The sequence below is a fragment of the Triplophysa rosa genome, linkage group LG2, assembly GCF_024868665.1.
Source record: "Triplophysa rosa linkage group LG2, Trosa_1v2, whole genome shotgun sequence".
NCBI lineage: Eukaryota > Metazoa > Chordata > Actinopteri > Cypriniformes > Nemacheilidae > Triplophysa > Triplophysa rosa.
This window is the reverse complement of record NC_079891.1, coordinates 18,317,281-18,380,174: the sequence shown is the minus strand read 5'-3', so window position 1 is coordinate 18,380,174 and position 62,894 is coordinate 18,317,281. Positions and strand designations below refer to the sequence as shown.

The following is a 62,894-nucleotide window of genomic DNA, read 5'->3' as shown; positions in this document are numbered from 1 at the left end:
TGCAGAAACAAAACTTACAGTGCTTGTATTTTTAGGCTGGAGAGTTCTACAGAGACACTGGATATGAAAGTTCAGACAAAATCTGAGTCCCAGGAACCTCCAGCAGCTGCTGCTGTTCCAGAAACAGGTAAAGGAAAAATTAATTTGTATGCAATGACATCGGACCAAACATATCAATGCTATTTTATTTTTGAAACTGTTTTAAGAATCTTACTTTTGGTAGCATGTTTCTAAGTGTGTTACTGAATCTTAGAGCCACTTGTTTTTAGCTCCAGGAGATGTAGTGGACACATCCAAGATTTCGAATAAGGCCAAAAGGAGGATGAGGAAAATGAGAAATAGTAAGTTAATATATTTCTTATTTAATCAGCTCAACACTATCAATGCTCTTTCATTTTTAAAACTGTTTTAGTAGCATGTTTCTTAGTGTTTTTGTGAAATTTAGAACAACTTGTTTTTATGGATCTGTATTTAAAGATATCAATCATTGGATGAACAGGTGTGTCATTTACGTGCAGGGAAATAAGTATTTGATCCCCTGCTGATTTTGTAAGTTTGCCTACTTACAAACAAATGAAGGGTCTATAATTTTTATGGTGGGTTTATTTTAACTGATAGACACAGAATATTAAAAAAAATCAGGGGAAAAAAATGTTATATAAAGGTTATAAATTGATTTGCATTTCAGTCAGTGAAATAAGTATTTGATCCCCTACCAACTAGCAAGAATTCTGGCTCCACAGATTGGTTATGTGCCTATATGGACCACAGATTAGTCCTGTCACTTTAAGAAAGTACTCCTAAATCAGCTTGTTATGTATATAAAAGATGCCTGCCAACAGAATCTGTATCTTCCAGTTCAACCTCTCCAACACCATGGTCCAGACCAAATAGGTTTTAAAGGATGTCAGCGACAAGATTGGAGACCTGCACAAACCTTGAATAGGCTACAGACAGAAGCTTGGTGAGAAGGAGACAACTGTTGGTGTGATTATTTGGAAATAGAAGATATACAAAATAACTATCAAATGCCCTTGTTCTGGAGCTCCCTGCAATATTTCCCCAATGGGGTAAAGATGATCATGAGAAATGTTAAAGATCAGCCCAGAACTACACGGAAGAAGCCTGTTAATGATTTCAAGACAGTTGGGAACACAGTTAGCAAGCAAAACATTGGTAACACATTGGTAACACGCTATGCCACAGTAGACTGAAATCCTGAAGCACCCGCAAGGTCCTCCTGCCCAAGAAGGCCCGCCTGGCTCGTCTTAAGTTTGACAATGAACATAAAAATGATTCAGAAAAGGCTTTGGCGAAAGTGCTGGCACTGCTGTGAGACCAAAATGGACTCCTGTGTTTGGAGGGAGAGAAATGCTGACTATGAGCCCAAGAACATCATGTCTACAGAGAAGCACAGTGTTGGAAACATTCTGCTTTAGGGCTTTTTCTCTGCTACAGGTATACAGGATGACTTCACCGCATTGAGGGGCTGAGGGACGGGCCCATGTACCGTAAAATCTTGGACGAGAACCTCCTCCCCTTAACTAGGTCACTGAAGATGGGTCATGGATGAGCCTTTAACATGACAAAGACGCAAAACATATTGCCAAGACAACCAAATAGTGGCTTAAGGAGAAGCACATTAAATGTCCTAGCCAGTCTCTAGACCCTAGTCCTATAGAACCTCTGTGAAGGAGGCTAAAACTCCAATTTGCTGAGCGACAGCCAAGAAACCTTAAAGATTGACAGAGGAGTGGACTAAATGTATCCGGACACATGTGCAAACCTGGTGACCAACTATCAGAAATGTCTGACCTCTGTGCTTGCCAACAAGGGTTTCTCCACAAAGTACAAAGTTATGTTTTGCTTGGGGATCAAATACTTATTTCACTGACTGAAATGCAAATCAATTTATAACCTTTATATAACATTTTTTTCCCCTGATTTTTTTAAATATTCTGTGTCTATCAGTTAAAATAAACCCACCATAAAAATTATAGACCCTTCATTTGTTTGTAAGTAGGCAAACTTACAAAATCAGCAGGGGATCAAATACTTATTTCCCTCACTGTACCGGCATTAGCAGTAGCCGTTACGCGGTTTTGGTTAAAGGTTGTTGCAGGCTTTCCTTCTAAAGAGGCTTTGCTTTATATATAGCAAGAGGAGCCATTTCACTTGTTTCCTTCCCTCACTTTCCATACTTCCATGCTTTGCCAGCCACACAGTCTCTGTTCTTGAGTGAGTTGACAACTTTTTTCAATTTAAGTAATTGAATGTGTGCAGGAATGATCTTACATTTACTTCATCTCATATTTTTTAGCTTTCATCATTTAGTGGCGAACTCTCTGGTATTTTTATCAGTATTTTGTTTTGCTGCCATCCGCCATCGATATGATTAGATTAGATTAGATTCAATTTATTGTCATTGCACATGTACAAGGCAACGAAATGTGACCTCTGCATTTAACCCATCCAGAGAGTAGTGAACACACGAAGCATGACACACCCCGGAGCAGTGGGCATGCTATCACTCAGCCCCGGGGAGCAAGTAGGGGTAAGGTGCCTTGCTCAAGGGCACCTCAGTTGTTACCCACCGGCCCTGGGAATCGAACCGGCAACCTTCTGGTTATGAGTCCGACTCTCTAACCATTAGGCCACAACTGCCCCCACAACTATTTGATAAGTTGTTGTATTTAGTTCTATCTGAGCAACAGTATCAATGCTCTTTTATTGTTTAAAACAGTTTTGCTATCAATCGTTGGATGAACAGGTGTGTCATTTATCTTCTCTGATTTGTTCTCAACAGATTTTGGACCAACACAGAAGACTGACTCCCAGATGAGTGGGCAAGAAGTGTCCATGGAGACCCCTGAGATAGAAGAGCCCAGAGAATCACCTTCTCCATCTGAGTGAGTTAACAAATCCTCTCAATTTATACACCGCAACCTAAGTGCTTGAACCTTAAAATAACTTAAAGTACTGATATTTTTAGGGGTCAGGGCGCTGCCTTAGAGCCATTGGATCATGTCCAAGATGTTTCCAGTGCATCTCCTAGAGCTTCTAAGGCGGTTAAGAAAACAAAAAGAAGGATGACGAAAACGAAAAAAAGTAAGTTATTATACTCTTTTCTAATCTGCTCAGCACTCAATGCTCTTTATTTTTGGTTAAATGTTTTATATGGGTCACTGGATGAACAGGTTTTGATTTGTGATTTGTTCTTAGCTGATTTACCGCAGAGGCAAGAAGTGACTGCCCTTCAAATCCCTTTGCCACAGCCACACCATCTCCCGTTCCTGAGTGAGTTGAACAAAATAATTCTCCATTTATAAGTGCTTGAATCTATGCAGAAATGATACTTACAGTGCTCATCCTCGTATTTTTTAGGCTTCATAGAGTGACCCAATTTAACAGAATGAGGCCTCTACAGCCAGCGACATTTATTTTTAAATCATCATCCTCATCTGGTAAATTGTTTTATTTTGTTCTATCTGACCAACAGTCAGAGGCGGATTAACCATATGGGCAATTGGGCGAGTGCCCAGGGGCACCAAGACTTTACGGGCACCAATTAAACCCACAATACAAAATATTTTTTTATAAATGTACATAAGCACTTGTTTTTTAAGACTTAAGTCACGCGTCTGCGCTAAATAGGCGTGGCACCATGTGTGGGAATACCCCCACTTTAGATAAAAATGGTTCTGTCCTCCGCACTTTTTCGACACACCTCCGCCAACATTCCCGCCCATGTTATCTGGTTAGTTACATAGATTTGAGTGAATTAACATTCAGCCAATCACAAGTGACTGCTATGAGGCGAGTTGTCTTTCGTATACACTTTAATCTTCGAACAGATGGAAGCGGGATCGATGCAGCATTACGTAGCGGAGACTAAAAATGCGGGGATTAGCACTGATTAATAAATGTATATATACATGGCATGCGTCAGAAATAAGATGTTATAGTGCCGATAATGTATGCTAATAATACGTGGATGTAAGGCCACTATTTAAGGTCCAAACCTGGGTTTTAAAGTGAAAGTGAAGAACGGTGTCATCACTATAGCAATCAATTCATAGTGTCCTTTTTAGTGGAGTACACTTTTATCTTAGTACTTTATGTGATCGTTTAGTAAGAAGAATATACACATACTGTACTTAAAAAGAGCGTTTGAATAGCTGTATAGCAGTTAAAATAGTAACAATAACGTTTCATGTTATTTGAATAACCTTGCTATACATTGTAATCTGGTGAATGCCACTTTGGTGAATTAAAATCCCAATGTCCTGAAGATCTGTACATTGTTCCATTGTCCCCCTAATGTGAATACATGCAAACTATATATATGTGTGTGTGTGTGTGTGTGTGTGTGTGTGTCCCTGTACCCCCACTTTGTGGCACGCACAACATTTACACCTGTTAAAAAAATGTTAGTGATTTTTTTTCACTACATCAAAACCTGAAATGTAACGTTACAACAGAAAGCAGGTGCCCCTTAACTACAGTAGGCCTAATTGTTAAAAATACTTATGAAAAGAGTTGTTTTTTGTGTTCTATTCTACAAAAGTGTCATGTTAATGTTAATTCTTGTAAAATAGTATATTGTAAATTGCTGAGTTTCATTCTTATAAATCTTTTAATATATAAATCTTTTAATGAGTGGATTCTGCGTGTGGGTGGTGATGGGGGGGCACCTCTGGGGCTGTTGCCCAGGGGCACCATGAGGTCTTAATACGCCTCGCAACAGTTCAATGCTCTTTTATTGTTTAATACGGTTTTGAGAATCATACTTTTTGTATCATGTTCCTTAGTGTGTTAGTGAAATTTAGACTTGTTTTATTGTTTTGTATTGAAAGATATCAGTCATTGGATGAACAATCAGTCATTGGATGAACAGGTTTTGATTTCTGATTTGTTTTTAACAGAAATGGAACATTTATGTCAGCGTCTGGATGACTTGCATCTGTCTCCCAAGCCCCCAGCCACACCATCTTCTGTTCCTGAGTGAGTTGAACTAAACATTTTTCAGTTTATAAATGCTTGAATATATGCAGAATTGTTACTTACAGGACACATTCTCACACTTTTTAGGCTTCATCATTTAGTTGCGAAATCCTCTGGGCCATTTAACAGGCAAAGGCCTCTACAACCAGCCACATTTATTTATGAGTCACCCATATCTGGTAAGTTGTTATATTCTGTATTATCTCTGACCAACAGTATCAATGCTCTTTTGTTGTTTAAAACTGTTTTGAGAATCTTACGTTTATGTGTTTTATGGTTTTGTATTTAAAGATATCAGTCATTGGATGAACAGGTTTTGATTTCTGATTTGTTTTTAACAGAAATGGAACATCTATGTCAGCGTCTGGTTGACTTGCATCTGTCTCCCAAGTTCCCTGCCTGGGCCACACCATCTTCTGCTCCTCAGTGAGTTGGACAAAACATTTCTCAATTTATAAATGCTTGAATATATGCAGAAATGGTACTTACAGGACTCATTCTCATATTTTTTAGGCTTCATCATTTGGCGGCGAAATCCTCTGGCCCATTTAACAGACAAAGGCCTCTACAACCAGCTACGTTTATTTATGAGTCACCCATATCTGGTAAGTTGTTATATTTTGTATTATTTCTGACCAACAGTATCAATGCTCTTTTATTGTTTGAAACTGTTTTGAGAATCTTACTTTTACTTGTTTTAATTTCTGATTTGTTTTAAGCAGAAATGGAACATCTTTGTCAGCGTCTGGATGACTTGCATCTGTCTCCAAAGGCTCCTGCCTGGGCCACACCATATGTTGCTGAGTGAGTTGAACAAAACATTTCTCAATTTATAAGTGATTGAATCTATGCAGAAATTATACTTACATTACTCATCCTCATATTTTTTAGGCTTCATCATTTAGTGGCGAACTCCTCTGGCCCATTTAACAGCTTGAAGCCTCTTCGTCCAGCTACATTTTTCTTCGAATTCTCACCCACATTTGGTAAGTTGTTATATTTTGTTCCATCTGACCAAAACTATCAATGCTCTTCTATTGTTTTAAACAGTTTTTAAATCAATCATTGGATGAACAATTGTGTCATTTATCTACTCTGATTTGTTGTTAACAGGTTTCGGACAAAAGCTGAACTCTGACTCTCAGATGAGTGGGCAAGAAGGGTCCATGGAGCGCCCTGAGACAGAAGACCTCACAGCAACACCTTCTCCATCTGAGTGAGTTAAAAAATCCTCTCAATTTATACACAGCAATCTATGTGTTTGAACATTAAAATAACTTAAAGTACTGATATTTGTAGGGGTCAGGGCGCTGCCTTAAAGACGGAGGATAATGTCGGAGATGGGTCCAGTACATCTTGGAGAGCTTCAAAGGCTGCTAAGAAAGTAAAAAGGATGAGGAAAACTAAAAACAGTAAGTTATTATAGTCTCCTCTAATCTTCTCAACACTGTCAATGCTCTTTCATTTTTAAATCTGTTTTAAATGATCAATTTTTGGTCTAATTTTGTATATAAGTCATTGGATGAACAGGTTTTGATTTGTGATTTGTTCTTAGGCGATGTTTCAAAGAGGCAGGAAATGAAGGACACACGGGAGACAGACACACTCAGAGTTTTAGTTATAGTTTTCAATTTAGTTTTATTTAGTTTTATTATTTTTTTTAATTAGCTTTTATTTTTAGATCTTTAGTTTTTATGTTAATTTTAGTTAAAGCTTAAGCAATTTTGGTATATGCTTTTGTCGTTTTATAATTTATTTGTTTATTTTTATGTTGCTATATAATATTAATTAATTTCTATTTTAGTTTTTGCTTATTATTATAATTTTAGTGCTTTAAACTCATTTCAATTTATTTTTGAGGCAACATTTAAATTTTTCCTTTGGTTAAGTTTTTCCCCGTAATTTTTAGGTCAATGTTTTATTTGATTTCAATGAACAGAGACGTTTTCAAAGTTTTAATTTGAGTAAACAAAATTAACCTTAACTTGAACATTTATGTGAGCTGCTCGATGGGCTACATCTGTCTTCAAAGCCCTCTGCCACAGCGACCCCATCTCCCGTTCCTGAGTGAGTTGAACAAAATAATCATCCATTTATAAGTGCTTGAATGCTTGCAGAATTGGTACTTACACTCTTTCTTCTATTTTAGGGATCATGATTTCGGGTCTAACTCGGTTCATAGAGTGACCCCATTTAACCCATGCAAGCCGCTTGTTCCAGCCAAATTCATTTTTGAGTCATCCACATTTGCTAAGTTGTTATATTTTGTTCTATCTGACGAAAGTATCAGTGCTCTTTTATTGTTTGGGAACCTGTTTTAAAATCCTATTTTTTGATATCAATCATTGTATGAACAGGTGTGTCATTTATCTACTCTGTTTTGTTCCCGGAGCAATACCACTTTGTTAGTAAAATTTAGAACAAATTTATGAAAAAGTTGTTTTTGCTATTCAGGTGTGTCATTTATTTACTATTATTTACTACTTTATTGATTTATTTCTAACAGCATTTCAGCAGAGTCAGAAGACAGGCGGCAGGCTGAGATTTGACTATTTATGCACTCTGCTGTAAAGACAATAAGACTACATCTGACATCTTCAGCTCACTGGTACAGTGATATGAGACCCCTAAACATTAATTTTACAACAATATCTTAAATTTAAAAAGTGCTGTTTATTATACTAAATCTCTGTTTGTTCTGTTTGCAGCTAAAGTTACCTGAAATGCAGCCCATGGATTCTGTGCATAAGTGTGGCGGCGAACTTCCCATGTTGTCAGGATATCGGTTTCTTGTTTACTTTCGCATCGCCCATGTGGGTATTTCTAAAAAAGGGATAGTTCTCCCAAAAATGCGATGGGGAAAACAAAAATTAAATGTTTTCTATCGCCAATATCAACCATCAGCATGATATCTGAAAAGTTTTGAGTTCTCCGTTTGTCGCCGCCTTAAGCTGAGCTGTTTCCTTATAATGGACCTCTATGGAGGAGAAAGCGTGTATCTAATCAGTGGAATGAGGGCTCTTTTGTCAGCAGTTAGTGCTTATTAAATGTAAATTTTGACAGAAATGTGTTTTTTCCCAGTTGTTGTTAAGCTATGTTAAAGGAGTCATATTGCACGGCTAAAACGAATATTATTGTTTGTTTTAAATGTAACGCAATGTGTATACACCATTTAAAGTTTAAAAAACTTTGTATTTTCCACATACCGTGCATGTTTGTATCTCCTCTGGCCCTGCCTCTCTGAAACGTGCTGATTTTTTACAAAGCTCATGGCTCTGAAAAGAGAGGTGTGCTATGATTGGCCAGTTAACCAGTGTGTAGTGATTGGTCAAATACTGCAAGCATTTCACGGAAATGTAACGCCTCTTACCATATTCGGAACATCAGGTTCCAAAGCAATTGTACTGACAGGCGATACAATGAGATTTACAATTACGCCCACCTTAACTACGTGTAGATTTGGGCGGTCTTAGTCAAATCATGTTACGAAGTTACGTAGATTCGCCAGGGTGTGGTTACACGAGGCGTTTCAGGCAGGTCTGGGTGAGCATTCGCTTTTAGATAGAATGCATCTTTTGTTCCCACACTTTCATTTGTGCAATTTTACGTGTCTAATACATGCATGGGCAACTTATAACACACCAAAAACACAGAAAAACACGTACTTCCGCCATACGACCCCTTTAAGAAATAGCGGTGCGAAGGTAAACCGGAAACTGATATCCCAACTTCTGACAACATCTGACGTTCGTCACTACGCTTGTGCACAGAGTCCATTGATGTCCATCAAATAAACGACCAGCAAAAAAACACCAATAAAAGAATTTCTGCTCTCAAAAGCTCACTAGAATAAGCGTCCTACCTCCTACATTATAAAAAACCGCTGAAGAGTCTGAAATCAGGCACATGTTCACATATTTACTTTTTTGAATGGCATATAGTGCACTAGATAGGGGACAGGGAATGATTTAGGTGGTACCTAAGTACACTGTCAAAAAAAAAAAGAGTACAAAGCCGTACCTTTTCTGTCGTTGGGGTTCCTTTTTGTTCCCTTATGGGTATGCAGCCCATAAAATGTTGGTATATTATTGCACCCTAGGGACCTATTTGTGTGCCTTAAGGATCTATTGTGTACCAGTTCAATTCTAGTGGTACTAAACATTCAACTGTACATTCAAAGGTACACAATAGGTCCTTAGGTGCAATAGTGTACCCCAAAAAGTACATTTGATTATGTACAGAAAATGATTGTACTTTTTTCTGACAGTGTTGGTCATGTTTATGCCATTTTAGTTGGTCAGGAATCAAACACAAACATTTGTCATATTGTGTCATTTTTACGTATGTGTAAATATACTCTGTACACTAATAAGCTTGTCTTGTTTTCATCTGGGACACCCGAGTATGACAGACCTAGCTCTAGTTTGACTGGATGCTCATCCCAGATTCTCAGATGCCGGTGTCAAGCAGAAGGTAACGGGATTCTGCACTGATCACTGCATGTACCATAACTCGTGTATTTTTTAATATAGAAAATAAAAACAGATATTTCTTCATCATTTTTCAATGTCATTTCTTTACTGTTTTTCTGCTAAAATGAATAAAATCTATTGCCTGTTGAATAGAACATTCACGAGTTCACCTGTCAGTGTAGTGTACAAAAAATACAAAGCAATTTGGACTTAATGAAAATAATAATGATGGTAAACTAATTTTGTTTGATGTCTTAGAAGTCGCATGGGAGGAATCGTGGTGATGGAGGGATGCCGGGAAAGCTGAGGTAAGAGAAAGGTAGGCGGCTGCTTAAATACACTTGGAAGATGATTGACAGGACCATCAGGCACCTACTCTGGGCTAAAAGGGACATCTGTAAAAGAAACATGAGTACAGAAATGTTTTTGACATCCATTCTTTTGACATTAAAATCCATTCTAGATATGTAATTGTCCAGGTAACATTGTGAGCATGTACTGTCACTTGCATATGTGTCACAAGTGTTCTGTTGAAAAGCTTGAGATGTGTGACCAGCCTTTAGAAAATAAAAGTGTGTTTTTGATGTCTTTGTTTACATGTGTAAACTTTATAATCATTATAATTTAGAAATAAAAAAGTTATTGTATGCACGATCTTGATCTTTTATGACTTTTGGTTGCTCTTGTGGACCTTGACTTCACATGCACTGAGCTTTCTCTTGATCCATATTCACTTCAGACTACAACAGTAATCCAGAATATCCATTTTAGTGATGACATCGCTAAAGTGATCTCAAAACCTCCAAAGGTGGTTATAAATCAAACTAAGTGATGTTTATTTGTAAATGTATAAAATGCTGGAAGATTTATGTTAGTGTTGGGTTTAGGGGTAAGGCGAGACTTAGAGGCAAGAATATACAGTTTGTACAGTATAATTCATAATGTCTATAGCCCACATAAAACATGGAAACCGTGTGTGTGTGTGTGCGCGTTTATAATTTTAAATTTTTACCATTTTAAATGTCTATTTATCTCATAGCAGGACAAGGAATTCCTACTGCTTCTATGGTTACCTTGCTTTGGTACTGTCTCCATATTTAAATGCACATGTATCATAGAACTCTGCATGAGCATACTGTTATATCACAAATATATTTTTTCTCCAATGTTCTGTAAAAAAATTCCTCAAAGATTAAAGGTTCACCTTTCTAATTACAGTTTCTGATGAAACTCCTCAAAACATTTATTTAAACATTTATTTATTTATTATTAACTATGGCAATTTGGCAGAAACTACAATAACCATGATTTGATTGATTTTTTTATTTTATTTTACATTAATTAAACACCACAGTACATACTAAACATCTGTTTATTAAACACCTCTGTTGTACCATATATATTCACGGGCACATTTAATACATTTCTTACGCCCATCCACGACGAAATTCAAGCGAGTTCTCCAGCAAACGAACTACTTATCCCAGAATTCCGTACACCCCAACGTCATTCAGTGTGCGATAAACCGGAAGTCACGTCATGGCTCCTTTCTAGAAGGTAAGAAAGAAGTACTGAGTGAATGTTTTGGTAATAAATGTTGTGCTTGAGGTATGAAATGTATAATATTACTCACAGATATAAAAACTAGATTCCGCATTAGCATCTGTTTCTACGGGCATCTATACGTAAGTAGTCCGCCATATTGGAACGGTCCGAGCCTCAATACGAAGCTGACTGTGGCAGTGCGGGGCCATTCTTGCAAACAGTGAGCGACGTCACTGGGCCGTTCCAAGATGGCGGACACGTCTACGTGCCTGGAGCACTTCAATGCGGCATCTAGATTTTATACCTATGTTTGTGACGGCCTTGTGTAAGTCATTTGAAACAGTCGGTGCTTCGACAATAACTTACAATATCATTTCAATACTATTACATTAATATAGATGTGCATACACCCACCCCAACCCTAAACCTAACCTTACAATAAATAAATAAAATGTAATCAACCGTTTTCAACGCAGTTGATTACATGAGTGAGCAGTGGAGGTCATGTATATTCCTTCTAGTCAAAACCCAGTGTGGCTTTATGGATTGTTTCGTAAAATTGTTAAGTTTTTACCAAAATGGCTATCAGTTTGTAATAAATAGAACAAAACAAATGTTTTCCACGTTTATTTACTATTACATTTATTACGTTTAAACACTGCTGTATATAACATTCATTTAATCTGTTTATTCTCAAAAAGTAGAAAATAACTGTCAACAAGTACAAACACAATAGTGTATAAACGTTCATTCGTGGCATTAACGGTCACTGTCCTCCAGCTGATTCTAATCAGACGGTTTATTCGCGTTGTGTCATGGGAAATATGAGTGAGCGATGTACACTCAAAATCAGAATTCATTTACAATTTGCGAGTAAAAAGTAGTGAACAAATGTAGGGAATGAAATGTTTACTCGAATTCAGACACACCTCATGCGTGAAACGACCCCACACAGAAAAATGCGATTCGTTTATTCATCTTAGCGCTGACAATAGTAACAGATATCACGTGTCATAGATGCCTAAGGTTACCTCCGCTTTCATGGTCTCAGGAGCGAAGATTTGAACAACGTAATGATTAACGCATATAAACATTTTTTGATAAACGAAAATTATTATTGAACACTTACACCCTGACAAATTAGACACCACTTCTGTCTTAAACCTGCCTATTCAGGAGGTAAGATTGGTTTTGCCAAAAGTCACCAATACAACAACAACAATAAAACATGGTTACTACACTTTTACCATAGTTAATTTGACTGGTCCAGAAGCACTTCCAGTTTCAGTTTAGTTTATTTATTTACTTTTAATCTTACACATACATAATTACATTTTTGTTTAACAGTTTGATTCGGTTACAAATATTTTATTTTGTCGTTCAACTCCCCCTACTGGGCAAATAAGGAACAACAGGGGCGTAAAACTACCTCGGGTGTTAAACTGCCTGCTTCAGTTCTGCAGCCTCCCCATATAGCGCACTTTCACTTTTCATGACATCATTTAGACATCATTAAAAGGCGGAGACCTGAAACTTAAACTGTGCGCAATTTCACGATCATTTGTGATTTATAGATTTCACATCTGATAGAGAGGCGTACACGCGTTTGGTGTTCGTACGTTCGTTCTGTGAATCACACGTACTCACTTTAAGAAATGATCGTAAAATTAAATTTAGGACAGTTTCTGCGCAACATTTTATGAATGAGGCCCCATATGCCCAAAAGAGCAACTGTTGAAGATTTTATTGACCAAAATATAAAGGAATCATGTACACTTTACATTACTATTATAAATCTATCTCTACATAAGATCTGGTCTTTGTTAGCTCATCTCTAGTCGTAAATACCAGAGTCTTTGTTAGTAACCCCCCTCACCAGCTAGGAATGCTGAGATCAGACATCTGTTAAAGGTATGAGGGTAACCCCCAATAACTTAGGTGTGTGTGTGTGTGTGTGTAAGGACACTATAAAGGTCTGCCCCCAACCAGGGTTGGGCAGTTGCATTGCAATCCAACTCGGCTTTGTTTTCAACTTTGTGAGAATAAAGTCTAACTACTTTTGGTTTCAAAACCTTGACTCAAGAGTCGTTTCTTCAGAATCAAAAGAATCAAAAGAGGAAAAACCACAACACAACCTGTAATGATTGATCTATAATCTAAAGTCAAATCTAAAAAAAATCTCTAAAATGATCTGCTTTCATACATTGAAGGTTTAGACAAAACAAGAACAATTGAAAAAGCATTTTTATTCCTACATTCATCTTTTAGACACTCACAATCAGAGATCTTCTGAGACGCCACTACTGTATCAGCATCCGACACCCCCTTTATTAAAAGGCATAGCATTTCTCAGAAATAGTCTTGTTCAAAAAATCGCAGGACAGCTGGCACGAAATCTCCCATGAGAGAAAACACCACACAGTAAATGAAAGAAGCTATCAGATCTCTCATTAAATTACATTATAGTGACGGCTCAAAAAATATCAAAAGCCTCATGCAATGACTTTTGTTGATCTTATAAAATTAAGCCTTATTGTAACTTTAAAGTAGACAATACAATAGGCAATACAATAGGCCCTATAATGTGAAAGTAAAACTATGTAACTTTCCTTTTCCATTTTTAACTGCTTTCATTTTGACCACTCATGAAAGAAATGGGAAACATGAGAAATCCCATAACATCCACACTACTAATTGAAATGCAAATTTCTGAGTTTTTGCTAAATTAAAACAGGATCTTCCTCAATATGACATTACAGTTTCGATACTGGTAAGAATGATGAAATCAATAGCACATTCTTCTATAGTATTTAGTACTATCCTGTAAATACTACTGTCATTTTTGTATTCAGAATATAATGATCTACAGAATCTGGAGGAAAAAACTAAACAAAAACATTGATTATTAAATCATGTAAATTTGTGTTTTTAAGGAAAAATAGTGTTAGTGCATTTTCTTTATTGTTTCAAAAGATTGTTATCTCAGCACAATTAATAATTGAAGTAGTCAAGTAGTAAACAATGCTTCTTTTTGTTATTCAGTTCTTCAGTCTGGGGCTGCTATAAGGATGATGTCATTTTGTAATGGAAATACAAGGGAATTCCCATGGTTATAGCTGTATAAAAGCCCTTTTAAGTTCACATTCATTCAGTCTGTGCATCTTATCTTGAGGTCAAACATGAGCCGCTCCATCAAATTATTGTGCTTGGTCTTTATGATCTGCATAACTTTCAATGAAGGTAAGTTCATTTTGCAATATGCTTCCTTTTAAATCCCAAATTGTAGTTTTTTCCTTATATGTAGTTATATTTCCTTATATTTTCTTATATGTAGCATTTATTCTGTGTTGGCTTATTTATTGTACATTAGTTTCATACATTTGTGCAAAATATTTTGAGTTGATTTACTTTTCATTCTGTTTGGGCATACAGTTAAACAACAGTCAAACATGACAAGCAAGTGGAACAGGTTATCTGAAGTCTAGATAAATGTTAATCTTGAATAACAACATCTAAATGCATTACAAACATTTGCTTACAGGGCAGCGGATGTTCAGAGGCCAAAGATGCTTGTGCTCTAAAACATATGATAGACTGAGACCTGATAACGTCAAGGATTGGAAAGTGCACAAACCAAGTGCATTCTGTGACATCACTGAGATTGTGTAATGTGATTTTTATTCAGATTGTGTGAGAGTTAACCAAAATGTTATCTCTGGTGCTAAATCTCTAAAATCTCTATTTTTTGCTCACAGTGTGACTTTAAAGAAACCTCAAACGAAAGTCTGCCTGAATCCTAAATCACCATTGGGACGGCATCTACTATCTGCATAAGAACTCAAACCTACAGCTCAGCATTAAGTACACATGATATTATAGTCTATATTTACTCAATAAGGGTGTAATAATGGAAGTGATTCTTTTTTATTTCTTTTTTCATTCTAAAACATGAGCAAATGCTGAAATCCAGATATTTTGACAAAAAATATACTGTAAACAGAAGCAAGAAAGAAGCATTTAAGCTGATAATACAGTACATTCTGCTATTTTACTGTTACTGCTTGTTCTTGACACTTTACTTTTTCTTGTTGTATTGTGCCCCCTTCTGGACATACAGTAGGAAGTAATGTGAACTTAAATGTTGTTGTTTGATTTTGTTACAATGTAAGAGTGACCATACATCAGACAATAATCTGTGTGGAAAATGACATTTGATTTATTTAAAGCTGTTTTATATATTTTTACTATTTGAACTTATCAAAAAATGTACAAGAATAAAACCATTTCGAAGACCACTGCGTGAAGTGTGTTTTCCTAACCCTATTTGTAACAGTAGATGGCACTGAAAAGCAAGAAGACTTAGCGTTACAAGATGTGAGGCAAGATATCACTAAAGGCCAAAACAAACATCATAATAAAGTTGTTTACTTCAATCCATATAGCCATATTAAAAACTAACATTAACTGGCATTAGTTCTCCAAATATGAGAACCGACTTTAGGATGTAATATGACTATTAAAACAGCTATATTTGAACATCAAATAGTTAATACAGAAAGCAAGAAAACATTTTTCTAGAAAAGGTGGGCATGGGCAACATAGCAAAGTGTTCACAATTGTGAGAACACACAAAAAAGACTATATGTTTTAGGTCAAGAGTCGTCGGAGCAAAATAATTTGACACACAGTCAACATAAATAGCAGTGAAGTATTATATAATATTAGGCCTACAGTATATGTTTGCTGCATGATGAAAAAAGATGATGTGTCAATTTTCATACAAACTGACACAATATAGCTGTTACAAAATGTGTTACCATTGCTAAGAAAACCCTTTTAAAGGGATAGTTCACATTCAAAATGAAAATTCTGTAATTATTTACTCACCCGCTTGTCATTTCAAACCTGTATGACTTTCTTTCTTCTGCAGAACACAAAAGAAGATATTTTGAAAAAAGTTGGTAACAGAAAACTGTTGGTCCCCATTGATTTGCATTAGTTTTGTGTCCACAAGTCAATGGGGACCAACGGTTATTGGTAACCAACATTTTTCAAAGTATCTTTTTTTGTGTTTTGCAGAATACAAAATCCCACACGTTTATAAATTACTCCAGGGTAAGTAAACGATGACAGAATTTTCATTTTGAAGATGAATTATGCTTTTACGCTTTGCTGGATAGCATCCTCTGTTTAAGAGCCAAGTAGCCAAGTATGCAACATGGTGTTTAGTAGCTATTATTAGTAGTTTCATCCAAAACGACATTTTATTACCATTAATTATTAGTATACCACCACATGACATTAAACATATGACAACATATTTATATTATGAAATAGGCCCTATCAGTGAAATCCATCTATAGCTTTGTGTTTTACATGAATCATTTAGCCTATTAGATTTAAGGACTGTTTCTTGAGAGATCTAGAGATTTTGGAATTTTACCTTTCATTTCGAAATGACAAGGGGGGTGTTGGAAATTAGATAATAGGATGAATAACAAGAATTATGGTTTGAGACACTTCATTTATATGAAGGATCCTGATAAGTGTCCACATGTGTTAACCAAGGTGTGAGTCATAGTGTCTGTGTACGTATAAAGTGGAGCTCTGAACGCCACCACACTCGCTAAACACCAGCACGAGTCTATAACGCCTGCAGCGTTTCGTGATCGGAAAGTGGAAAAAAATGCTTCATGGTTCTAGACAACATACATTCACACCACCCACAAAGTCCCCTAATGATCGCGCTATTAAAACCACACGCTTGCTGTTTTGGATGTAATGGATATTTTTGGATGTAATGGATATTTCAGACCAAGAAATCATGCTGGGCTTTATGTTAAGATACATTTTATTAGATCATAATTATTACTCTAAATATAAAAACAGTAATGAAAAACTAAATGTAATTTGTGCAATGAGGCGTACAAGCAATAGGGTTATAATGTATTGCGCATATCTGTGTATTATCGCATATTCGTGATTAGCAAAATCAGAACAGGAAATTGAGTAATAAAGATGCTTAAGAATCCTTATTTAAATAAAAAAATACAAAACAGTTTCTGTGGTTAGGTTTAGGGTTGTGCATTTACCAGGTATAAAAACAATACAAGTCTAAAGCAAGTCTCCACTATATAGGATATGGTGTTAGAAGTTGGACAAAACTACGTGAGTGTGTAAACACAGCGCGCAAGCAGATTACAGCTGCGCGGGCACGCTGAAAACGCTCGCGCGTAAAATGTAAACCTGTAGAGATCGCAAATCTCTAACTTGAACACAAAAACATTCTTGTGCACGTAAATCAAGACTTACGAGGGGAAATAACAAACCCCCAAGTCAAAGCAGTCGCTCGCGCACAGTATTGACTACACGCGCAAGTGCTACTCTACGCGCGCGCGAGCTGGGATTCTTCACGCGCGCGAGTCATTTTGACTTTGGCACTAAGGGGGCGGGACACTGCGATTTTGTGACAACAAATGCCATTGGCCCTGCTCCTTTCTGGAACTCCCGTTGTGATTGGCTGTTGCTGCCGCCCTCAAGTCGAGGACAGAACAGGAGAGATGGCAGGAAATTGGGGAAAATAGGATCTAAGGAATTCACATTAAGTAATATTTTATATGTTGGACCAAATGCAGGAAAATGAATGTGTGCAGTAAGGAGATTTATTAGAAACTGGGTTAATATAACAAAAAATCAATTTATATGAAAGTCCTTCAGCTCTGCATTCAGCCATAGCAAATGTGCATTACCAGTGGTCACCTTTTTGTAGATAAGTCAGCAAAATAGATCAGTAAAATGTGTTATCATATAACGTTATATTACAATTTAACATAGACCTAAGGATTTTTAACATCAACCCTGATACTACAGTCTATTTTTCAGAGCTGATTCTATCTAACAGCAACAGGCCTAATGTCTTGTTTTCTGTAATTGACTCTGTTCTCAATCCTCCTATCAATCAATTTCCGGAAATGTCTGATTCTCTTTGTGAGGATTTTGCTAAATATTTTAATGATAAGATCTCAATGATCAAATCTCAAATGCCTCTGTCAGTTTATATCCAACTTGATGTCCCTGTCTCCTCCTCCACATGGTCTGTCTTTGAGCCTATCTCTTTGGATTTCCTAAATGAGATTATCGCAATTTTAAAACCTACTAACTGCCCTCAAGATGTGATTCCAACACATTTCCTTAAGCAGGTTTTTCAAGCCATTGGTCCTGACTTGCTGTCTTTTATCAATAAATGTTTTTACACTGGGACCGTACCTGACTGTCTCAAACATGCTTTGGTTTTACCTCGTCTTAAAAAAACGAATCTGGATCCTACGCTGCTGAGTAACTTCCGTCCAATTTCAAATTTGCCTTTTCTCTCAAAAATTCTAGAAAAAGCAGTTTTAAGTCAACTTCTGTCTTTTTTGAATGAAAATAAAATCCATGAGAAATTCCAGTCTGGTTTTAAAGCCCGTCACAGCACTGAATCAGCGCTCTTAAGAGTCTTGAACGATGTAGTGCTCACCACTGATACTGGGCAATCTATGGCTTTGGTCTTGCTAGATCTCAGCTCTGACTTTGACCTGGTCAATCATAACATCCTCATATCGCATTTAGAAGCATGTGTGGGCCTTCAGGGTACGGTGCTACAATGGTTCCGTTCATATTTAACCAATAGGAGTTACTCTGTCCGCATTGGGCAACAGTCCTCGACCAAAATGCAACTGGGCTCTGGTGTTCCTCAGGGCTCTATCCTCGGCCCAGTACTGTTTAATCTCTATATGCTCCCTTTGGGTTCTATTCTATCTAAATACGGGGTCTCTTTTCATCTATACGCTGATGATACACAAATTTACCTGCCTTTAAAGCGTGATAAGTTTGCTTTAGAGCCGATATTGGACTACTTGGACGAACTAAAACTCTGGCTTGCCAGCAATTTCTTGAGTCTCAATGAGAGTAAGACCGAAATCATCCTGTTCGGTTCAAATGATCGCAGCACCCATGATTTTGATCTCCATACGTTGCTACCATACAGTACGTCTTGTGTTCGGAATCTTGGGGTTTTGATTGACAACTGCCTCAAATATGACAAGCAGATCAGTGCCGTAGTTAAGTCCTGCTTTTATCATCTTCGTCTTTTAGCCAAGGTCAAGCCCTATTTGTCCACTAAGAATCTTGAGACTGTTATGCATGCTTTCGTAACATCACGATTAGACTACTGCAATTCTTTATATATTGGTGCTCCTCAGACATGTATCTCACGTTTGCAACTAGTTCAAAATGCTGCAGCACGGCTCCTTAAAGGGAAGCGTAAAAGTGAACATATTACACCAGCTTTGATCTCACTCCATTGGCTACCGGTTAAACACAGAATCGATTTTAAAGTCTTGTTATTCGTTTTTAAGTCTTTGCGGAACCAGGCCCCACAGTACCTATCTGAATTACTTCATTCACCCTCACAGTTAAGATCACTTAGATCAGGTGATTCTGATCTATTAACTGTTCCCAGAACTAGACTCAAGAACAGGGGAGATCGTGCTTTCTCGGTTGTCGGCCCCAAGTTATGGAACAGTCTCCCGGCCTACATCAGATCCGCCCAAACTGTGTCAATTTTTAAAGTTGCTTTGAAAACTTATTTCTTCTCAATTGCTTTTAATATCCCTTGATTCTCATCAGTATTTAATCATATCTGATTTCTGATTTTAGCACTGTCTTCTATTCAATTTTTTAGCTTTTCTGTTTTTCTGTTTTCACTGTCTTTTCCTGTTTTAATGTTCTTTGTTTTCTTTTTATTATATAGATAAATTATATATATTCGTCTTTTCTGGCTTTTGTAAAGCACTTTGGTCAACACCAGTTGTTTTTAAATGTGCTATATAAATAAAATTTGTATTGTATTGTATTGTCTTGTCATCACTTCAAGAGTGCAGAAGGACCCACAGCATGTCAGCTGCTGAAGACTGGGCCGTTCGTGAAAGCGCTAGCATTAGCTAATGCTAAAGATTCGACATGTTTTACTTACATTTTACGTCACAATCTGTACAAATATCCCCAGTGTTTATCTAATCTTTAGCATTAGCTAATGGTAGTGCTTTCACCATGCCAGTGCTTTCACTTTTAAATGCTTGACATGTTCTGTATTCTTTTTAAGAGATAAATGATTTTTTGTTAAGCGAAAAGCATGTCTAATAAACCATAAAACTTTAATGTATTACATTTATTTAATATTATTAATATTTTTTAATATTTATTAAAAGTTTAAGTAAAAAAATGTCATAAAAACAATATTTAATTATTTGTTAGGGTTTAGTGAGAAAGTCATCTCTTTTTAAATTATGTCGCCATTAAAAAGGCTCATTAGACTATGTTAAAAACAAGAATAGGCTACATTCTGTGTTTTTGAACACATTAAGCTATGTGGGTAAACAAATAATACAGACCAATCGCTTTTTATCTCATGCCAAGCGATAGAGAAACTCGTTAATACAGCAGACGGTCCTATCATATGGATATAGACTTTATATTATTTCACGTATTCTTGTTAAAGAAAACCAAGCCATTTCAGCATGTGAAAGACTCTGAGACAGACAGATGACTCTGTGAAGCGAGTTGATTTGTACTTTTTGTTTAAATCATTTTGATAAATGTAATTTCAAACTTTGCTTATCTAAATCAGATGAAGCTATATAATCTCTGTTTTATGGACTAACCACTACTCCTGCCTTTCATGTATAAAATATCAAATTCTAGATCTAATACCAGCGTTTATAATCTTAACTTAATTGTATATATAGCTTTTAGATTATTATACTCTTTTTATTTTACATGTCATAGGCCAAATACATCACTATTAAATTACTCATAGAGTTAGAGCACTGCAATCTTGTCATGGCTCTGCTTCATTTAGTCATGTTTTTCTTGGTCCTGTAGCAGAGCCATGACAAAGTCTTTGGTTATGTGTGGAGAGAAACATATTATTGTCCTTTTGACAATAATATGCGTTCTCTCCAGTGTCTCGTCATTGGCCCCGCCCCTCTCGTTTCCTTGTTATCTTTCCCTGAGTGTTTGATTACCCACACCTGCCCCGTGTCGTTATCCCTCGTTTGTCTTCCCTATAAATGCCCTCATGTTTCTTTGTCCTGTGCTCGTGTATTGCATGTGTACGTACGTTTGATGTGCTGTGTTTACCTGTCCTGTGTGTTTACTATTATTCACCTTGCCGTGTTGGTTCTTTTGGTTTTCCTGCCCCTGGACGTCGTGTCGTGTCGTGTCGTGTCGTGTCGTGTCGTGTCGTGTCGTGTCGTGTCGTGTTTTGTTTGGTTTTGTCCCACCAAGGAAGTGTTTGGTTTCTGGTTTTGTGTTTTAGTTCGTTCCTGTTTTTGACACCCCCTCGTGGGTTTTTGTTTTGTTCTTTGTTATTAAAGTCTTGTTTTGTTAACCCCTTCACGCCTGCCTGCGCTTTGGTTCTTCTCTCCACGCACCATCGTGACAAATCTAGAATGTCAGTCGTTTCTTCAAATAGGCTACAACAGACAACAATGTTTTGCGCAGTAGGCTAGTGATGTTCAAGAATACGAGCTCGAAGGCTGCTTGCATTCTGCAAAGCCTTTGTATGCACTGCCTAACAAACAAAAAACTCGGGCATTTACCATTGTGCATACAGGAAAATATTTCTGCGCATTTAAGTTCTTTTATTTGCCGTTTAATTAAACCTGTTGTTACTCATTTACAAATAGTTTTTTTTATTACATTTTCATTGATAAATTGAAGATACAGGCTGATTCAGTGCTTGAATTATGTTTATTTATAAAATTTTAAATCAAAGGCAGCAACGCCAAAAAGTTCGCTTTCTTGTGTTGTTCGCTCTTTTGTGTTGTTATAATGATGCCATTGTTTTATGGTGTGCTATACATATTTTTTTCATTATGTGTTTACAGTTGTGAGGTGAGCAAGGTGCCCCTCCAATGAACACAATGGCCCCCTCACTTACACCCTATAGCGCCAACTCTGCCTGGACCGTCACGTCGGAGGATTTAAACGCGGAACATCGAAAACGTAAATAATATTATATATATATGAAGTGTATGGTAACTCCATTTTGAATTTTTTTTAAACGGAGTTATCACATTTTGGAACCAAACTCTGTATCATAACATATTTTACTGATCTATTTTACTGACTTATCTACGAAAAGGTGACCACTGGTAATGCACATTTGCTATGGCTGAATGCAGAGCTGAAGGACTTTCATATAAATTGATTTTTTGTTATATTAACCCAGTTTCTAATAAATCTCCTTACTGCACACATTCATTTTCCTGCATTTGGTCCAACATATAAAATATTACTTAATGTGAATTCCTTAGATCCTATTTTCCCCAATTTCCTGCCATCTCTCCTGTTCTGTCCTCGACTTGAGGGCGGCAGCAACAGCCAATCACAACGGGAGTTCCAGAAAGGAGCAGGGCCAATGGCATTTGTTGTCACAAAATCGCAGTGTCCCGCCCCCTTAGTGCCAAAGTCAAAATGACTCGCGCGCGTGAAGAATCCCAGCTCGCGCGCGTAGAGTAGCACTTGCGCGTGTAGTCAATACTGTGCGCGAGCGACTGCTTTGACTTGGGGGTTTGTTATTTCCCCTCGTAAGTCTTGATTTACGTGCACAATCTTGGTGTTTGTGTTCAAGTTAGAGATTTGCGATCTCTACAGGTTTACATTTTACGCGCGAGCGTTTTCAGTGTGCCCGCGCAGCTGTAATCTGCTTGCGCGCTGTGTTTACACGCTCACGTAGTTTTGTCCAACTTCTAACTCCATAATAGGATACCAATTCAATCTTGTGTCATGATCTTTTCATCTTTGTTGGTGATTTTCCGGTCTTTCGTGATCGGATCATGACAGGCCTGTGTGTCAGAGCAGGATGTTCAGATCCTGACTGTAATTTTTCACATTGGGGATGTAGTCATAAATGTTCTAGTCAGATTTTTTTTGCAATTATGTGTAATTGCACAGCAAGCAAGATACCATAAGTGATTTTAATTATATTATATGCATGTCACCCATGCCTGCTATTCTACATGTCCCCTAACTTATTACTTGATGGAATTAATCAATTCACCGGATCCTGTGCCACCCTGTACTGCTGTGTGTTGTTTTAAAATCATTTCTGATAAATAATAACTGACCAGCTATACATACAAGACACTAATAAAACAATCAAAATATGTTGAATTTGTGTAAAAATGGTTAAAAGTGTCTGGTAAATTAATAAATGTAATGTTAGTGGATTAGTGTGACACAATAAAACTGCAGTGCAGTGTTATAAATGTTAATGATGTGATTGTTCGGGAATCCCACTTCAGATTATAGACACAAGAAGATGCTTCAGTTTACGGTAATAAAAAAGCCTTGCTTAGAGCTTTGTTTTCTTTAAATAGACTCCTCTTCTCAACACAAGCCAGCATTTTCTGTTCCCTTATTTTGCAGTTTCTGTCTGTCCCAAGTGGCACTAGTATTTATTGTCAAACTATTTTGGTAAACAAGTCTCAGCAATATTAAATACATTGACAGATTGGTAAATACACCAAAATCCCCATATAAAATAATGCTGGAAACGGTAAGTATTAATATAATTAACGCTTAATAGATTGAGAAAACTTTCTGAAAATCTGTTGGTTAAATAAATGAACACAATGAAACCTCACTGATGTATCTTCAGGCAAGAATCAGCCATCAAGTGACAGTAGATTCTAATCAGAGGGTTGAAACGTTCTCTTGAGAACCTGAAATATTTCACAAATGTCACTCAAATGTCAGACAAGTTGTCAAGTGTCATAAATGTTTAGTTTACATTTAATTATTTCCAAGTATTACAAATACTTTTCCACCCAAAACTAAAAAGTGACATACATATTTTGGTTTGATATTTAATGATTAGTTTATAAGCTGTTTAATAGTTCAAATGTGAGAACTTTGCCTGTAGTGTGGGTAATGACATCTTGATAAAACAGGTCAATGTGTGTTCAATCCACTGAATCTTTTCTTCAGGGCAATAATGATTGAAATGTTAAGTTTAAGGTATGTTATTACTTCAGTGGAATAAATGACAGATAGACCTGGTGCCCTTTCCTTAAAAAAATCCAGATTGTAGGATCACACCCATACAGTATTTCAGATAAGGCTATACTTTGCTTTTTTCCAGTTATTGCATGTCTATATTAATATGTAGCATCACTGACAGTTATTTTTTTCAGTCATTTTTTTATATCTTACAACACAGTTGTTAAGTTATGGTTATCTGTGTACAGAACGTCTGGAGGAGTACGTATAAGGACAGACCCATTTAGTCCAGACCTTCAGATCAATGGTTATGAAGTTTCACCCATGGGATACAAAATATGAAACTGAAATTAGATTATTTATCCCTTCAAGAAAAGGAAATCCATTGCAATAAAAACAGTGAAAGGTGTTGTTTACAGGTGGAAGACTCATTATAAGACCACACCATTGTGATCATTTGTAAATAATACATATTTTTGTGTGGGAAAAAAACATTGATTTGAATGTTAAATAGGTATTTCTTTGCTTGATTGTTTATCAAAACTTAAAGTTAATAAAAGTATAATGGTTTTCTGAATATAATTTTTTTTACAATGTAAAACTTTGCTGTAGTTTTGCAGCAGGTTTGTCTGTAACTTTCTGTAGATTTAATTACTACATAGAACTACTTTCCTATTAGTACTGTTTTCAGTTTGATTTAACTCTCCAATCAAAATTAAAGCACTTTGATTTTGAGATTCAAAATGAGCAAGAAGAAACTGGAATTAGCACAGCAACAATGCAAAAAATGACATTCTTCCTAAGCATTTTTCGTCTTGTCTTCTAGTAAAATATTTAAAACTTCTTAAATTCCTATACATTTATTACATAACAAGAAAAGTGACATAAGATATTTAGTCTTATTTATGAAAGAAAATATAAGAAATAGGTAAGTATATGTTTAAAACAAACTTCTACAGTAAGTTACTGGCAAACCTGCTGCTAAACTACAGAAAAGTTTTACAGTGTTGTTTTAATCCTTAAATTAGTTTTTTTTAAATAATATGGCATATAGAGATGACGTAAACGTACTTTCTTTCTTTCCGTTGTCTTTAGGAGAAAAAATGTGAAAAAAATCCATCTAATACGCAAATTTTTTTCACCCACTTGCTGGTTTGACTTCCTCTTCAGAGCATCAATATAAGCTAGCACAAGACATCTCTCATCCTAAACCTGCTCCAGTCCCCTGATCTCGGCATCAACATGACCCTGCGCACACATTTACTGCTGGCAGCTACTGCAGTCTGCTGCTTCACAGCATTGCTTGGTAAGAGACTATCACTGCTCTTTTGCCACCTAACATTATTTATTCCTAATGTTGTAAATTATTATTGACATTATGCTTGTTTACCATTCTGTGCAGTAAATAAAAAAATAAAAGACAAAATAGTGATATGCTGTCCAGGTATATATATATATATATATATATATACCGGGACAGTATATACAGTATATATATATATTTGAACATTTTTAAGGTTTTTAGCATGAAACAGGTGTGGTTTTCAGATTAAAAAGGTAATAATGTACTTCAGAATAATTTATTTTCTGTATAGAAATGAGTAAAATGTTACGGAGTCAATTATTTTGCCTATTTGTTTCTGATAAAATATACTTACATTACTCAAAACACACAATTTCCTTCAGCATTCCCAATGGATGGTTTTGCTACCAACAACAAGTGTCGCTGTATAACCACAACTACATCCATAATCCCACCTCGGCTCTTCAAAAGGATTGAAATTCTGCCTCAAGGTGCACACTGTCGACAAACCGAGATTGTGTAAGTCATTCAGTTCTGTGCATGCCACATACTTAAATCACACGCATGAGAAATGTGCAAAGCAGTGCAAGACAAACCACAGAGCTCTTAAAATGTGACATTTCATTATTTGCTCTTTAGCCCACACAGCTCAAGCAGAGCCACAAATAAATGTCACTTATAGGGAAACACATTAGCTGCATGTTTTTATGTGAGTCATACAGATATTGCTACATATTTTCATTTGAAAAGGCTTTCCTCTAATAAAAGGCTTTCCTCTAAATTTCTCAGGATTACCAAAAAGAACAACCAAATAGTTTGTGTCGACCCTGATGCTAAATGGATCAACAATGTCTTGTCCAAAGTAATGAAGAGGTATATGTTCTGTTCTGATAAATCGAAATGTGAAAAAAATTGTGATTGAAAATATTACCTCTTGGCTGGTTGTTTTCTAACTTTGGCATTCTCGTGTTTCTTTATTCCATTAGCAAAAGAGCTGTGAAGGAAAGTATCGAACCCACTGTGGCATAAACAGACGCAGACAAGAGCAACCACAACAAAGACATTTCACATATTTTCAGCTTTTGTTTTCCTGTAAAATGTCAAATGAAGTGTATTGAGTGTTGCTGGGTGATCTCAGTATGCACTAACTATGTCTGTGAAATTGTTTTGAAATAAAAACCTCACAACCATCTTCCTTGAGAGTAAAATGACATCTTTATTGCTTTTATTGTGGACACACAAGAACAGGCCATTTTATTTTATTTTGATTGAGAAAATTGATTGATTTATTTTTTAAACTGGCTACATTGTAAAGCACCAAGTTGATAAATGAACACAATGAACAGAAGTCCTGTTCCACATTACCATATTGTTTATAGACCAAGCAAGATTCACAAACTTGTCATAAGCTCGAGAGAAAGAGCATGAGAAAGGCCATTGTTAAGCCCACATGTTAGGAACAAACACTTCAGGGTCCACATTCACTGAAAGACCACTGGTATTTTCCACATTCTTTCAAAACACAAACTGATTGTTTTGAATGCAGATTATACTCTGAATACCAGCATTCAAATGATGAACTGGAATAAAAATATAATATAAGATAATGTTACTTTTCTGGTAAAGAGGAAAACCATACAATTTTCTATTTAATGTTGTCAAATATTAACATAACAATATAATTATTTTGCAGGTTTTACATTATTGTTTAACCTCAACCCTTGTTTAATATAACTGTGTCATTGCAACTGTAGTAGTAGTCTTTCCAGTGAAGAGATGAATGGATGGGTGAGTGGATGGATGGATGATGCTGGTGCTGGCTCACTCTTTAAGAGTTTTGCTATCACAGGCAGTACCGCTGTAGAAAAGATGGTTGAAAACTAGGCACAGTTTCATCAAAGTGGAACGCACTCATTTTAATACCAGGTTTCTGAAGGCTTTCTGTTGAGTTGTAAAAGGGTGTGTTTATGAGCTTACACTATAGACAATTTCGGATGACGTAAACAGGCTGGTTCAACGCTGGTCTAGAAGAACTTCCCGTTTCAGTTTTTTTAACACTACACAAACGTTTGAACAAAATACAGTTGAAGATTGATACAATTAATATCAAATGAATAAAAATGAATGCGGAAGTGCATCTGGACAAGTGTTTACATCATGCAAAGTGGTCTATAGATAATGAAAGGGGGCATAGCTTGTTAAAAACAGCGGATGCTCTGTTTTTAAACAATTCTGAAAATATTGCTTACTTTCCTTAAAATTTTAAATATACATTATTTTGGGTGTGTTTTTTTATATGAACTCATCCTCAAATTGTTCCAAACCTGTCTAAATATCTTTGTTCGGTTGAACACAGAGAAAGATATATGGAAGAATGTTAGCAATTGTGATTTCTGGGGCACCATTGACTACCATAGTAGAAAGAATTATTCTATAATTATTTTTCTGTTGAACACAAAAGAAAATATTTGGAAGAATTTAGGAGAAAAAACAGTTCTGGGGCACTTTGGACAACAATTTTAATGGTAGTCAATGGTGCCCGAGAATTCTCAGTTGCTAACATTCTTCTAAATATCTTTCTTTGTGTTCAACAAAACAAAGAAATGTATACAGGTCTGGAACAACTTAACAGAGTAACTCATGACAGAATTTTCATTTTTAGGTGAACTATTACTTTAAGAAGTGTCAGCAAAGTTAATATGGGTAGGATATATTCACTTCCCACTGTAGTTGTTTTCTGAACATGTTTCTGTTGCACCAGTAAAAACAAATGTTAAAAGTTAGTTTAGTGAAATTTTGTGAAAGCTGATGTCTTAGTTTGCTGCCCTCAAACTAAAGAGAAGACATGAACCTTCAAATACAGATTCAACAGCGAGTGAAATTCCCCTGAATTGTGCACTTGTGCCAGACAACTAAAGCGAGCGGGAAGCCTGAGTGAAAAGTTTTCCAGTTTTTCAGAATACAGTTCATAAACGAAATTAAATCAGTGTTACGTACCTTCCAACAATAACTAACAAAGCTGAGTCTTGCCATGTCTACAAAACTTCCAAGCCGATCAGGCGTATGTAAGATCGAACTGTCCAATTATAATGAAAATTGTACCATTAATAGTAATCACCTCTGCCAACCAGACATTCATTGTCAATGATTTTTGAGCTGCTCATTCCTCAGAACCCTGATATCAATGAGACGACTATATACTGTGTCATTACACATCCGTACTGTCATGTGATGGATGTCATTGCAAGCAGCGTGAGAAAACAGCAAACATACACAGCTTGGTTTGAATCAGTAGGGCTGGGATCCTCTTTAATAATGTAAATCTTCGACTTAAAGACAATTTTGCATAATACTTCACATTGCACTATCAAAAAGTTTTTAAAAAAATAGATTTAATGTCTTCATTAAGATTTCTTTGTCAAATTTATGAGATGTTGAGGGTCTTGGTTAGTAATACTCTTGTGTACATTCTTTTGCTACATAAAACGTGTCTTTGATGCATAATTGTGTCACCTCACATTCATATTCTGACAAACGGATCAATCTTCTGGAAAGCAGCATGATTCACAGATCCCAATCGGAGAATCCCAACCCTAATTTGGTGTTAAGCTTTCGATTTCAAGTCGAAAAAAGTCATAAGATCATACAATCCTGTGCAAAGGTTAAAAAAGGAACAAAGTGGATTATGACTTCACTCCTTGATGCGGGATTATACTTTAGGGGCTCATGAGGGGTATTGTCTTTGGTTGGGGGGGTTAGGACAGTGGGGGATGAGGACTGCACTACCTGTGGACAGGCAGATGCACTCCGTTGAGAGGAGGCAAAGGTGGGTGGTACTCCAGCTGAGCCAGAAGGGAAAAATGATCGGAGGGGATGTGCGGGTGAGGGCAGCCGGTTATGTTGTTGTCCCTCAGCCATTGAGTTTCCAGTGGACCTAAAACTCCTAGAACGCTCATGTGGGTCTTAGAGAAGAAAATGTAATCAATCACACCCTAGAAAAGAAAGAATGTAATTCTTATTTTATTTTCAATACAGCAGCAGAGTACACTGTAAAAAAATCCAACTTAAAAAGGTACTCCTAACAAAATCAATTAAGTTTCTTGAACAAAGATTTTTTAATAGAATGAGCCAATTTATTATTTTGTGTGTACTGAACAAAATTAGACTAAAGTTGTTGCTGACAAAGATCATTTTGTTGACTGGACTTAGATATTGAAGTTTTTATTCAAAATGTGTCAAAAAGTTTGCCCAACCCAACCATTTCATCTGAACAAACGGAAAGTTCCCAGCATGCACTGCAACCAATGACCAATGTTCTGGTGTGTTTTGATTAAAGTGTTTATATAATGTAATAAAATAATAAAAGAAAGTTCAATGAAAACTTAATCTTCTGAGTTGGGTGGACTTAAAGTTGTAGTTGAGAGAATTTAGAAATCTGCTTGTTGCCTAAATAATTAAGTTGGATCAACATTTTTTTTCTTTTTGTAGTTACTCAGTAAATTTAGTTCACATAAACTGCTTGCCCAAAAGTTGAGTAAACGAGAAAAAGCTAGGGGAAATTAGTACTAAGATTTTTTTGTTTTGCAGGCTTAAAATTTTTTGAAAAAATAAAAAACATCAGAACCCTGCCCAATACACAATAGAAATGCAATGGATTTAATGGTTACAATGGGAATTGTATTGGTTTTAATAGAAATCCTATTGGATTAATGCCCAAAGCAGAAAGGAATTTTGTAATGGTTTTGATGGAAAAAGCTAATGGTTCATAATGGGTTTCTCTCGTTTTGATCAGAAAGGTCAACCTGTCACTTGAACACTGGTGAATATTAAGTATATGGCTTATTAAATGTGTCCTCATAGACAGTAAAAACACAAATACTGACAGTTAAACTGTCCTTAAAGTATGCTTTAGAATTCCCACCAGAATCCCCTCAATTAGACATGCCCCCTCCAAAACCCCCATGAAGACATGCAAGCAAAAAAAACAAAAAAAAACACTTTGGGTACTGCAACAACATGACAAACTGATGCTTCTGATATTAGGGCTTCCTTGTAAACATGCAAAATAATTTGTTCAGAGCTCCTCGAAACGATCATATTGGCCAAACCCAGAATATAGATTCCATTTGATAAAATCAATCTTAATCTCAATCTTAATCTGAGTTTTATGTATTGTCTCACCTTGAAGTCATAAGTGTAGTTTGTGTAGGGCATCAGATTGCCTTCGTAAGAGCTCTTCAGGTGGAAACTGTGCGTGATGCTGCCGTCGGGCTTGCCGTTTTTACCATTGCAACTGAAGTTGGTCAAACAGTCGCTGTAGCGCAGTTCCTTAAAGTCTTTGTGGTTTTCTGCAACTCCGCCATTGCTCAGATACTCCACAACACCTGTGGGGAAAGGCCGAGAAACCTTGTAAAACCCTGTGTCAAATGTAAAGCCCCATTGCACATGGAGTCCGAAATTTGCATCCGAAATTTCCGCACGTTAAAAAATAAATACGACCTCAGGTTGTGTCAATCACATTTACACACTGCCTCCGATATTTTCGTCCGTCATAAAAAAATTCGGACCGGGTTCGATTTTCTGCGTTTTCGCATCTGTATCAAGCATTTTGAGAGGCCTTTTATAACAATTCAGAGACACCGTACAAACAAGAGCCAAATACGAAAAAACGCCTACGAACATTTCGGACTGTATGTGCAAAGACCTTTAGAGTTGATATCGATATTCCACCTCAGACTGATATACACAACCAGTCAAAGGTTTGGAAATGAAACACTTACTCTTTCTTTATATTTTTTCACCTTTTAGAATAATAGCTCATTAAACTATAGAGTAGCACAACAACTGAAACTGTGGAAATCATGTTGCAAATAAAAGCATCTTACAAAATCAAAACTATGTGATGTTTTAGCATGTTTAAAGTTGCCACCCTTTCACTATAATTGCAATATTGATATCTTTGCATTTTATCACTCGGCATTTTTGAGGTCTCAAGTTTATTAAGGAGTATTGAAGGAGTTCCCAATCTATTCAGGGCTCTTCATTGGCTACTTTTTCTTCATTATTTGGTCCAAGTTATCCATTTCAAAAATATTTTTGAACTTAATTGTTTGTTGTCTAATGAAAGAAATTGATATGTTGGCACAATTATATTTTTGTCTACAAAAGTAATTTCAGACATTGAAGCATATACCTCAAGAAATATTTTTAAAATTATTATTACAAACATTTTAGTCCCGTTTTCCAAACTTTTGACAGGTATTGTACCTTCGACAACCATTTTAATGGTTGTAGTTTGTATTATACAGTGAAAGGGAAGAAAATACCTATATCCCACCATCTATTTATATGCGCCATTGGATGAGCTGATATTCTCGCTTGTTCTTACCTCTTGGATTTGCCATGTCAACAAATAGTTAAAACAAAACTTAATTTTCTCATAATTCACTCATCCACTGAAAACTGCCATACTTAAATTTATCTTTCTGTATTTTGTCATGGATACACGACATATCAACTGCTAAATAAGCTAAAAATAGTAATTGTTTGCTCTCCGAAACATATCAGTTTAACTCACTTACGTCGTTTAAATGTATGTGCTTTTTGGAGCTATGTCATGTTGGCTCTAATATAAGGAAAAAATATATAATTAAATAAGGAAAGAAAGTACAACATATTCATATATGCCTGGAATTGCATGAGAGAATTTTCATATTTCAGTTAACTTTTCCTTTTTCGTAAGTCTTTTTAAAAAATTAAATAAATTACATGTTGTAACCATCAGTTCTGGAGCCTACCAGAGTCTGGGAGGGAGTTGAGGTCAGCACACAGGACGATAGGGATGGAACCAATGTCTGAAGTGGGTGAGGTGGAGTTGATGGAGCTTGAGGCTCTTTCAGTGATGCTCTTCAGCTCCGAGAGGAACATCATGGTCTGGATGAGCTTCACGTCCGAGTATTCTGGATCCCAATGCATGTGTGCATTTGCTACCAACAGAAGCTGCTTCTCTGGAGGCTCCTTTAAACCTACAATATAACTCCAGTAAATAATAATATTATACAAATACAGTAGTCAGGAGGTAACACAAAGCTGCTTGAGGTAATAATTAAAATTCTTCTTTAATTATTGAGACTATTATTGCATTATAAAGGTCAGTGCTCCTAGTTCTTCAAAATAAAAACTGAACATGAAAACAGGAAAATAGGGAAAAGAGCAATAATCAATGAAAGGCTTCTAAATCACACACACAAAAAACAAGCTAGACAGCAAACTTCACTGTTTTCATAGAAAATGGAGAGTAAAATGAGAAAGAGAAAGTAAAATCTTGTTTCGCCAAACCAGGGTCATGACTGAATTACCCACAGGCAAATATATTTCCACGCATAACCTTAGATCCAGTTGCACACTTGATTTATTTGCATCAAAAAGTACAGAAAGTATTCACAAGGTTTAGAAAGTATTATCATGATGCAAGTAATCATGGAAAAACTATACAATGTGGCTCACTAACATTCAATTTAGCAATGAATTCAACTGTGGGATCTGTGTAAATGAGTAAATTATTGATTAATTTGGATATCAAAGTGTTGATAGCAACAAATGTTTTTTTGTTTTTAGTTTAATCAAAATCAATGAAAAGTTTAGAAACACTGACATGCATTTTGTGATCTTAGAAATCATTTGATTTAAAGGCATTTGCTTATATATTTCAAATAAGTTTTGTATATAAAAATATAATTGTGAAAAACTGCTTTCATTGGAAAATTTTATTTAATAAAAAGGCGTTTAAAATGGATGATTTGGACTAAAGAATGAGGAAAAGGCAGCCAAAAAGAGCCCAGCATTGATGGCAACTACTTTAAGTAAGGGATAATGTACAGGCAGCTGGTTGTACATTATCCCGCTTATTACACGGCTACTTGCCATATGAGAAAAAAACTGGACATAAAATGTGAATTTGAAATATTTTATTAGCTCATTTTTACCGAATGCAGACCTTCCGCGAGGAAAAGCCGTTTAGTTTCGGTTTTAAAGTAAGAAACGACGTTCAAACGTCACGAACAGGCAAATTGGTTTAATCATTTGTAAATATAATGTCTTACATGTTATTAAAAGACATATTTATAATTCATTTTTGTGTAATATTAAACTGCCCCTCTCAAAATGATTAGCAGCATACGGGTTACAGGGTGTTATTAGTTTTGAGTGGTTATTATTTGAAAATAACAACCCGTGGAATGTCGCGACTGGCCAATCAGAATCAAGCATTCAAATGAGCCGTGTAATAATACTGTTTAAAAAACATCTCAGGGTGAGACCTGAAGAAACTGGCGGAGAATTTTTTTTTCCAATTTAAGGCAAATGGTAGCAACTTTGAAGACACTAAAATACTGTATAATAGTTTTTTTGTGACAACATTATTCTCATCATGACATTATTGTTTCTACAATCTAAATCTAAATATATATAAATAAGGAATACATTTGTGGTCCTAAACTTTTAAACGGTAGTGCACATCATCCAAGCACTCATAAATTTGGGAAAAATAAACTTATGCCACTGTTAATATTTGTTAAATGTAAAACAGTTATATCCTTAGTTTGTTATTCATAGACTTAGATTAGAGACTAAATTAAACTAAATTTTAGATTAAAAATCGAATTTATAATTATCTCATGACAATGCCAAAAGTTTGTTATTTACTGCCATCTGCTGGAAAACGTCTGTGAACAAGAACCTAAATGGACCAGTCTCTTGTCATTCAAGGTCCTTACCACTAGCAAACAGTTCTTTTTCCACCTCCAACAAGACAGCTACTCCGATGTTATCTTTGGTCATGACTCTATTAAGCATAACCTCTGAGCCCTCTGAGTTTGCCATGGCGACCTGATTGAACTCCACTGTGTGTTTCTGCACCAGAGCGAATCTACAAAGTAAAAAGGGCACAAGATGAGCTCAATGTGATTTTACTGTGATGGTTAGAAAACCGACTGATCAAATATGGTGGTGTTATTTCCCTCCTGAAGATCTACATTCCTCAAGAGTCTGCTTTTAACCACACTCTACCTCACATGCCTGTATTTTCAAGTGATCCCCAAGACCAAGTTTGGCTGGTTCAGGTGTTTTTACAAGTGTCTGATCCTCAAAAGAATTAAGCATCTCTGTTAATATGAAAATAGAAGTAGATAATTACTTGTCGCTTTTAAAGAAAACAGCACAGCCATCCACGTGTTTCCGCTCCTGTTCGGACACGAGTTTGGCACGAGACTTTGGTCAGAAAAATCCATCATATCCCCGGTCTTTTAATGTGTCCAGAAAGAAAGTGTAGTACTGTTCCGTTTCCACCTCCTGCAGCGATAGAAGGAAAATTTGCATTAGAGCTAACTGAAAACACAACAACACGATTGACAATACGCAAACCAACGTATTTGATCATTCTGCATCATTGTTTATGAAAATAACTGACTGTAATAGAGACGCATCAAACAAAACAACCTGCAGGCTGATGATGTCCGCATCACAGTTTGTGATCTCCTCCATGATACCCTTCTTCCTGTACTCCCAGTTAAGAGCCCAGGATGGACAGTAACCGTACAACTGTCTTGTTGCATACTTGTCACACAGTACGTTGTAGCACATAACTGTGAACACAGCTTGCGAAAGACATTAAATATTAGCTTTGCCCTTGCTAAATTGTGTCTCACATCACATCAGTGAAGGGATGCTGACTGGTACCTGTGGGCATCATTTGGTCTCGCTCCTTCAAAGTGATCCAAGGTCTTTGGGGTAGTTGTTCTGGGTGGACTAATTTGGGGGAAAACAATGTTAGTTAATTTCATTCAACAACTGAGTGGTTCTTCAAGCATGTGTGTTCCTATGGCAGTTATTACCTGCAAGATTGTCAAGCATGTAATTCAATAACTTTCTCGTTCCATCAGGCTCCTGATATATGTTGAGAATGTCCTGCGACAGCGGATTACCTGGGAAAGATTGTATTTTTTTTTATCAGTATGCAATGACAAAAATGCTCTGTGTGTATGATAAATACTGTATTAACAAGTTTTTGCCATCACCTTTAAGTCCAAGGGTTTGCAACTGGAACAGCCGACCAAGTTCATAAGGTAAAACTCGTAAACAATTATTGTTCAAAAGCAATTCCCTGTAAAGGAGATTCAAGTATAAATACTTTCAAATCTGGAACGAATTTTACAGTACAACGTGTTTTTTAGACTAACTGAATAAAATGACTCCAAAGGCCTTGACTACAGTTTAGTCTAACCTTAGCCTGAAAGTTTGTCAAACATGCTCTTTTGACACCTTCAGTCACCTGAGAGTCACCATGTTGCCGAGTTCTGCTGGCAGGCTGCGCAGTTTGTTGGAGGACAGGTTCAGGAAGACAAGATGGGGGAGCTTGGCGATTTCAGGAGGAATCCGGCTAAGGTTGTTATTATTGATGTGGAGAGCAGTCAAATGGGTCAGTGTCCATAATGAGCTGCTTAGGCTTCTGACCCGCCCTGTGACATGAAAGACATCAGAGCCATAAACATTTAACACCATATATAAAAACACATTCAATGCACACTGAATATATAACATATCAAATATATCATATATTTTATAAGGTGATTAATAAGGCAAACTGCAGTAATGTGATGGCAGGAGTGATTTGTGTAATTACTAACCAGAAATTTCCAGCTCAGTCCAGTTTGATTTCTTCCCACTTGCTGCCGCCTCAGAAGACATGATGGTGTATAATCTGCGTGGGTCTGGAGGGTCATATTTTTCTTTTGGCATGCCTTTTAATCTGAACATCCATGCAGAAAATTACGTATGTCACTTTTCCCAATTGGCAAAATTTACATTAATTAAACATAACCGTCTGATGGACAGTATGAGACATTCTGTGAATGTAGTGGTCAATTTTGGAATGGCCTTGGTCCATTCCAAAGGCTGTTATTATGAAACAGCACGTCAATCATACAACAAACAAACATGCTCTTGTACTTGGCCAATAAGAATGCGTTTGCTGGTGTTGACCACCTCATTATATGCAAGAACTGGCAACAATTTGCTAAACAACTATTACTAAATGTATAATAGTTCATTACAATCTTGCATAACCTGCATTTACAATAACGCAAAATTTAAATAAACACAGTATACAGGTACTGAATAATGCTGTAAAATGTCAATATCAGATTGTAGACTTGAGGGCAACAGATCCGAAGTGTCTACTGAGAACAGACAGCTGATGTTTACACTGCTACATTGAACTGTTTGAGTCGCTGATCTCTTTCATGTCAAGCCAAAAAATTGTAAATCTGGGGCACTCACATGGTAAAACTTAGAAAAGTATGTGACGTCCCCCAAGTTATTTTATTGAAGCTTTTCAGCAGTGAAAAGGATGACAACAAAAAGTACTTTAATATAACATTCTATTAATAGGTAGAAGCACCATTGCAGAGCTTTCAAACAGACTGTCCTCGTTTGCCTTGTATAGCACGAACACGCGCTGCACTGTTATCGTTCATTGCAGCTGTTAAAAGTGAAGACTGTCCAAAAATGAAACTTGTTTGGGCGGACATATTGAGCATATCATACTTCGGAATTACAGCTTGTGTGACATATTTTTACATGCAAGAACAGTATTGCGTGTGCTATGCAAATGAACGCTGCCTCATAATGTTGACAGCTGCTCGAGGCGTTACGTAACCATCAAAGTTACAAGGATGAATAAACATATAAGATCTGAACTAATCGTTGTATCGCATCAGATGTCAGCTGCCTTTGTTTTATAAACTCTCTTTATATAATTTAATTGTATAGTTTTAAGTTTCGAAGTTAATGCAACGGCGACTGCTCAACAGTCAAGTTCAGTTGTCAACAAACGTTACACATAACGGGGCTTGAATTGTGTACCTATTCTTTTTAAAAATCGTACAAAGTTGTGATCACTTATGATTTAAATACAATACGTTTTGCTGGTGCACTGGCAACCAACATGAAAAGCAAGATCTGTCCATGCCACAAACAGTCTGAGGACGTCCCTCGTATCACCCAATAAGGTCATCTATCACCAGTAAATATGTGGCTTCTTATAGATTTAAACACTTGTTTCTTGTATTTATAAAGTTAACAGTCAAAAGAGCACAACATCTCCTTATAGCTGATCCTCTGGAGGTAAAGCTGGATGCATCAGAATCATTAGATACCGACCGTATAACAGCCATAAACAGGACGTACAAATTCAATAAACAAGCAGGGCTGTCTTACCTTCATTCGGGAAGCGGGAATGGATCTGATCAGAGACATACAGACAGACTGTGACCGATCCTCATGCCGAGAGTCGGGCAGAAGGAAGGACAACATGCAGAGCTTCCGCTCCAAACCACGGCCCCCTTACAACCAATACTATACTGCGAATTTATTGTATTAGGGGTGTTACCCAGACTGTGGAAAATAAGACTATGCATAAAACTCCACTTTAATAAGTAACTTACGTGCACCAGGTGTTCGTGTAGACGGAGCCTGTTTCATAAATGAACGTAAGGAAAATATGTTTTTTTTTGCTAATTTTACTAGTGCATTTCACTAAATCAGCCATTGTGAATTACAATATTAAAAGGGGCAGACTGGCGTTGTTGTTACTAGTCTTTCGTCACACATTACGGTGAAAAGGTAGGCAAACCATAAAAAACATTACCCTGTCTATTCTTGTACATATACCTATTTTGTATGTTTATACAATCATGAATATGTATGATAGAATACACTGTTTTAAATCTGAGGAATATTTATGTATAGGAACCTTTAGGCGCCGCCGATGCTGTACACGGCATATTAAGCGTAACACAAAATTCTGTCAACATGGCTGCCTCCTCTAGGAGTTTATTAAGAGGTCAGTTTTAAAATGTTACGTGTTTAAATGATATTCTCCATGTTCCAGAGCCACTGTAATGGTAGCTCTGGTGTTGGGATTTGAAAGAGTATTACTGTGTAAATTCTCATGAGCAGTTGTATATTAGATGTATGAAAATCAGAGAGCGAGCATGGATGCAGCTGCATTTATTACCATGATGATTACTCTCAGTTTATTAATCCTTGTTCCATATAGCACTGCACATTTGATACGTGACTGTCTCCTCAATCTTAATCACTTTCATACAGCTCTTTGATAAGCAGATAACGTGACGTGAATGCAAGGAAAACATATGAAGTTAAGGAAGGAAGGAAGGGGGGAAGGAAGGCATATTCAGTATTACAAATTATGCAGTACGTCATCATGTTTGAGAGAAAGGTGGATAATCCCAACGTTCATTTTAGTAACAATGCTGTTTACCTTGAGTTGCGTAGTGACAACTGGCAGAAGCAGCTCAGCTCCCTGTAGTCTTTTTAAGTCTGTAAATATTAACGTTACATTCTGAGTTGCTTGCTTGTTAGTTATGTAGTTATACTGAATAATTCTGAGACATTTAAATAATAAATAATTCTGGTGTTCTTCTGTACACTGTTTCACACACAGTCTTATCCAGATGTCAGAGTCAATTCTATCCAGTTTCCAGCAGTTCACTGACCGCACACAGACAGTTACCCGTCAGATCATATGCTGCTGCAGCTAAGTGAGTTTTATTCACATGATGGGTCTTAAAGAAAAATATTCTTATATATTATAAGTAAATGCAAGAACAAACGTTTGTCTCTGACAAATATAATAAAATGATAATTTCTCTTAAAAAATACATTTACATAGGCCAGCGCAGAAAGAAAAGAAAGAAGAAACGGGTCAAGAAAAAGTGGTGAAAGAGAAAAGAAAGATTGACGACAGAGACAGGCATAAACCCTATGGACTCACTGCCTGGGCTCCATTAGATGATGTGTACTTTGTCAGGTATTATCCTAAACCTGTTTATGAGATGCCAGTCGCCATTGAAATGCTGAAGAACTTTCAGAAGTTGGACTTCACTGCTGAAAACCAGCCTGTTTACATTAACTTGTGTCTTGACATGAAGCTGGAGAAAAAGGTATAGTTTGGATGGTTGTCGTCAGAGTGTGCATTGAATTTTTCCCAAGTTGATCTTTTCATGTTTTGTAAAGCAGAGCACACATGCTAATTTAAATACTTCAACTTTTAATACATTTGACAGCTGCTGTGACCCTGAAATAAGTCAACAAATCTGTGTTAATATGAATATATGTCCCAGCAGCTAACAATAGTGTCCTCTGCTGAAGTTATAGTTGTCGATAGATTAAAACTGTGCTGCTTTTTATACACTTTAAATGCATCAGTATCTGCATCAGATGTTGAAAATTGATCAAATTCCATTTATTTTGGGCAAATATACAAATGCCACTGGCGCCATAGCTTCATCAGTCTACTAGAGCAGTTGCTGAAATACATAATACATAGTGGAAGGAACATTTGTAGTAAAAAATGGAACAGAAATATGTGACTAATGCAGAAGGCTCACAGTACTTAGGAAATTTCACTTTTAAATTAAAGATTATGTTAAATGAACTGGAAGTAACATTATGTCAAGTTGGCTAAATGAAATCTACTCTTGTCTGTCAGGTCAATGTTCTCCCTAGACATGTTGCAGTGTTTAAGAAACCATTGCTGCACCTAGCAAACAGTTATATTTGGATTTAACAATAAAATTAAACTTAATGATTTTTTTTCACTTCATTGTGTTTTTAGAAAAAAGTGGATCCATTTGTTAGCACAATGTATTTACCACACCCCTTCAAGACGGATGTCAACAAAGTTGTGGTTTTCACTGAGGTAGGGGCAGAACTCTGCCGTCCCTTCAAACACAATACAGTGTTAATGAGTGAGCATATGTTAGAAAATGTATGGCTCTGTTTTAGAAGTCTGCACACTTTACATACATTAACTCAGTTTTGGCCTTACAGAACCCGGATCAAGCCAGACTAGCAATGGAGAATGGAGCAACAATTGCAGGTGGGGCCGAGCTGGTTGAAAAGGTAAGCTTAGCACTATTCACTATTCCCTATGTAGGTGTTTGCTTCTATGAAATGGAAGTAATTATTTAACTTCTATGTTGAACCACTACATATACTGTATATAGTGAGAGAGAGAATAATTGACTCCAATCTACTGTCTTTTATCAACGTTAACTTCAGATTTTAGCGGATGAGATCACAGCAGATTTTTACTTGGCTGAGCCGGACATTGTACAAAAGTTACTTCCTTTGAAGAACAAGCTGAGGAAGAAGTTTCCCAAGAGCAAGAGAGGTCAGTGTCCTTTTTTAGGTCTCAGATTAAGTATTGTTTTTTAATGTACAACTGAGCAGAGATGAAATTGCTTTTTTATGTTCCTTACACCAGGATCGGTTGGGATAAATATTCCCAAAATGCTTGCATTGTTCAGGACCGGTCATGAATATATTGTTGAGGACGTCTGCGTTAACACACAAGTTGCAACAGTAAGTCGACATTAAGCTGCTTTGTTCTTACATTGTAACACAGTTACACTACAGTTAATATGGTATTTTGAGAGTAAAATATTTGAGCACCGGGTGCATAGGTAAATCGAAGCACCAGCTGTTTGATCATTTTGACATCTTAAGTTAAATTTGTTCGATTGATGATATGACTTTGTCTGTTAAACAGCTTGATATGCCCAAAGACTTTATTTTTGAAAACATTCAGGCCGTATGTAAAGATGTGGCCAGCCACAAACCAACAGAATTGGGTAAGTAATGTTTTATTTGAAACATTATTTAACATCTCAGAAAGTTCAAGATTTCTTTTTATATAAAACATTACAGTATATTGACTGAAAAAATTATGCTCTGCTTTAAATTAATTGTTCTTACTGAAAAATGTTATTATAAAAATCATATAAAACAGATAATCATTGGTGTCATTTGTTAGCCTGCAAAACAGTTCAATTGTTTGCCTAATGTCTTTTACATTTACAAGTATATCGACTTCTTTAAGTAAAAAGTGAGACTTGTTTTGTGCAAATGTCAATACTGTTTAGAAATCCTTTTCAGCATTTCGGAACTGATGAATTGTAATGACTTTAATGTTTTTTCAGACATTTACGTTCAGTAGAAAAAGATTTGACACTAGAAGTTGTAATCATGTTCCTTGGTTTCAGTAAATGTATTATGTGTTTGTATTTAACTTACAGGGCCCTTTATTGTGCAGGCAGTCATCTGCAGCAGGACAAGTGAGGGGTTGCGTGTCAAAATTGAGGATTTATTACCACAGGAGCCAGAAAAGTCATGAGAGTTTTGTTTTGTATATATTTCAATTGTACCAATAATTTACACTGTAATAAAATCTTAACCATGATGATGTCCAATTCTGTATTTCTTTTACTGTAGTTTTGTACTGTGGTTTTCTTTGCAGTAGAACTATAGAAATATATGATGCAGAAATATATTGTAGGAGGGTGTTCAGCAGAAGATTACACCATTGACATTATTGTCAACTCACCTAAATTTGTGTTTAAATTACCTTTAGTTCGTTTGTGTAAACCTCTTAATTTGAAAGCAGCCTAATGTCTTAGATAAACTGGTGTTCTGACAGTAATTGTCACCTGTTTGCACTTCAGTGTCTAAGGAATAGGAATAGGGCTTCTCTCGCAGCCATCATCAGTAGCGGGCAGGCACCTGGGCTACAGCAACCACTTTTCACTTCAGAGTGGTATCACCTCTTTGGGCAGTCTGTGACTGTGTGATTTCCAACCCCTATTCGATGGGGTTTTATGTTGGTGAGATTCATTTATACCTTATGTTAAACCACAAGAGCAATGGAATAATTACACACATTGGCATCTAAAATGTTAAATATTCTGTTAAGCAACAGATCCGCAATTAATTTATTACACCCCTTCAAGAACAAGTATTGCTTCCATTGTTTACCTCATTTGTAAGTCGCTTTGGATAAAAGCGTCTGCTAAATGTCAAAGTTGTGATTTTCACTGAGGTAGGGCCAGAACTTTGCAGTCTCTTAAAATACAAGTGTTATTGACCACAGATATGAGAAAATGTACATCACTGTTTTACAAGGCTGCACAGTTTGCCTACAGTAATTGAGTTTTGGCCTTGCAGAACCTAGATCAGCCAGAATTGCGATGTAGAATGGAACAACTGATTGAGAAGGTAAAGAAAAAAATGTGAAAAGCTTTCCTCAGGTCTGTATTTCCCTTCTCTGTTTGCATTCATTGCGCTAGATAGAGTAGGCCTACTGGGCACTGCCATCAAGGATGTATGGTGTACAACCATATTTAGATAGGCAGCATGTTTTAAATTTCCACCCACACATGAATGGCCGGAGTCCGGACCCAGGGTTTTCCAGGAGAACATCCTCAACTTGGAAGCATAAGTTTCTATCAGACATTTTTTCCAAATTTAGTTATTCACATTCTTATTCTGTGACAACTTATTTACATTATGTGAAGTTTTTTAGGCTGTGTACATTTTGGGACCTTTTTTAGAAAACAAAGGTCTAGGTACTGTATATAAAGTTGTAACAAGCATTACATTTAACTTAATGTCGACGCTAATTTTGTGTTTTTAAACAAAATATAAGTAAACTGTTGCGGTGCTTGAAAATGATTGCTTTAATAATGTTTTGCGAGATAGAACCCTATAATTCTATGCACAAAGTGATTTTTTTTAGAATCGGAAGGTTCTATCTGCACTTGGCCCTTTCCAAATATTTCCATTTACAAATTTGAGAGGATTTTGATATTATAAATTTAGAATATATTTAGTGTCTGTATGTATATTTAGAGATACTTTCTCATAATAATGACTTATCTCAAAATAATGAGAAACTAAGTGGAAATTTCGACTTAGTATCTCATAATAACGACTTAGTATCTCATAATAATGAGAAACTTTCTCATAATAATGACCTAATGGTTAGAGAGTCGGACTCATGACCAGAAGGTTTCAGGTGTTGTGCCTATTTTCGACCCCCCGGCTGGAGACTACCCCCCTTCGCGTGCACGCGGAGACTAACGTCGTGTCTCCTGTAGATGGCAGTTAAAAACCTTCACTCGGACGAAAACTTGCGCAATTTCCTGTAGATGGCAGTAAGAAATCATAAATGCGATTCCTGGTTCTCGAACCAAATCGTAAATGAGACTAGCAATGTTCGTGGCTTCTGTTTAGGTGACGCGTGTTAGGATTTACTATGGCAAGCCGAATTAGCTTTTGCTCAACAACAATAGCTTTAAACAAGAATAGCTTTAGTATTTTGTAATTGAAAAATACTAAAGGGTTTATTTTTACCCACACGCCTGGATTCTACCCCCCGTTTCTTCTGTGTGAATGCACAAAGAGTAGCTCACATGGATCTGATCACATTATTCTAGAAACATGGACAGCTTTAGTATTTTGGGGGGGGGTATTATTTGAGCAGGTTCATTTTTACCCACACGCCTGGATTCTACCCCCGTTTCTTCTGTGTGAATGCACAAAAAGTCGCTCAAATGAATCTGATGAACCTACATATGTAATATAGTATGTACTCTTTTAAAAAAATTCTAGCTCTGTATACTGTGGTAGTCTACAGTATATGAGACCAGTTTTTTATTGCACTCATGCTTTTTGTTGTCCTCATGTTGTTCCAATTGCTTCCATTGTTTCCCTCATCTGTAAGTCGCTTTGGATAAAAGCGTCTGCTAAATTACTAAATGTAAATGTTAAATGTGACACATTCTATTAGGGTATTATTTGGGCATTATTTTCTTCTGTGTGAATACACAGAGAGTCACTAACATGGGTGTGATGCACCTACACAAGTAATAATATTCAATGCAGTATTTTATTCTGTTAAATTTATTATGATTTGTACAGACAGGTTTGTTGTTCATGGGGGTAATAACAGAACTTTTGAATGTATGAACCATCCATTAAAACAGAAAATAAGTACACTGGTACAGTACCATCCATTGTTTGAATGAAAGAAAAGAAAGCTACAATATCTGGTTAATTTTCACAGGCAGGACACAGAAAGTTCACTTTTGATGTCCACTGGACACATGATTGGTGGTACCACCGACTGCAGCAGTCACAGGCAATCTGAAATTTAGCAAAAACGCAACTTTCCGTAAGGTACTAGACAGACACGCTAACCACTAATGGAATTGTGATAGGTACAAGTGAATAATATTGAAATGTATCATGTAAACAGTAACTACTTACCCAGTTAATATCACCACTTTCCTCCCCACAGAGATGGCACAGCTGGCTCAGGTCATCTAAAATAACCAATTCAAGTGGAATGCACAGGAAAGTCTATCAACGTATACCAAGCATTGCAAAATAAAATGTATCCTATTTAAACCCATTTTGCAGGAGAAGTTCTGCTAAACTAATCCAGGCAGACGAGACTCAAAATTCACTTAACCAAATAACTTTGCAGCTTCAGTCAATCAAATACAGTCAAAATTAAGGATGTAAAGATACTTTGCATTACGATATTTCGCGATGCAAAAATGTTACGATGCGCATCGTAAAGAGATGGGGATATTTTACGATATGTTTAATTCTATTCGTTCAAGACGCTACCTACTCTGCGCCAGCGCGTCATGTGTGCTTATCTCACATATGCGCTAGATGGAGAGAGAAGCACAAGACACAATCTGTGTCTCAGTGGTTTACAAAGCATCATATTTTCCTTCACAATCGCCGTTAAAACACAGCAAACTTGAAGCGTGTCTGCAGGCGAGTCACCCCGAAACTCATTACAAAGGCAGCACAAATGTTTTTAAATGCCAATGTTAATTTATCCGCTGACGTGAGCTGCTGCATAACGTGATATGCAACTAAAGTAAGCCAAAAGAAAGAAAGTGAGTCGTACTGTATATTAAAAGATGGAATGACATGCTAAAAAACAAGTATGTGATCTGCATGATAGAAGAAATGTAATACAGTTTATGTAATATGTCTTTTTGAAAGATTTTTCTCATTCATTACTGTCTCAAGCAAAGAGCGCAGCTTCAAAGAGACACGAGTCAATAGTGCTTGAGCGTGAGCTCTGTCAGAGCGTTTCATTGGTTGAATGTACTGAATGAACACGCCCTTCACTGAACGAACGAGTCAACTGAGTCAAAATGAGACTGAATGAACTGCTACATTTCATTTATGGACTAATATTCTCTGTGTTACAACAATGAATATCCAGTAGTTACTCAACTTTTCTGAAAAATAAAGGTAATGACCTGGTTTCATTTAATTCCAAGGTAAAGTAAATGATGTAGAAACAGTTAAATCTTTGTATGGAACATTTAATTACACCAATTAAATGAGTTAATCCAGATAGATTTTAGTAGACTAATATAATGTAGATTTCGTTGACTAAAAATAGACTAAAACTATGATAAATTGGGAAGACTAAAACTAAATTGCATTTTAGTCAAAAGACTATGACTAAAACTAAATCAAAATTTGCTGTCAAAATTGATACTGATCTTAATTCTAATTTCAGTTAAAATTCTTTATTAAGTTGTATGTGCAACAAAATAAGTTACTGAAATTGTTAGTATTTTGAAAATAAATGTTATTTGAGTTTCAGTTTCATTTTTGAATTTTGTTAAAAACATTGAGATGTGTATCATATCATAAACCCAGCATCGATATATGTACCGAATCGTGAGCTGAGTGTATCGTTACACCCCTAGTCAAAATTGAAACAAGATAAAGGTACGTAGGTGAAGGTAAGTACCAATTAGCAATACAAACAGTCCAAGACATAGACAATAACACAATTTTAGTTAGCAAGGAGAGACCAGGCAAAGCCTGTGTGTGTGTGGTGCTTTTTTATGGAGAGTTCATGAGTATGATGGCAGACAGGTGTGGTAATTAACAAGGAGGATTATGGGAAATGTAGTGTGTAAAAGAGATAGGACTGGTGAATGGTGATCGTGAAACTATTGGGCTGCTTATTTTGGAACCTGTGATATTTTTCAGGGTTTTCAGATTCATCAGGGGTGTAAAGTACTTGATTACTATACTTAAGTACTATTTTTGTGGATCTGTACTTTACTCGAGTACAATTTAAAACTTTTACTTGACTACATTCATAAAGAACATCTTTTACTTTTTACTACCTACAATTTTATTTACACTTGCAAAGTACTTGTTACATTTTTGCAGGTAATTTTCTTACATTTCTTACACCAAGTGAGTTGTCATTTGTATTTACTTCGCCAATGAGATTCGTTTAATCATACAATGTAATGATCCAAACATGTTGATTGTTCCTTGATGTCACGCCTCATCAATTACCTCAACACGCAGCACCTTGATAAATAATACCTAGGCTGTTAATGTAAGAAAATAGAGGAACTCAATACAGCTGTGAGTGTGAGCACCAGCACGGGCCCAGCTAAATCACTGGATCAAAATCACCCATGGGGCGCATCTCAATCAGCTTCCTAGTTTCTAGTCAAAAGTGCCCCAGAACAGTTCTTCAAAATATTTTAGTTTGTGTTCAACAGAAAAAATGATACAGTAATTTTTCCTACTATGGTAGTCAATGATGTCCCAGAAATTACAGTTGCTAACATTATTCCACATATATATTTTTTTGTGTTCAACCGAACAAAGAAATTTAGCAGGTATGGAATTTGAGGGTGAGTAAATGATGACAGAATTTTCATCTTTGGGTGGAATATCCCTTTAAGCACGTTGCAATGCTTGGTTTTATCAACAACAGACAAAACCCACATTTTTCTGATGATTTAAATACTGGTTGAAGTACATCATGAAAAACACTTTAATTATTTTGTTACATATCAGTGCATACATTTGGTCTAAAATTAAATGTAAATGTTAAGTAGATTGTTTCCTGCCTGTGTAGCAATGTATGTTTATGCATAAAATAGTGTGTGTCTTTTCAAAAGTTGTAACACATTACATTTTGTTTATTAAGTCTGATTGTGAAATTTCAGAGGCAAAGAGTTTATTACACCCTCTCAATGTTCATTTACTTAATATTGTGGGAACAAATTGTTGAACAAGAATCGTTTCTCTCTTGCTGTTACTTTTACTTTTTAAATACTTAAGTACATAGTACTTTTTTACTTTTACTTTTTTACTTCGTGTCTAGCGACGCGACAAAGTTGAGATTTGCTCAACTTTATGCAAATGATGAGCAACTTTACTACCAATAGGATTAAAGCAGCGGAGCTCACGTCATCAGTCTCTTGTCAGTTACTGCAGAGTTTGTTTATAAACGTTACTAGAGCAACCAAAGCTAGGAATGCCTTCTCGTAGCAAGAGACTAGAGACAAGCGACAGAGTTGCTGGCGGTGTGAATGCACCTTAAGAAACACACAATGGAAAAAACATTAAAAATATAAATCTTTCCAAACCATACTTTACATTTCACATACCGCTGTTTTGGAGAAGAGTGACAGCTATTGCTTTCCTCAATTCTTCCACTCCTTCTGGTGTGTTACGGAAAACAATTGTCTCCTCTCGGAGTACACATTCGGCAAACTAAAAATGTAAAATTATTAAGCAGTTTTATTATAAATTAAAATAAAACACAAATTTGACATTTACAGACAATGTACAACATAATTAGTAACTTAATGGTGTTTCTCGGGATCATACTTAAGGGCATTCACAGTTTAGGACAATGACATATATTAGCTATTTAAAATCACTTACTTTCAAAGCAAAGACACCGCAGGATGTGCCATCTTGTTGTTTTGGGTGAGGCAGCGTATCACAGGACCACCTTGAAAAATTGCATCCCTTTTGTCGCATAAAAGCCCTTAACAAATGTAAGTCAACATTGTGATACTGGAACAACTAATTTTACAGTAGAAATACTGTAGAGATCAATTTTTGCACATCAGAAGCACATTTTTGTGATGAACAACTTCAAATACGTTGTTGCATTTTCGCATTGTTTCAGTTTTGCAGAACTTTCTCCCAGAGGATCAAGGAACAAAGCATTTCTTTGAGATGGCAGCATAACCTTTTAACATTTTTAACAGTGATATTTTAGATAATTTAGGGATAGACAATTACATGCATTTTATATCAAAGTATTTATTCAAATTAAGTTACTTGTACATGAAATGGATTCAGAAACTTACAAGTCACGTTAATAATTCAACATCTGTATGCCAGGAATCTATGCTTCTCTATAAAAGATTCTACTCTGTTCTGTGGATTCAGTTTTAATCCCAGCCTGGACTGTTACTGTTACAATCCAGTCTGTGTTTCCCCTTGTTTTGAGGCATTTGGTTATTTTATTGTGGACCTTTATTTTGTATTGTACTTTCTGTTCCTGTTGTTATAGATCAGTGTTTCCCAACCATGGTCCTCGGGGCACACTTACAGAATGTTTTAGATATCTCTCTATATAAAACACCTTATTCAACTCATCAATCAGGTGTTTCATATAGGGAGATATCTAAAACATTCTGGAAGGTGTGCCCCTAGGACCAGGATTGGGAAACACTGGTCTAGATAGTTATCTTGTTAAGCTTGTTTTCCCCAGTGTGTGTGTATATATACATATATGTGTATACACATCCACACAAAACAGGAAAACACACAAAACAGGACACAAGGAAAACATCAAAACATGTAACAGCAACGACTGACAAACAAAAACTGAAACAGAGGGGCAATATAAACACAGGGGGAAACAAGCTTAACAAGATAATTGGGAACACCTGGGCAGACAATCACACAGAACCAATAAAGGAAAGAACTACAAAAGACTACAACAGGAACAGGACATACAATACACTAAAGGTCCACAACAAAATAACCAGTCTGCCGAGGTAGCGGACGTGGCCGGAAGTGTTGACCGTTTCCTCAGTGGATATATGGTTATTTTCTTTTACATATATTTAAATAAATAAACAAGTTTTTTCACCAAGTTTTTATTTAAACATAGGTGAAAGAAATTGTTTGCAACCACTTACCATAAAAATTTTGTGAAATCAACGAATCATTTTTTTCAGTGTATTTTCTCAGTAATATTTTTGCCCTACACATGCTAAGTAAAATGTTTAATTTGTTTACCACAACTGTCCAGTGGTAGTGGTCATTCACAATGCTAATGAGGTATCTGTACAATCTGGGATCGACCTGAAATTCAAAAAAACAGGTCTGAAATATTTTTAAAGATTGATGTTTCATAAATAGTAGATAAACAAATCTGAGCAAACCAACCTTTAATTTCGAATTTTTTCCATTCCAAATGTCTGTCATTTCGAATGAGTCAATTTGGAATGCTTGTTCTTTTGACTGTGCATTGAAACGCCTCACAAGAAGACACATGTATGCATTAATAACCTTAAAGAAGGAACACAGAGTGGGATTAGCAGGGGAAGTTAAAATTTGCTATTTATAATTTTAATTACAGAACATTTTCATAGACTATAAATCTTACCTCACTTTCAAGTTCTTTTTGTGGAGCAGTTTTACTAATGTCTGCAAAAAATATTTTATATGGCCCAATTTTGGAGAGCAGCACATAGACATTTTTTCCTGCCCATGCCTCTTGAACAACTGTATTGATAGATGTCACAAGAAAATAGTAAAGGTGAGAAAACATGATTCCTTTTCTGTTGATCTCTCGATGTTGTGTCGAGACAGAATGGGGTGTGAATTTAAGAACCTATCATCTTTGATACATACTTACGGGTATAAAGGCAGATGGCTTGCCCATTCATTCAGCTTTTGTGCTGAGGAAACTGTGATGCATTTCCCGGTCACTGCAGCAAGGCGGCAAAGCATTGTGGCATGAGGGACACAACGTCTCTTTCCCTCCATCAGGAAACAAAGGTTATAATCGCAAGGGAGACGTTCCCTTTCTGTCGGTCACTTTGACGTTGTCCCAATACAAAAATCCACTGTGCTGTGCCACGGCTCGACTTCAGCGGGGCGACACTGACTGACCTTGGCGAGTCACAGTGAGCGCTTCAACAAATCGTAACCTTCCAGTCAGTTAGGCAAAGCTTCAGCTTGTGCAAAGTGAGGGGCTCTTACCATCAGCCGCCACAAGCGGTGGAATTCATCCTCCTCACGCCCCTCAGGAACTTAATGATCAGGTCATGCTGTCCGAGAGACTTACCCTCAACAAGGTTGTGATGTGCGGCAATGGCGGCAACATACACTTTGAGGGTAGAAGGGGAGAGGTTGTTCTCCAGTCTCTCCTGTAGGAAGTACAACACTAACCCGATTAGGCTTCTCCGTAAGTCTTCCCCTCGGGAAGAACACCAGGACGAGAAGAGGTGCCACTTAAAGGCATATATGCTTGTAGTGCCGGGGGCCCTAGCCTGGGTAATGGTCTCTTTGACCGCAGGCGGCAGGGCGCTCAGCACTTCTTCGTCCTGTCCAAGAGCCAGACGTGGAGGTTCCAGAGGTCTGACCTCAGGTGCCATACTGTGGGCCAATAGGGTGAAACTAGCAGAACATGATGCCCCTCTTCCCTGACCTTACACAGAACCTGTGCAATGAGGCTGCTTGGGGGAAGGCATACTTCCGCTTGTCCCGCAGCCAGCTGTGCGCTAAGGGGGCCCTCGATCAGGGAGTACCAAGCGGGCAATGGGTGGTGTCCGGGGAGGCAAACAGGTCCACCTGTGCCTGGTCGAACTTCGCCCAAATGAGCTGAACTGTGCGGAGACGGAGTCGGTATGCTCTGCGGAGCAAGACCTGACGAGAGAGCGCGTCGGCTGTCTGGTTCAAGTTGCCTGGGACGGGCAGGGATATCACCACCTGCTGACTCCAGAGGAGGAGGTGTCCTCAACTCCATAGAATGTAAGGGACGGCTCTGCTGCACGCGTCGTAAATCCAGCAGTAGAGAAATTCTCGAAGAGAAATTCGCTTAGCATATGATGCCTCACAGGTTCCTAAGAACAAAAAGCTGAATGAAAAAGCATCTTCCTTTATACCTGTATGTACGGGGCGGAGACTGGCATGCACATGCTATTCACCAAGTTCATTGGCCTTTTGAAATTCTTGTCGGAAGAGATTGGTTTTCAAGTTCAAACCCCATATGTCTTGACACAACATCGAAGTGACCGATAGAAAGGGAAACAGAGGTTATAGTCGTAACCAAGACATTTTGAACTTTCATTAGTTTAAAGCTTTACTTTGAACTGATGCTGACTTACTACTGATGAGATGGTGCTGTACTGTCGTTGCTGTGGTAGTAGGTGCTGATGTCACAGATGAGTAGGTAGGTGATGCAGCCACTCTGGAGATGGAAGGTGCTGATGTCACAGATGAGGAGGAAGATGATGCAGCCACTCTGGAGATGGTATGTGATGATGTCAAAGATGTAGATGCAGCGACAGCTGACGCAGTCACTCTGGAGATGGTAGGTGATGATGTCACATATGCAGACGTGGTGACATGTGACGAAGCCACTCTGGAGATGGTAGGTAATGATGTCAAAGATATAGATGCAGCGACAGGTGACGCAGACACTTTTGAGATGACAGGTGATGATGGTAAAGATGCAGCTACATTGACATGTGATGCAGTAGTTGCTGCTGGTGATCTTCCAGACACAATCTTGTGTGGAATTTGTGGCATCTCCTCATAATACAATCTCAAGTGGTCAATATTGATTTTTGGAAAAATGACCCCTCTCTCATCTATTAGATCAGCATTCTTCCCTTCAATGTTTTTAATTGTGTATGGACCCAAAAAATTGGGATCCAATTTTCCACCTTTTCTCTGCTGGCTCTGAATATTACACCTCCATACCTTATTGCCCACAGAGAATTTCACTTTCTGTGCTTTCTGTTCCTTCCTTGTCATTCGTTTTTGGACCTGAGCAGTGTGGGTAAGAGCGGTTTGAAGAACTTCATCAAGTTTCAGGACACCTTCAGTCATTTCTTCAATTCCCATGAATGCTTCAACAGAGCTGTCAATCTGAAAAATAGGAACATATGCTTCTAGTTCAAAATACCTGATTTTCTCAAATTTATGTTGGCAGGTTCACACTGAATATACTGTTATATATTGACAAATAATTCTAAAACAAAACACTGAAGACAATTAACACCCACCTGATAATCTTCAGGGACCTCAGAGGGGTATCGTGCCTCACGACCAAACATCATTTGAAATGGAGATAACTTTGTCGTCATCTGTTTTTTGGTCCTTAGGCCAAACATAATAGCATCAAGGTGTTTGTCCCACTGCTTTGGTTTTTTGGAGACCAATTTGCTGAGAGCCCTTAAACATTTAATTTGCATTAAAATAGTTTTAGAAGAAGATATCTATACATTTCTGTGAATTCCAAATTTGGTTCATAACAATTTTTACTAATGCCATTATAGCTTTAAAATAACTACAGCTTTCCTCAGTCACTTTTCTCAGATGACAATTTGACCCCCTGCTAATTTTGGGTCACTACTATATGTAATTAGTTGTATACATGTTTATATTATTATTTATTTACATTAGCATTCATATGAGGTTGTATTTATAGCAATGATAAATGGTGATGCTAAGAGTTTACAGCTGCATCTTTATACATTTTTGGTGGCAGTTGAGAGCTTGAGTAGCCACAGCAACTGTGGCGCCTCTTCAGACCACACAGAGGAACAGCAAACTCTTGACTCTCTTAATCTTTTATTGAAAAAGAGGTTAAAGGGGTACTTCACCCAAAATTGAAAATTCTGTCATCATTTACTCACCTTCGAGTTGTTACAAATCTGTATAAATGTATTTGTTCTGATGAACACAGAGAAAGAGAATGTAGGGCAGCAAACAGTTCTGGGGCAATTTTGACTACCATTGTTTTTTCCTACCATGGTAGTCAATGGGGGGCAAAATCTGTCTGGATATGAGCATTCTTCCAAATATCTTTCTCTGTGTTCATCAGAACAAAGACATTTATACAGATTTGGAACAACTCGAAGTTGAGTAAATGATGACAGAATTTTCTTTTTTGGGTGAAGTATACCTTTATCCTCTTTTTCAAAAAAAGAATAAGAGAGACAAGAGTTTGCTGTTAGTCAGGCGGTCCTCTGTGTGGTCTGAAGAGGCGCCACAGTTGTCGTGGTAAGCTCTCAACTGCACAGTTCCTGCCTTTGACCGGGACCTGTTACAACTAATTACATTTTCAAAACACCTTTTTCAGCCTCCACATCATCGAGTCTCTTATGCTCAACCTAAAAGCAATTTCTNTGGTTAGAGAGTCGGACTCGTGACCAGAAGGTTGCCGGTTCGATTCCCAGGGCCGGCGGGTAACAACTGAGGTGCCCTTGAGCAAGGCACCTTACCCCTACTTGCTCCCCGGGCGCTGCAGTGATAGCTGCCCACTGCTCCGGGGGTACGTGTGTTCACTACTCTCTGGATGGGTTAAATGCAGAGGTCACATTTCGTTGCCTTGTACCTTCGTACATGTGCAATGACAATAAATTGAATCTAAAATCTAAATCTAAAAAAATCTAAAATCTACTAAATCTTGTGGTTACACTTTATAATAAGGTGCTATTAGTTAACATTAGTAAATGCATTAGCTAACATTAGATAACAACAAACAATTTAGATTTTCAGCATTCATTAATGTTTGTTAATGTTAGTTCATGTCAAAACAGTTATTCATGTAATCTCATGTTGCATTAACTAATGTTTACAGTAACAACTTTGATTTTAATAATGTATTAGTAAATCCTGAAATTAATATGAACTAACATTACTAAACGCTTTGTTAGTATTATGCATTGTTAGTTCATTTTAGCTAATGCATTAACTTATTGTTAATAAATAGCACCTTATTGTAAAGTGTTACCAATCTTGTTAATAATGACGTTTTACATATTACGAATGAAACAGTGCTTAATGCCTCATTGATCGGTTGATTTAATATAATGAAAATAATACTTTAAATATTACATTAGCCAAATTGAATATCTGTACTGTACATAAAGCAACATGTTATGTTGCAAAAGCATTTTAAAAACAATATTCATTAACCACATTTTAGTCACCTTCAATATCTTAAATAGCATCTTTTTTCTGAAAATTGGACTTCTCGTCCTTGGATAATCCACGAGGATAACCACCACCTGTTTTGAAGGTCACAATAGCCCTGTATGTTGCACGATCCATAATCTACATACCAAAAATCACAAATTAAAATGTAAGGGGTTTTCAGGCACAGATTCAATTGATGGCATATGTCTAGCATACACAACCCATACACAAATCTCTGTAACACTTTAGATTATGGCTATGTAACTACACTGTATTCCAAATTATTATGCAAGTGACATATCAGTAGGATTTTGGTACAATAAACACATTTTTCTTTGTTTTGTTTTTCACATCCTTTCAGATAACTGGTATCAGTTATAACAGATTAACAGATAACAGATTTAATCAATAGTTTGTCAGATATTCTTAGATAAATGGAAAACCTACTTAAAGAGGTTGTTCCACATTATTAAGCAAGTCACTGTGCTCATGCAATATGGTGAGGAAGAAAGATCTTTCTGAAGATAAAAAGTATAAAACAATGCAATGTCTTGCAAAAATGTCTTGTTTTATTTCAGTTATCTGAAATGATGTGGAAAAAAAAAGTGTTTATTGTACCAAAATTCTACTGATATGTCACTTGCATAATGATTTGGAATTATTCATTGTTGGAAACATTCATTGTAATTTGGGTGCAAAGCATGTTTTGCCTCAACATTTATATTAGCATACAATTGTGTAAAATTCAGGAGATCATACATCAACAGGAGAAAATGAATCAATATGTAATTAAAATACTTCATTTATCAAACCTGTGTAATATAAACAGATTGAACCATGTTTTTTATAGTAATCAAATTGACTTCTGTACACTGTTGATCACTCAACCAACCCTTAAACCTAGCCATACCACTAAACCTACCCATACCCTAACCTTAGCCATATTACACCCAATAGCAGCAAAGGTGTTGTACATTAACAAAAGCTTTTAATCATTGTATATCATATGTTAAAATCATTTGTAGATTTTCACCATGTGCATTTTAATTTACATTAAATAATGTAAGCTGTTAATGGTTAGGTAATGTTTAATGTCTTTATTAATAAATTTTAACAAGCACATTATCTTTCTTTTATAGCTATTTGAATATATATTAACTAATGATCTGTTGAGCATTATATAATGCTTGTTAATGATTTATTAATGAAAGTTATTATAAAGTGTTACCTGTGAAATGGAAATATGTACCCCTTAGTTTTAAAATACTTACAGTATTTATATATATATATATATATAAATTGTATCCCTTTATTCCCCAAACTTTAAATGATGTTCCCCTTTACCTATGGATATGTAATGTAGATTTCCAGATTTTTTCATGTAGTTACACTGTAAATTCTGTTTAATTATGCGGTATTGTGGGCCATGATCTAAAGCGTTACCCAAATCTCTTATAAAGTGATTCATTATGGGCCTAAGAATAATTGATGTTAGACACTCACTTTGCTTATTTGTTCAATCTCTTAGTAGTTATAACTTTTTACCAAACTCAGCTAGACTATAATGTAATATGCAATGATAAGGACAGGTTTTGATTAACTCAGCTTATTTTTGTAAACAGCTATAACTGTAGAGTTGTATAGAAATGTTTAGTCTTTTATGTTTAACATTTTCATGAACTTAACATTTGACAACTTTCACATTTTTAGTGCAAACAAAGGTGCAAAATTGTTTCAGATGTGCAAAACGAGCTGCTCTCACTATGAATTTAAATGGGGGCTATGGTTAAACCTCCCTTGCTGTCAGCTTTGCAAGCATGTATGCGCCCGCGCCCGCAGCACAGCACACACACATTCTTTATTTTATCAGAATCAGTCGCAGTTTTAAGTGTTTTAACTGTTCACTTCCAGTTCACGCTTTAACTTGTCAATTTCATGCTTATGCAGAAACTGGCAACATTCTGTTATCAGAATCAGAAAGAGCTTTATTGCCAAGTGTCATGGCTCTGCTTCCTTAGTCATGTTTTTCTTGGTCCTGTAGCAGAGCCATGACAAAGTCTTTGGTTATGTGTGGAGAGAAACATATTATTGTCCGTTTGACAATAATATACGTTCTCTCCAGTGTCTTGTCATTGACCCCATTCCTCTCGTTTCCTCGTTATCTTTCCCTGAGTGTTTAATGTCCCACACCTGCCCCATGTCGTTATCCCTCATTTGTCTTCCCTACAGTGAGGGAAATAAGTATTTGATCCCCTGCTGATTTTGTAAGTTTGCCTACTTACAAACAAATGAAGGGTCTATAATTTTTATGGTGGGTTTATTTTAACTGATAGACACAGAATATTTAAAAAAATCAGGGGAAAAAATGTTATATAAAGGTTATAAATTGATTTGCATTTCAGTCAGTGAAATAAGTATTTGATCCCCTACCAACTAGCAAGAATTCTGGCTCCACAGATTGGTTATGTGCCTATATGGACCACAGATTAGTCCTGTCACTTTAAGAAAGTACTCCTAAATCAGCTTGTTATGTATATAAAAGATGCCTGCCAACAGAATCTGTATCTTCCAGTTCAACCTCTCCAACACCATGGTCCAGACCAAATAGGTTTTAAAGGATGTCAGCGACAAGATTGGAGACCTGCACAAACCTTGAATAGGCTACAGACAGAAGCTTGGTGAGAAGGAGACAACTGTTGGTGTGATTATTTGGAAATAGAAGATATACAAAATAACTATCAAATGCCCTTGTTCTGGAGCTCCCTGCAATATTTCCCCAATGGGGTAAAGATGATCATGAGAAATGTTAAAGATCAGCCCAGAACTACACGGAAGAAGCCTGTTAATGATTTCAAGACAGTTGGGAACACAGTTAGCAAGCAAAACATTGGTAACACATTGGTAACACGCTATGCCACAGTAGACTGAAATCCTGAAGCACCCGCAAGGTCCTCCTGCCCAAGAAGGCCCGCCTGGCTCGTCTTAAGTTTGACAATGAACATAAAAATGATTCAGAAAAGGCTTTGGCGAAAGTGCTGGCACTGCTGTGAGACCAAAATGGACTCCTGTGTTTGGAGGGAGAGAAATGCTGACTATGAGCCCAAGAACATCATGTCTACAGAGAAGCACAGTGTTGGAAACATTCTGCTTTAGGGCTTTTTCTCTGCTACAGGTATACAGGATGACTTCACCGCATTGAGGGGCTGAGGGACGGGCCCATGTACCGTAAAATCTTGGACGAGAACCTCCTCCCCTTAACTAGGTCACTGAAGATGGGTCATGGATGAGCCTTTAACATGACAAAGACGCAAAACATATTGCCAAGACAACCAAATAGTGGCTTAAGGAGAAGCACATTAAATGTCCTAGCCAGTCTCTAGACCCTAGTCCTATAGAACCTCTGTGAAGGAGGCTAAAACTCCAATTTGCTGAGCGACAGCCAAGAAACCTTAAAGATTGACAGAGGAGTGGACTAAATGTATCCGGACACATGTGCAAACCTGGTGACCAACTATCAGAAATGTCTGACCTCTGTGCTTGCCAACAAGGGTTTCTCCACAAAGTACAAAGTTATGTTTTGCTTGGGGATCAAATACTTATTTCACTGACTGAAATGCAAATCAATTTATAACCTTTATATAACATTTTTTTCCCCTGATTTTTTTTAATATTCTGTGTCTATCAGTTAAAATAAACCCACCATAAAAATTATAGACCCTTCATTTGTTTGTAAGTAGGCAAACTTACAAAATCAGCAGGGGATCAAATACTTATTTCCCTCACTGTATATATACCCTCTTGTTTCTTTGTCCTGTACTCTTGTATTGCGTGTACTGCGTTGTGTTGGATGGTGGTGTGTTCATGTTCGTGCGTTTACCCGTGTTCCTGTTCATGTTTTGTGCCTGATATTGTGTGTCTGTGTGTGTTGGTGTGTGTGCGTGTTGTGTGTGTGGAGTGTTTTGTGTGTGGGTGTGTCTGTCTTCTGTGTTTTCAACCTTTTCTTGTTTTTGCAGGTACAACTTTGATTGTTTTGCTTGTAGTCAATGTGTCTCATGTACAGCTGCTTTGTAACAATGAAAATTGTAAAAGCGCTATATAAATAAAGTTGAGTTGAGAGAGTTGAGAGTTGATATTATTTAAGACGTTTGGTCGTGTCCTTGAGTTTAGTTATTTGTCTTGTTTTCATTTTGCCCCCTCGTGGGAAGTCTTTTGTTTTATATGTATTCCTTAGTTCTGTTTTCCCCCATTGTGGGTGTTTTTGTTCTGTTTTGTTGTGAAATAAATATATCTGTTAACCCCTTCACTGCCATTGCCTGCGCTTGGGTTCTTCTCTACACGCTCCATTCGTGACAGAATACAAGAGAGCCTATGAACCCAGCAGGCAGCACCTCGGCCTCTACCAGGCGGGAGTTGGCCGATTGGTGGCAGTCAACCACTGCCAGGATCCAGAGGGGCGAAGGCCCGTTTCCTCCGCAGGGCGACCGGGCCCTCGCCGAATATGCCCAGGCATCGGCAAGGAGGAGAGGCTTTCTCCCCGAGGCTGTTATGAAAGCCTTCTTCCTTGCGGGCCTGGTCAACCCTCCATCTCTGGAGGACCGAGAGAGAATGGTCAGGGGGTCATTCAAAGACATGGTTAATGGCCTCTCCTCCAGCGACCACCCAGGCTCCTCAAGCTCCCGCCTACCTCCTATTGCGGAGGATTGTGTAGTGGCGGTCGCCACCCTGGGGAACACCACACCTTCCGCTTCAGCCCCTGCAGTCTCGTCTCCACCAGTCACCCTCCGTGGCAAGCGAGGAAGGAGGGCATCCGGGGAGGTGTCTACAGACTCCTCCGGTGCGGAGCTAGCCACGCCCTCCAAAGCTGCCTCGCAGCCGACCACAGGCCCTGCGGTTCGGTTGAAGAAGAAGAGGCAGCGGAGGGGGGTGCGGATTTCAACCCAGTCAGTGCAGCCGGTGTCCAGTCCGGTGCAGCCGGTGTCCAGTCCGGTGCAGCCGGTGTCCAGTCCGGTGCAGCCGATGCCCAGTCCGGTGTCCAGTGTCGTGTCCAGTCCGGTGCAGCCGGCGATCAAGCCGGCATCCAGTCCGGTGCAGCCGGCGTCCAGTCTTGTGTCCAGTCTTGTGTCCAGTCTTGTGTCCAGTCCTGTGTCCAGTCCTGTGTCCAGTCTTGTGTCCAGTCCTGTGTCCAGTCTTGTGTCCAGCCCTGTGTCCAGTCATGTGTCCAGCCCTGTGTCCAGTCCGGTGCAGCCGGTATCCAGTCCGGTGCAGCCGGTATCCAGTCCGGTGCAGCCGGTATCCAGTCCGGTGATCCAGCCGGCGTCCAGTCCGGTGATCCAGCCGGCGTCCAGTCCGGTGATCCAGCCGGCGTCCAGTCCGGTGATCCAGCCGGCGTCCAGTCCGGCGTCCAGTCCGGCGTCCAGTCCGGTGATCCAGCCGGCGTCCAGTCCGGTGATCCAGCCGGCGTCCAGTCCGGTGATCCAGCCGGCGTCCAGTCCGGTGATCCAGCCGGCGTCCAGGTCCAGCCGGTGATCCAGCCGGCGTCCAGTCCGGTCATCCAGCCGGCGTCCAGCCGGCCTCCAGCCGGCGTCAAGCCCTGTCCAGCCGGCCTTCCAGCCGGCGTCAAGCCCTGTCCAGCCGGCCTTCCAGCCGGCTGTCAAGCCCTGTCCAGCCGGCCTTCCAGCCGGCGTCAAGCCCTTCCAGCCGGCCTTCCAGCCGGCACAGCCCTCCAGCCGGCCTTCCAGCCGGCCCTGGGAGACTCCCAGGGCCAAAGACTGTCCCCCCAGGACTCCTCCTAAGTCCCCCAGGACTCCGCGCCCTCGAGCGCAGCCGGGGACTGGGACTTCTCCCACCCCCATGGACTGCCCCCTATGGGAACTCTTGTTTTGCCCCACCCCCCCTCCCATGTTTGTTGTTCTTGTTATCCCACCCCAGTCCTGTAGTCTTGTTGTCCTGTCTACCCCTTGTCATGTTCACCATGTTTGTCTGGTTTTTGTCTTTGTCTCGGTCTGCCTTGTCTTGTCCGTCTACCCCTTGGTGAGCACCTGGAGGTGCTCATTAAAGGGGGGGCTTCTGTCATGGCTCTGCTTCCTTAGTCATGTTTTTCTTGGTCCTGTAGCAGAGCCATGACAAAGTCTTTGGTTATGTGTGGAGAGAAACATATTATTGTCCGTTTGACAATAATATACGTTCTCTCCAGTGTCTTGTCATTGCCCCATTCCTCTCGTTTCCTCGTATCTTTCCCTGAGTGTTTAATGTCCCACACCTGCCCCATGTCGTTATCCCTCGTTTGTCTTCCCTTTATATACCCTCTTGTTTCTTTGTCCTGTGCTCTTGTATTGCGTGTACTGCGTTGTGTTGGATGGTGGTGTGTATGTGTCATGTTCGTGCGTTTACCCGTGTTCCTGTTCCTGTTCCTGTTCATGTTTTGTGCCTGATATTATTTAAGACGTTTGGTCGTGTCCTTGAGTTTAGTTATTTGTCTTGTTTTCATTTTGCCCCCTCGTGGGAAGTCTTTTGTTTTATATGTATTCCTTAGTTCTGTTTTCCCCCATTGTGGGTGTTTTTGTTCTGTTTTGTTGTGAAATAAATATATCTGTTAACCCCTTCACTGCCTTGCCTGCGCTTGGGTTCTTCTCTACACGCTCCATTCGTGACAGAATACAAGAGAGCCTATGAACCCAGCAGGCAGCACCTCGGCCTCTACCAGGCGGGAGTTGGCCGATTGGTGGCAGTCAACCACTGCCAGGATCCAGAGGGGCGAAGGCCCGTTTCCTCCGCAGGGCGACCGGGCCCTCGCCGAATATGCCCAGGCATCGGCAAGGAGGAGAGGCTTTCTCCCCGAGGCTGTTATGAAAGCCTTCTTCCTTGCGGGCCTGGTCAACCCTCCATCTCTGGAGGACCGAGAGAGAATGGTCAGGGGGTCATTCAAAGACATGGTTAATGGCCTCTCCTCCAGCGACCACCCAGGCTCCTCAAGCTCCCGCCTACCTCCTATTGCGGAGGATTGTGTAGTGGCGGTCGCCACCCTGGGGAACACCACACCTTCCGCTTCAGCCCCTGCAGTCTCGTCTCCACCAGTCACCCTCCGTGGCAAGCGAGGAAGGAGGGCTCCGGGGAGGTGTCTACAGACTCCTCCGGTGCGGAGCTAGCCACGCCCTCCAAAGCTGCCTCGCAGCCGACCACAGGCCCTGCGGTTCGGTTGAAGAAGAAGAGGCAGCGGAGGGGGGTGCGGATTTCAACCCAGTCAGTGCAGCCGGTGTCCAGTCCGGTGCAGCCGGTGTCCAGTCCGGTGCAGCCGGTGTCCAGTCCGGTGCAGCCGATGCCCAGTCCGGTGTCCAGTGTCGTGTCCAGTCCGGTGCAGCCGGCGATCAAGCCGGCATCCAGTCCGGTGCAGCCGGCGTCCAGTCTTGTGTCCAGTCTTGTGTCCAGTCTTGTGTCCAGTCCTGTGTCCAGCCTGTGTCCAGTCTTGTGTCCAGTCCTGTGTCCAGTCTTGTGTCCAGCCCTGTGTCCAGTCATGTGTCCAGCCCGTGCCAGTCCGGTGCAGCCGGTATCCAGTCCGGTGCAGCCGGTATCCAGTCCGGTGCAGCCGGCTATCCAGTCCGGTGATCCAGCCGGCGTCCAGTCCGGTGATCCAGCCGGCGTCCAGTCCGGTGATCCAGCCGGCGTCCAGTCCGGTGATCCAGCCGGCGTCCAGTCCGGTGACCAGCCGGCGTCCAGTCCGGTGATCCAGCCGGCGTCCAGTCCGGTGTCCAGCCGGCGTCCGTCCGCAGTCCGGTCCAGCCGGCGTCCCAGTCCGTGCACAGCCGGCTTCCAGCCGGCGTCCAGTCCGGTGTCCGGCGTGCCCAGCCGGCGTCCACCGGGATCCAGCCGGCGTCCCAGCCGGCATCCAGCCGGCTTCCAGCGGCGTCCAGCCGCTGTCCAGCCGGTCTTCCAGCCGGCGTCCAGCCTGTCCAGCCGGCCCGTTCCAGCCAGCGTCCAGCCTGTCCAGCCGGCCTTCCAGCCGGCGTCAAGCCTGTCCAGCCGGCCTTCAGCCGGCGTCAAGCCCTGTCCAGCGGCCTTCCAGCCGGCGTCAAGCCCTGTCCAGCCGGCCTTCCAGCCGGCGTCAAGCCCTGTCCAGCCGGCTTCCAGCCGGTCCCTGGGAGACTCCCAGGGTCAAAGACTGTCCCCCCAGGACTTATCCTAAGTCCCCCAGGACTCGCGCCCTCGAGCGCAGCCGGGGACTGGGACTATTCCCCCCACCCTTGGACTGCCCCCTATGAACTCTTGTTTTGCCCCACCCCCCCTCCCATGTTTGTTGTTCTTGTTATCCCACCCCAGTCCTGTAGTCTTGTTGTCCTGTCTACCCCTTGTCATGTTCACCATGTTTGTCTGGTTTTTGTCTTTGTCTCGGTCTGCCTTGTCTTGTCCGTCTACCCCTTGGTGAGCACCTGGAGGTGCTCATTAAAGGGGGGGCTTCTGTCATGGCTCTGCTTCCTTAGTCATGTTTTTCTTGGTCCTGTAGCAGAGCCATGANGGTTTTTGTTTAGGTTAATTTTTAACAAATACATTTTAAATGTTTGTAAGCCATCACCTTAGAAATT

General features: G+C 38.3%; 3 protein-coding genes and 1 long non-coding RNA gene across 6 annotated transcripts; 2 read left to right on the top strand and 2 right to left on the bottom strand.

Annotated features, from left to right (window-relative positions):
* Positions 1-25,261: 25,261 nt before the first annotated feature.
* LOC130571915 (C-X-C motif chemokine 13) lies at positions 25,262-26,564 on the top strand. Its single transcript, XM_057363232.1, has 4 exons — positions 25,262-25,371; positions 25,752-25,887; positions 26,158-26,241; positions 26,355-26,564. The coding sequence occupies exons 1-4, from the start codon at positions 25,308-25,310 to the stop codon at positions 26,395-26,397; spliced, it is 327 nt and encodes a 108-aa protein (XP_057219215.1). The 5' UTR covers positions 25,262-25,307; the 3' UTR covers positions 26,398-26,564.
* Positions 26,565-26,566: 2 nt separating this feature from the next.
* Positions 26,567-37,768, bottom strand: cnot6l (CCR4-NOT transcription complex, subunit 6-like). Its single transcript, XM_057363198.1, is given in 12 exon segments — positions 26,567-29,360; positions 30,550-30,752; positions 32,166-32,393; positions 34,143-34,294; positions 34,562-34,716; positions 34,864-35,021; positions 35,104-35,172; positions 35,259-35,348; positions 35,442-35,527; positions 35,696-35,882; positions 36,051-36,172; positions 37,642-37,768. Coding segments are annotated over 11 exon segments (1,650 nt in total). The 5' UTR covers positions 36,163-36,172; positions 37,642-37,768; the 3' UTR covers positions 26,567-29,150.
* Positions 37,769-37,958: 190 nt separating this feature from the next.
* Positions 37,959-41,689, top strand: mrpl1 (mitochondrial ribosomal protein L1). Of its 2 annotated transcripts, none has more exons than XM_057363218.1 (10): positions 37,959-38,046; positions 38,173-38,266; positions 38,891-38,987; positions 39,119-39,389; positions 40,064-40,147; positions 40,279-40,350; positions 40,510-40,621; positions 40,715-40,812; positions 41,000-41,081; positions 41,543-41,689. In XM_057363218.1, exons 2-10 carry the CDS (start codon positions 38,236-38,238, stop codon positions 41,566-41,568), a joined length of 873 nt encoding a protein of 290 aa, XP_057219201.1. In that variant the 5' UTR covers positions 37,959-38,046; positions 38,173-38,235; the 3' UTR covers positions 41,569-41,689. The 2 variants fall into 2 exon arrangements, with proteins under 2 accessions (XP_057219201.1, XP_057219193.1); XM_057363210.1 differs by having other exon boundaries at positions 41,526-41,689.
* A 2,044-nt stretch (positions 41,690-43,733) lies between these two features.
* Positions 43,734-52,565, bottom strand: LOC130547942 (uncharacterized). Of its 2 annotated transcripts, XR_008961957.1 has the most exons (10): positions 52,401-52,565; positions 52,096-52,263; positions 51,498-51,754; positions 49,772-49,890; positions 49,552-49,674; positions 49,402-49,467; positions 48,028-48,133; positions 47,748-47,853; positions 44,554-44,609; positions 43,734-44,430 (listed from the first exon to the last, which is right to left on the bottom strand). It is a non-coding gene; the product is annotated as an uncharacterized LOC130547942 (long non-coding RNA). The 2 variants fall into 2 exon arrangements; XR_008961956.1 differs by lacking the exon at positions 51,498-51,754.
* Positions 52,566-62,894: the final 10,329 nt, after the last annotated feature.

What these genes read in the sequence shown, in the direction of transcription:
- mrpl1 (XM_057363210.1), top strand. Translation starts at nt 38,236, where the DNA reads ATGGCTGCCTCCTCTAGGAGTTTATTAAGAG. An exon ending in CTCTAGGAGTTTATTAAGAG is followed by an intron (nt 38,267 to 38,890) that starts GTCAGTTTTAAA and finishes TTTCACACACAG; the next exon opens with TCTTATCCAGATGTCAGAGT. An exon ending in CCACAAACCAACAGAATTGG is followed by an intron (nt 41,082 to 41,525) that starts GTAAGTAATGTT and finishes TTTAACTTACAG; the next exon opens with GGCCCTTTATTGTGCAGGCA.
- LOC130571915 (XM_057363232.1), top strand. Translation starts at nt 25,308, where the DNA reads ATGACCCTGCGCACACATTTACTGCTGGCAGCTACTGCAGTCTGCTGC. An exon ending in CTGCTTCACAGCATTGCTTG is followed by an intron (nt 25,372 to 25,751) that starts GTAAGAGACTAT and finishes AATTTCCTTCAG; the next exon opens with CATTCCCAATGGATGGTTTT. An exon ending in TGTCGACAAACCGAGATTGT is followed by an intron (nt 25,888 to 26,157) that starts GTAAGTCATTCA and finishes TAAATTTCTCAG; the next exon opens with GATTACCAAAAAGAACAACC.